The sequence below is a fragment of the Lepus europaeus genome, chromosome 11 (assembly GCF_033115175.1).
Source record: "Lepus europaeus isolate LE1 chromosome 11, mLepTim1.pri, whole genome shotgun sequence".
In the NCBI taxonomy this organism is placed as follows: domain Eukaryota; kingdom Metazoa; phylum Chordata; class Mammalia; order Lagomorpha; family Leporidae; genus Lepus; species Lepus europaeus.
The window spans coordinates 50,491,807-50,563,318 of NC_084837.1; the positions used below are offsets into that span (position 1 = coordinate 50,491,807).

The 71,512-nt window shown below is 46.1% G+C and overlaps 1 protein-coding gene and 1 pseudogene across 1 annotated transcript; both read right to left on the bottom strand.

The window, feature by feature from the left end:
- Positions 1 to 2,619: 2,619 nt before the first annotated feature.
- LOC133770479 (small ribosomal subunit protein uS19-like) lies at positions 2,620 to 5,839 on the bottom strand (annotated as a pseudogene).
- Positions 5,840 to 9,357: 3,518 nt separating this feature from the next.
- LOC133769441 (dehydrogenase/reductase SDR family member 2, mitochondrial-like) lies at positions 9,358 to 16,879 on the bottom strand. The gene is made up of 7 exons (XM_062204639.1): positions 16,740 to 16,879; positions 15,868 to 16,045; positions 15,056 to 15,157; positions 13,906 to 13,976; positions 10,527 to 10,578; positions 10,049 to 10,205; positions 9,358 to 9,500 (listed from the first exon to the last, which is right to left on the bottom strand). Exons 1-7 carry the CDS (start codon positions 16,877 to 16,879, stop codon positions 9,358 to 9,360), a joined length of 843 nt encoding a protein of 280 aa, XP_062060623.1.
- Between the last annotated feature and the right edge of the window lie 54,633 nt (positions 16,880 to 71,512).

The following is a 71,512-nucleotide window of genomic DNA, read 5'->3' on the forward strand; positions in this document are numbered from 1 at the left end:
AAACCACACCACAGTTGAAAAAAACTGAGATGTAACACAAAGAAAAACACACAAAACGTAAATCTACCACTTAATGACTTATAATGATCACCTAGGTTACTCCACTCAAGTTTAAGAAATGATTACTGACAGTAACCTCAAAGTCTCTGCATGTTGCATCTCAATCATAATGCCTTTCTACTACCATTCCAGTAACCATCTTCCCATGCATCCATAAATGCTATACTTTAGTCTGTTTTTTAAACTTTATATAAAAAGAACTGTACACTACGCATTCTTTTATGCCTGGTTAATTTCAACATGATTTATGACATTCATCCACATTGTTGTGTATAATAGCAGCTTATTATTTTCATTTCACTCCATTTTCTGTGGTAGGTTAAAGAAATGTCTACAATCCTTTATTCCTCCCTATAGCCAAGCCTTTTGCAATGTGACCTTAAGGCTCCTCCCATCAAGAGATGGCATCACTTCCCTTGAATCTGGGCTGATGTTGTGACTTGTTCAGGTGAAATTTACCACATACCCACCTGAGTTTAGGGCTCCAGAGGTATTTGTGCTTCTGCTCTGTACCTTGGGACTCCTGGCTCTGCCACGTGAACAAGTCTGCACCAGATGGCTGGACAATGAAATACGTGGACCAGAGCTGAGTTAGCCTGGTTGTCTGAGCTGCAGCCTCAGAGATGTGAGTCTAGCTAAGATTAGCAAAGCTGACTCACATCTGGTCACAGGTGAGTGAGGCAGCTCAACTGAAACCAGAACAATCTACCTGCAGAGGTCATCCATGGAATGGTAAACTAAACACAAAGGTTGTTCTTTTAAGCCATTGAGTTTTGGGGTGACTTATTATGTACAATAACAAGTTCATATTTCATTACATATCTATACCACAATTTATCCATTCTATTTTTGATAGAACTTCATATTGTGTTTAATTTTTGGTTTCTATGAATTTTGCTGCTACAGAACATTCTTATCAAGCCTTATAGCGTGCATGAACAAACTCAAATATGCAAAAATAATTTGCAGTATTATATATTAGTGACACAATGATGGAAAACAATTAAAAAGAAAGATGCCATTAACAATGTCATAAAAATATCAAATAGAGGTCAAGCACTGCGGTGTAGCGAGTGAGGCCACTGCCTGCGGTGCCAGCATCCCATATGGGTGCCAGTCCCCGGCTGCTCTACTTCCCATCCAGCTATCTGCTATGGCCTGGGAAAGCAATGGAGGGTCCTTGGGACCCTGCCCCACGTGGGAGACCCGGAAGCTCCAGGCTCCTGGCTTGGGATCAGCTCAGCTCCAGCCATTGTGGCCACTTGGGGGAATAAACTAAATAAATAAATCTTTTTAAAAAATAGGGCCAGGCATTTAATCTAGTGGTTAAGATGTTTGTAGCCTATATCCCAGTACCTGAATTCAGATACCTAGCTCTGGCTTCTAATTCCAGCTTCCTGCCAATGCAAACCCTAGAGGAGATAGCTTAAATTACTGGGTTCCTGCCATGCATGAGGGAGTCAGGGATTGAGTCCCTGGCACCCAGCTTTGGCTCCCTAACTGTTGTGGTCATCTGGGAAGTGAACCATCAAATGGGAACTCCCTCTCTGTCTCTTTTCTTCTGTTTCTCTCTCAAATAAATAAATAGATTTTAAAAATAAATAAGAATAAAGAAAGCAAAACAGGTGCAAGTCCTTTTTGCAGATGTCTTTAAAATTACTAAGAGACATTAAAGAAAGACTCACCAAATGAAGAAAGATGTGTCCATGGTTGGTTGGCTCAATATCATATAAATTCCCAAACTCATCTATACATCCGTTAAAGTTCCAATAAGTTTGTTGAATTGTTTCTAATGAGAAGTCTTTTGTAAGCTTCTGCATATATTTCTTTTAGCACTGACTTTAGGATTTCCTTTTTGTTTTTTTGTTTACAGAAGTTTGAATGTCTCTGCATGTCTGTGTGTTTTATCCATAGTTATTATGTTTTATCCATATTTATTCTGCTTAAAGTTCCTTAAGATTCTTGTACTGCGGGTTTGATATCTTTATTCATTTTGAAAAATAATTGGCCATTATTACTTCAAATATTGCTTCTGCTCTGTTTCCTCACTCTTCTCATTCTTGGATCACAATTACGCATATGTAAGACTGATTATTTTGCCTCACTACTACTGGATTCCTTGTTTTTATTTTTTAATTTTTCTTCTTTTTTTGTGTTTCAGTTTGGACGATTTCTATTTATCTTCCAGTTGACTGATTCTTTTACTAGCAATTTGAGTTCATTGATGACATTATTGAAACAGAATGAATGGATTCTTCATCCTTGATGCCATGTTTTTATTTCTAACATTTCTATTGGGCTCTTTCCTGTAGTTTCCAAGTCTTTGCTGAAATCCCCTAAGTGTTCATTTATGCTAGCCACCTTTTCCAGTAAGTATTTTAAATATCAACCATGGTCATTTTTAAGCTTTCATCTGTTAACTCCAACATATAGGTCATCTCTGAGTCTGGTTCTGTTGATTGCTTTATCTCCATGCAATAATTTTTTAACTTACACTTGTGCAACTCATTTTTATTTTTATTTTTCCACACTGGAAAGGCGCGCCTTCACCGCTGAGGGCTACCTGAGGAGAACGAAGCAGAAGGCGTGGGTGGCCCCGATGCTCGGCCGGCCGTGCTTCACAGGCCGGCAAGTGATCATCCCTGGCTTGATTTCCACCTGCTGAAGGTCTGTCGTTGTACACGCCCACCACGCTGCCCACCAGCAAGGGCAGGAGGATCATGTCCCGCAGGCCCGAAGTCATCGCTTCCGGCTTCTCCACGGCGGCGCCTCGTCTTGGCGTTGCGCAGGCGCATCAGGAGCGAGGGCTGCCTCCGCCGATGCCGGGCGCTGTGGAGCTGCGTCAGCCGCTCCTGGGACATGTCCAGCCGCTGGTCGAGGTCCACGCCACGGTAGGTGAACCTGTGGAAGGTCCGCTTCTTCTTCTACTCCAGTTCCGCCTTGTCAGCTTCTGTAAAGTTTTTTTTTTTTTTTTTTTAAAGATTTATTTATTTATTTGAAAGAGTTAGAGAGACAAAGGAAGAGACAGATGGTCTTCCCTCCACTGGTTCTCTCCCCAAATGGCCACAACAGCCAGGGCTGGGCCAGACTGAAGCCAGGAGCCAGGAGCTCCCTCTGGGTCTCCCACATAGGTGTATGGGCCCAAACTTCTGGGCCATCTTCTGTCTTCCCAGGCATATTAGCAGGGAGCTGGATTGGAAGTGGAGAGCAGCCTGGACCCCAGCCAGTGCCCGTATGGGATCCGGTGTCTTAAGTGGCGGTTTTACCTCCTGTGCCACAACGCCACCCTGAAACTCATACTTTCTGATTCAATGGTGAACATAAACGTAGAACAATGGCCACTGAGGTCAATGGCATTTATGTTTGGATACGGGCATGCTTCTTTTTGTTAGATAGTGAGAGGAGTTGAGTCCGTCTAGTCAGAAGTTGAGTTGGGCTTGGGTTTTACAGCTGCTGTCTTGTCTTTCTGTGTATCACAAAGTCAAACCTTTAGTATTGTCCTACTGCTGGCTTCTACTTAAGGTCAGGGCTGGGACCAGAGGCTTTTTCTCAACTTCAGTGCATCCCTTTCAGCATTAGCTCTCTCAGTGTGCTCATGCAAAGAGCTTTTTCTTTCAGGATCTTTCCCCTTTGCTAGAATCAGCCCGCTGCAGTTTGCTATTTTGTGCTAGGCTCCTGAAGGGGGCAGGGGCCCTTCCGTGTTGTCCTGGACTAGCTGCAGTCTTGGGCAGGCCCCGTGTGCCTGGGCCTTGCGGATGGGGCTTTGTCAGCACTGCCGCCCTTCTTCCCTGTGGCAACCACACTCAGGCTTAGCTCTGAGATGGGTTTTGGGCAGGAGTTTCCCACTCCTCTGCCAGTGATAGCAGACTTTTTTTCCTTCTGCTTCACAGAGAAGAGTAGTTTTGAAGAGAGGGGAGGGTTTGGGACCTTTCGTCGCAGGGCTGTTTCCTGCCTGCCTGAGCCATAAGAGAGTCACTATAGTTTTCTGCTCTGCTCCCATTCTTTCTTAGGAGCACTCAGTGTAGGTGCATGGGAAAGAAACCCTTGTGCCTGAGGCCGTTACTATAACTGACTATTCAAGTTTACAGAACTAGAGTCTGCTCCAAGTTAATTCTCCTGCTCTTTGTCGTAGTGTAGCCTAAGACAGATTGTCACAGAGATCACAGTGGGGTACCATATTGATGACATCATGCTGTTTGAATCTAGTGGGTCAGAAAGTATTAAATGTGTTGCATGAATGCCAGCGTGTGAACAGTAAACTCTACTAAAAATAAGAGGGCCACCACTTTAGGGAAGTGTTTAGGTATCCAGTGGCCCAAGGCATACTGATAGCCCTTCTAAGGGAAAGATAAATCATTGCACCTTCACTTCCTACCACTAAGAGGATGGCAAAGCACTTAGTAGGGGCTCTTTGGAGCTTAGATCCAGTGTACAGCTCTGTTACACACTAGGGGAGCCTTGGTGAGAAGGAGCCTACTTCAGCTGATTGCTGTTGCTACAATAAAATACCCGAGCCTGGGTACTTCAGAAAGCAGAGAGATTTATTTTGTCTCCTGATGTGGAGGCTGTGAAGTCCAAGGTCATCGTGCCACCAAAAGCCTCTAGCTGCTTGAACTCAACGGTGAAAAGCCAGAAATTCAGATGGGCAAATGTGGAGGAGGCAAATCATGAGGCACAGCCTCGCTGGATAATGACCCCCTCACCCAGGAGGAAGCCCATACAAAGGCATCAATCCCTCTTGTTGACCTACCCACTGCCGAAAGGTCCACCCCCCACACTCCCACAATGACAATCAAATTTCAACATGGATTTCAGAGGGGACAAATCATATCCAGACTACAGCAGAGCCCTCATGAATTGGTGGCTCCAACAATACCCAGCTTGTGATAGTGGACCTGGTCACATAGTCCCTTCGTGACCCATTGTCTTGAGTTTAGTTCCTCACCATACTGATTTAGCTATTGGTACTACTGAGTAACTACTTTTTGGGTAGTAGAGACTGTGTGAGTCCTCAAAATGATAGCCATCAGGCAGTAGCAAGTTGACTACATTGAAAATCTCCCACTCTACGAATGTAGCAATTCACTGGGATCATTATCTATTTTGGGTAGGGGTTTGACTTTCTGGCCTACTGTGCTTGGCCAACAGCACCATTCAAGAAGGCCTGCGATACTGTTGTGGGATCCAAATAACATTTTTCATTTTTCTTGAATTAAGCCTTGCATTTTACACTGGATGAGAATGAGCAAAGCACTCAATCATGAGCTCCACTGGTCTTATCGTTAAGTCTCACACCGAGATGGTCCTGACCTGATAGACTACTGGAATGATGGATCAACTTAGAGACAGCACCCTGCATGTTGGTGTGCTGTCCTTCAAGATACACAGTATGCTTTGAACCATAGGCTGCTGTTGTAGCCTTGATAAGGAGAGTACACAGCGCCGGGACCAAGGGATGAAACTTGAGTGGTCTTTCTCACCACTGCTGCCAGCAGCTGACTTAGGGAATCTTTAATTCCCATTCTCACATCTTTGCTAGAATTGATTCTTGGGCCAATTGGGTGTTTCTGTTGAGGATACTACAGGGTTTCCACTAAAGCTACATCACTTTTCCCACTCTGCCACTCCTGCTTCCTGGGATTACATATCATATACACTATCTGTACCCTGGTCTTTATCTCAGGTCTGCTTTCAAGGGAACTAGACTAACCCAGACAGTACCAGGCAAGGCCTTAGCAAACACAGCTTTAGGATCACATTGTAGAATACTGGATGACATCAAGACCCCTAGTGATGGTGGTAAGTAAGGTGGTGAGAAGTGGGTTCCCCAAACTTGATTTTTTTTTTTTTTGACAGGCAGAGTGGACAGTGAGAGAGAGACAGAGAGAAAAGTCTTCCTTTGCCGTTGGTTCACCCTCCAATGGCCACCGCGGCCGGCGCGCTGCGGCCGGCGCACTGTGCTGATCCAAAGGCAGGAGCCAGGTGCTTCTCCTGATCTCCCATGGGGTGCAGGGCCCAAGCACTTGGGCCATCCTCCACTGCACTCCCAGGCCATAGCAGAGAGCTGGCCTGGAAGAGGAGCAACCGGGACAGAATCCGGTGCCCCGACTGGGACTAGAACCCGGTGTGCCGGCACTGCAAGGTGGAGGATTAGCCTGTTGAGCCGCGGCGCCGGCCAAACTTGTCTTAAGATCAAAATGTGAAAATGATTTACTAAGATGTTATCCCATGGACAAAAAGCTAAGGGAGATAAGAGAGTGGGGCCAGGAGAGGCTGGTGTTGTACAGCAGGTTTAGCAGCTGTGTGAAGCATTGGTATCCCATATCAGAGCACTAGCTAGAGTCCTGGTGGCTCTGCTTCTGATCCAGCTCCCTGCTAACCACATGGGAAGGCAGCCAAAGATGGCCCAAGTACTTGGACCTCTTCTACCCATATGGGAAACCCAGGTGGAGTTCCTAGATCCTGGTTTTGGCCTGGCCCAGGCTGACTGTCTTGGCCTTTTGGGGAGTGAACCAGCAGAAGGAAAAATCTCTTTTTCTCTACCACCCTCCCTGCCTTTCTCTAACTCTACCTTTCAAATAAGTAAAAAAAAAAAAAATCTTAAAAAAGAAAGTGGGGCCAGGAGACTAAGGAGGCCAAGCAAGAGAATCATATCAAGCAGGATATGTGAGGAGTGGGGATAGCATGATTATGATGCCTGCCAGTTGGGGAATCAAGACCCTGTCTCTTCTTCCTCCTCCTCCTCAGGATGCAAGATTTTTTTTTTTTTTTTTTTGTATATTTTTCTTGGAGCTAGCCCTGTAGTGCAACTTACTGCAACTGGGTCCAAGGATACCTCTTTGCGGGCAGCCAAAAGAGTCTGAGACCCATGAATCTTCTCCCTCTTCTGCCTGTGATTTCAGCCTACACTAAGCGAGGCTTGCCAGGGCTGCTTGAGTGCTCTTCAGAACAGCTGGAGATTTATATAGCCCCAGAAACAGTCTCAGCCTATAAATAGCGTGTGAACTAGGAGCTCAGAAAAAATGTGGACTGAATGAAGATTTTGCTAATGCTCATATGTTTCCAGCTGTAGTGGAATCAATATATGCTTGATGGGAAGGGTGATGCTGATAAATGTTACTCGTCTGAGGATCAAAGGTGCTTAGAGAAGGAACTGGGCATGTTTAGCAGGGAAGCGAGCAGACCAAAGTGGGATGGGTGTGGATAACAGAGCTGTGCTACCATTTCAAGGGCTGTCATGGGAAAGAGAGAATTAGCATTAGCCATGCTCCTGGGCAGCTGCGAGACCATTGGGAAAGAGCTACAGGGAGCCATTTCACAACTCTGTTTAAAAAATAATTTCAAGTATCCAGAGCTATCCATAGATGAAACATACTGGCAGAAGAAACAATGAGTTCCCAACACTAGAGTTATTCTGATAGAGAATGGAAGAGCCCCTTTGCAGGGGTATTGTGGAAAGAATTCCAACATCAAGTGGGAATTAAAATGTGAAGTTTCTTATGTTTGACAAATAAAAGTCAACTTCACAAAAACCAAGAAAACTTTCAAGGGTTGGGGCTAGGGGAAAAGCTAGATGATTAAGTGCTTTGGGATGAGAGCAGACTGATTACTGCTTCCAAGTCAAGTCATATTAGAAGAATGTAAACCCTTATATTTCTTTTTTAAAAAATATTTATTTTATTTGAAAGGTGGAGTTATAGAGATACAGAGAGGGAGAGGGAGAGGGAGAGAGAGAGAGATTCCATCCCTTCCCAAATGGCCACAACAGCTGGGGCTGGTCCAGGCTGAAGCCAGGAGCCAGGAGTGAGGAGCTTCATCCTGGTCTCCCACACGGGGGCAGAAGCCCAAGTACTTGAGTCATCTTCTGCTTTCTCAGGTGCATTACAGGGAGCTGGATGGGAAGTGGAGCAGCTGGGGCTCGAACCAGTGCCCATATGCAATGCTGGCATTGCAGGCAGCAGCTTATGCTTCAATGCTGGCCCCAAACTCAAATTTCTAACTAGTCTTATTTATGATATTCTGTTTTGCTGAAAACAGATAGTTTGTGCTTTAGTTGAGTTTAAGAGCAATGACAATTCACTTAATGAGTCTTCTGGGAACAAACTGATCTTAGCATCAAACTGGTTAAAGTAGAAAGGAAAATATTTACAACACTGAGATATTCCCTTTAAAGCTTAACAGCACACAACATCAGTGTATAAACACCCTTATATGCATGTGCCGTTGTGCAGACCAGAGTTGTGTCTAGCTGCTTTCCATGTCTCTGAGCACAAATGAAGATCGGCTGAGATTTAGAAAATGTGAGATGTCAGAAAAGATATATGAGTACTACTGTAGTCTGTGAGGTCTCACATTGGCATCAGTGTAGAAAGTCAAGAGCGAGCTCTGAGCTGGCTTGCAATCTTTAAATATAGGATTCCAAAGGCACTCGGGTCCCCTTCAGACACAGTTTCCATGATCTTCCTTCTCTGTTGTGTGAACAGTCAGAGTTCCAATTCTGCTTCTTAAACTTTAAATGATTTATCTTTATTTTATTTGAAAGAGAAAAAGAGGGAGAGAGGGAGGAAGGGAGGGAGGGAAAGAGAGAGAGAAGAATCTCCCATCCACTTGTTCACTCCCCAAATACCCACAACAGCCAAAAGCCAGGAGCTAGGAACTCAGCTTGGGTCCCCCACATGGGTAGCAGGGACCCAAGTACTTGAGCTGTTATCTGCTGCCTCTCAGGATGAACATTAGCAGGAAACTGGATGGGAAGTGATAGAACAGGGACTCAAACCAGGCATTCTGATATGGAATGTGGACGTACCAATGGGCTACTTAACTGCTGGGCCAAATGCCTGCACCTGAGCTTCAGTTCTTGCTCATGGAATAGCTTTGTGTCCTCAGAACACTTAACTTAAATTGTTCTAAGTCTTGACTTCCTCATCTGCAGAATTAGAGATTAAAACATCAGGCTTTTGGAGGTGTTTAGGAGACAGTCCACATGAAAGCATTTAGTAGCTTGCTCTTAAAACCGTTTGCCTTCCCTTCCTTCCCAGTCTCCACTGGCCTAATCTCAGCTTCTTCCTTTTCCCTAGACTCCCAGCACACATGTTGTTGCCTGGCAAAGCTGACAGTGTTTTGGCTGGTGTTAATCACAGTTTCAGACCACAAACCCTTTTTCTGATGTCCTTTATTTCTGGCCGTGCAGATTTGGAACCCAAGTGGGAATTTGCGGCATAGGCTCATCCTTAACAAAGGCGTGCAGCACAGTGGGTCCTCCAGGGAGAAGAGACCCCAGCTCGGAGCCTACGCTCCTCAGAGGTGGGGGGAAAAACCGGCCACCACGATGTTCTCGCCGGAGATATAGCTGGCGTCGGGAGAGCACAGGAAGGACACGAGCCCTGCGCAGTCCTCAGGCTGCCCCTCTCTGCAGGGAAAGACCAGGTGGGGTTGAGACCCCTGACACCTTTCTCATGAGCCCTGGGCTCCCCTGGGACACTGTGGAGTCAAGCCAAGGGCTTCCAGTGGAGGTGGATCCCTGCAGGGGTCAGCTCAGGCCTGTGCAGGTCATCAGATCCCCAAATGGGGATGGGCAGTGGCCTTCAGGGGGATGCTGTGTGGTGAAGGCTCTGAGGCTGGGGGAACCCAGATCCACAGGGCACACTGTCCCATCACAACCTACCTGTATACTCCATGCATCGTCATCAAGTATTCCGCAAAGACTGGGTACTTACTGAGCTAAAGGAAAGGTCGAAAGGTTAGTGCTGCTCTCACAAATGAGCTCGCATGGGGGCTGCCTCATGCAGGCCTGTGTCTTTGTGGAGGGGCTGCTGAAGGCACTCCAGGCTGGCCCTTGACAGGGCACTGATTCTGATTCTGCGGCTAATCCCAAAGGCTGTGGACCATGACAACATGGCCAGTTATCACAGGACCCAGGCTGAGAGCCCAGGGCGCCAGGACATGGCCTGCAAGGAGAAAGCACGCTGGTGCTCAGTGGGGTGGGAACACGAGCTGCCTGTGGTCCTTACCTCTTGACTGAAGGGTGTCTTGATGATTCCCGGTACTAGGCAGTTCACCCGGATGTTTTTTGGTGCTAACTCCACAGCCAGGGTTTTGGTGAGGCCCAGCAAGGCTGTTTTACTGACATTGTAGGCCCCCAGCCTCTGTGGACAGAAAGAGAAAGAGATAAATAGATACAATTGAGAACAAGGGAGAGTTAATTGGATTTCCGTGTTCTACCCATGGAATCCATGCCAGAATACATCTCTGGAGGCCGTGCTCAATAAAGGTGGCCAAAGGCTCCCAGAAAATGCATTCATGTAAAATGCAAGATCTGTGACACAATGATCACTTCACTTCTGCACATTGAGTAGTACTGAGGGAGCAATTATCAAGCCTTGTATATTTCCACGAATCCACCCAGTTTTCTCAGTGAAATGGGAAAGGACTTCCTCTTACCACCGTGGAGCGACAGCCAGACTTACAGCAAATGAGATGTAGGCAGAAATTGAGGAAACCAGGACCACGGAGCCTTGCCTGGGAAGATAAACATGGGGCGGTGTGTGAGCTGTGGACAGTGTACGTGTGGCTGAGAATGGAGGCTGCTGGACGAGGGCAGAGGAGGTGTGCATGAGAGAGCAATGCACAGCCTAGAGGAGGTGCTTATCTCCAGTTGCTTTTACGTCTTTGGTTTTGTTTCCCAAATTATGTTGCCGAAGAAGCCATCTGTGTTTGGATTTTTTGGTAGGAAAAATTTGAGTATAGCTTACAGTTATTTAGTGGTTATAGAACTGGTCAGGTTTTCTGTCTCTTGGGTCAGTTTTGGTAAGGTATATAATTTTTAGAAATTTGTCCATTTCATTAAAGTTTCAGTTTTCGGTTCAGCATAGGCTATTTCTTTGGCGTCATTATTCTCTTAGTGCCTTTTTTATTGCCTTCAGGATCTCTAGTGATACCTTTTGTTTTCATTGCTGATACTGGTTGTTTGTGCCTTCACTCTTAAAAATTTTTTTATTATTATTTTTTGAGATAACATTTTTAGTTTACATTGTAATTGAAGATTTACTGGTGCCACTAAATAGAGTTCAACAAGTAAAATGTGAAAAAGACCGTGGTCCAGTGTGTGCCTCACTCTATTCTTGACCGGGCCCACCAAAATTTTGTCCAGAGCATTTGTTCTTTTGGAAATGTATATAATTTTTGTTTTCTTGATTCCTCCATTGTGTTGTGTTTCTTTTTTCCATCAGTTCCTGCTCTGAATGAGTTCCTTTCTTCTATTTTCTGTGCATTTGTTTTCTTCTTGCACATCTAGCTAGTTTTGGGTTTATGTGACCTAGACAATACAACACTCCAGTAAGCACTACTGTTTCTAAGCTGAAAAGGTACACTTTTACTTCACGTCTATAAGCAAGAATTTAAATCAAGTCCTTTAAATGCAGCCATTGAGCTGAGCACATTTTGTAGTGTGTGCTTCAAACTTCTGGATTTGGAATCTTTCCTAGAACCATGAATTTCCTAAAACAAGTCCTTCCTAGAACTATAAATTCAGTCACTAGAGATGGAAAACTTGTTAGAACATGTCACTGTTGTCTAATAAGATTTAAAATTTTTAATTGGTTAAAAATTCTAGTTTGACAATCTTTATAGTTTAACTGCAATTATTGATATGCTAGGATAAATATGTCCAATTTTATGCTTTATAAATTTCATCAGTTCTTTGTTTTTGTTTCCTGCCCTGTCTTAATTTCCTTTGGACCATTTTTTTTTTTCCTGTTGTCATTTCTACTTCTGCCTTTATTAGTTTGAAGATACACTGTGGTGCTACTTAGAGAGTAAAACAGGCCTGTATGGCTTATTAAAGTTTAAAATTATTGTACTTATCCTCTTTCAAACACAAGATAATATTACAACACCTTAAATCCACTTCTATCTTCTTGAATAGAATTTACTGCATATTTTTATGTTTTAACTTCATAAGATATCACAACTGCTGTTTATAATCAGTAGTTAAATTTGCTCACAGGTTAGTGATAGTCCGTGTTTTTCACTCTGCCTTTTACCTTAGGTTTTCCTCATTGGATTGCTTTTTCCTTCTGCCTGAAGTACACCCTTTAGAGTTTCCTTTAGTGAAAGCCTTCTGGTAACAAACTCTATTTTTGTTTTTCTGAAAATGTCATAACTTCGTCTTAATTTTCGAAAGACATATGTGGTAGCTATAGCTGCTGGTAGGTTGATGGGTATTTTCTTTCAGCATATGCGAAGCTCCATTTAATTGGGTCTTGAAAGATCACTTCAGCAATTAGATAAGAACAACTGGAAACCATTTAAGTGGAGCTTCCTTTATGAACTCCCACCTTGTTCACAAGGTAGGAGAAAGCGATCTTTTACTTGCTCAGATCCTGTAACGAGTATCCTGTTAGTAATAATAATATTATCAATATGAAAACCCAGGTAATTACTATTAAATTATATTTTTATTACTTTTATGATACTCCATACTCTTCATAGTACTTATATTCAAACGTTTAGTATTTACTATAGTAAATGTACATATATAGATGCTGTCTCCACTGTGTGCACCTTGCTTAGTAACTGACATTTTGTCATGCCAATTAATGTTTACAAAGTTCTGCTGACTATATAATATTCCTGCTCACAAGGTAAGGACACGAAGGCCCAGAGAGTACAACTGCTGAGAATGTGTAGCTAGCAGCAGAGCAGGGATGGAGAGGCGGATCTTTCTGCTACCAAAGTCCAGGCTGTCCTCATTACACTAGTAGTTTATAGTCAGTTTTGTGAAGCCAGATTCTGCAGAGGTAGGTAGGACCAAAAAACAGGAGTAAAGGCAGGGAAAAAACAGTTGGGGAGCAGATTTCATGCTGGGCAACTCTGCTTTTTCCTGTTTGCTCTTCTGGGCTCTTGTGAAGGGTATTCTTGATTGAAAAGGAAAACTCATTGCTGCTGTGAAAAGCCCATCGTGTTGGGTTGAACCACACTCCCTACCACTATTTGGCCATTTTATGATCTCCAAAAGTTGAACTTTTGAAAACATGGTTCAATCCAATACCACAGTACTCCTGTGTTAGGCCTGGGAGGAGCCCTGGGAGGAGCCTTAGTGGTCATCAGAAGTCAGAAGCAGCCAGCTCCGTGGCTCACTAGGCTAATCCTCCGCCTGTGGTGCTGGCACCCCGGGTTCTAGTCCTGGTTGGGGTGCCGGTTCTGTCCTGGTTGCTCCTCTTCCAGGCCAGCTCTCTGCTGTGGCCCAGGAAGGCAGTGGAGGATGGCCCAAGTGCTTGGGCCCTGCACCCGCATGGGAGACCAAGAGGAAGCACCTGGCTCCTGGCTTTGGGCTGGAGCAGCACCGGCTGTAGCAGCCATTTGGGGGGTGAACCAACGGTAGGAAAACCTTTCTCTCTGTCTCTCTCTCACTGTCTAACTCTGCCTGTCAGAAAAAAAAAAAAAAAGTCAGAAGCATTAACAGTCACCCAGGCCCAGGAAACTGCCCAGCCCACACTGGAGGCTCAGGCTGGGCTGACACAGCTCAGCAGCTGCTGCCGGATGCCAAGATAAGAGGAAGCAGTCCAGGTGGACGTGCGTCTTAAGCCACGTCTGCAAAGCACTTTTCCAGAGTTTGAGAAGACCTCCCCTGGCATTTTAAGGAGGGAATATGGGTGCTGCTGGTGGCGATAACTGGGTGCTCTGACCTTCAGAGGAAGCATAGTGAGGCAGGGAGAGGCCTGAGGGCTGGGGTGTGTCCAGGGAGGGCTATTTCGGAACAAGAATGCATCTGGTCTCACTCTACTAGCTCCGTGCTCCCGGTTGGATGCCGGGAAAACCCCCTCCCAGTCTGCTCCCCATCCTCACCCCCTTTTCTCCATGTGGGGCAGCAGCTGGCTCAGCAGCAGGGCTGGGGCCTTCACGTTGATGTTCAGGATCTGAAAGCAAAGCAAATGAGGGGTGGGACAAGGGAGACAGAGTCAGCCCCGCCTCCTTAAGGTAGCAGGAGGGCCGCTGTGTAGGAAGGTGGGCGTGATGGCCTCTGACAAGGGGAGTGGGCAAGTGCTGGCTTTCCTGGAGTGCCTGGATGTGGTGAGTGGTTTCCTGAAAATGCAGGGGCAAAGGGATCAGGCTGAGGACTCTGCAGGCAGGAGCCCCAGGGTCTGCAGCTCGTCTCCCCGAGTCTCCAAGGGCACTGGGCTGAGGACAGGGTCCTTCTGGGGCCTCGCAGGCCTTGGCTAGCTGGGTCCAGTGAAAGTCATTACTGTGAGTTGAGTTGCCTAGGACAACATAGATAGACACAACATAGACAGACATACAGACACACTAGGAACGTGCAGCATGAAAGTGAAGGTGGAGATTGAGGTGATGCTTGTACAAGTCCAAGAACTCCGAGTATGGCCAGCAACCCCCCAGGAGTGGGGTGAGGCACAGAGCAGGTTCTCTCCCTTGGCTCTCAGAAGGAGCCAGCACTGTGCGCACCTTTCAGACTTCCGGTCTCTAGAAGTGCTGGACAGTACATTTCTGTTGCGCAGGCCACTCACTTATGGTGCTATGTTATGGACACAAATACAGAGGATTTCAGGGTTACAACCTGCCGGTGTCAGGGATGAAGCTTCCCCAGGCAAGGAGGGGAGTCTTTCCCTTCTCTGGCCCACGTTCTGGTGACTGTTTGGTCTTTTGTCAGGTGCCCCTGGCAGACTGGGAGCTCCTGAACAGTGGGACCAGAACTGCAACTCAGCCGTCCTCCCCCCCCACGACACAGATGGGGAAACTGAGGCTAAGGGAGTGCAGTCACTGGCCTCGTTCTGTGCCAATGGGGAAACTGAGGCTAAGGGAGTGCAGGCACTGGCCTCATTCTTTGCCAGTGGGTCTGTGACAGAGGGTGGAATGTGGGCGCTGGGGACCAGCTCAGGACGTGTGAGCTGAGGTGGAGAGAGGGTTCCTGAGCGATGAGGGTTACCCAGAGGTGAGGACGAGGTCTGACCTGCCCCTCGCCTACTGCCCCAGACCTCACCTTGTCCCAGACCTGCTCACTGCTCCCCAAGGTGCTTCCCACCAAGGGATTGACCCCTGCTGTGCACACCAGGAAGTCCACACCCCCACAGTGTTCCAGGGCCTGTGGGTGAGAAGGGGACATGGGGACCAGGGTCAGGGAGTGAAGGGCGGACTGCGCTCAGTGGGAGGCGAGTCCTGGGTGATGTCCCTGGGGCTGTGCCCCGGGGCAATTCCAGAGCCTCGGCAGGGAGCAACCCCAGTGGGGATGGGGACCCATCTCCCCCATGAGACTCCACACATCTCTGTCCAGCAGGCCTGTGAAGCTGTTTAGGTGGGGGGTAGACACTCATCTCTTCTCTCTTGGGGCCAGGAACTGAAATTCCACCACAGGAACCCTTCCCTGTCCTCCTACTCCCAGACACTCTTGGCTACCAGTCTCCCTGAACCATCTCACGAAATTTCATTGTCCCCTCTCCATTGTGTTGAAGGCTCTTGCTCTGATGATGAAGCCAGGACTCCCTTCTCTGCTGCGGCTCCGTCCACCTCAGATCCCATGTCGCGGGTCTTCCAGGAGGGTGGCTGGTGCTCCAGGTGTAGCTCTTGGTTGCAGACTCCTCCCTGCCCACCAACACACTCCCCACCCCAGAGTCTCCCGAATCCTGAGCCCCACGCCTGTCCTTCTCCCTCCCTTTCTCTGTTCGGGTCTGTTCAGGGGAGACTGTGGGCCTGCTGAGTTGGCTTGAGTCATGTGATGCCTTTAGCCCTTTCCCCAGCGTGCTTCATAGCGGGAGGATCTTTGCATCCTAGGTTACCTCCTGCTTTGCCCCTCACCGTGGCCACTAGCCGTTCCCGGTCCTCGGCCTTCCCCACGTGGCACATGGTGCCCGTCACACTCAGCCCCTCGCCCTGCAGCGCAGCCACCGCCCGGTCCACGTTCTGCTGCTTCCGGCTGCTGATGACCACGTGGGCCCCATCCTGGGCCAGACGCCGGGCGATGGCCAAGCCGATCCTATGGGCAGAGAAGTACAGGATGCGACCATTCTGCCTTGGGCTGAGCCCTTTCCTTCTCACGGTGTTTCTCACCCTGAGGCTGCAAATGAATTCTCTCCACCAACCCAGGGCAGCTAACCTGAAGCCCTACTGTGGATGATCAGAGGGCCAGGAGAAGCAGAGAGTAAATGCATCAAACAGGAGTGTGCTCTTCCTGTGTGCCCTGCCACATCGTCCTGGCCTCGCCCCCTTGGGACTACTCCCACTTCAGTGCAGTCTCAGTCCCCCAAGGCTTTGATTTGCTCTGCAGATGCAACTGGAGAGCTCCTTGCCTCCAGCCTGAGGAATAGCTGAGGCTCAGGTGTGCAGCCTGCAAGTGTGGGCCGTTAACCCGGGTAGGGCAGCTCTGGATCAGTGGCGGAAGGGAGCAGGGGATGAATTTCCTGTGTTCCCCTGCCGGGTACAGCTCAGATGTGCTTCCTGTTTCTTGGGGCACCTGTGGAACCCATCAGCCACTGACCTGTGTGTGCGCCGACTTGGTCACACACACTGTGCTGGCTGCCTCTCCTTTCCTAAGCTTCCTCTCCTGAGGGTCACATTCCCTAAAACTGCTCTCACGTAGGAGGTAAGCTTTGCTTTGTGGAGATGAGGCTAAGACAGTATCAGCAAAATGCAGACGCCCCAGTTCCGGAATTCCCAAGGGTTGCTCTCACCCATTTGTGGAGCCTGTGATCACAGCGACTTTGCCGGCAAATTTGACGCCAGTGCTGGTCCCACTGCTGGTGCTTCTCGTGGAGAGCAGAGCCACAGGGGGCAGAAGGCCCCTCCAGCCCTGGGTCAGGGGCCTGAACATAGGGCTTCCGTTGGGTCTTCCTCCTGGTGGACTTGGTCCAGGGAGGCTAGAGCTCTCGGAAGGCACTCAGAGTTCCAGCACGCAGTTCCTGTAAGTAGGCTGTAGTGCCCCTTTTTGAGCTGCAGTGGGCTGGTCTGAGACTCCCTCCCTGAAGCTCAGCCTAGAGCCTTCTTCTCTGGCTGTCATGAACACAGATATCCTCTATGGAATCTCTTCTTTAAACTCACTGCAGTGGTTTTGTTATCTGAAATCAAACCCCAATGTATACACATATGAACAAATATTTAGTCATTGAGATATCCCGCCCTGGGATAATGAACACCTGCTTTATGGGTTTGATGTGAAAGGACCAAGTAAATGATGATGCGAAAGGACTTTGTAAACTGCAAAGTGCCTAAAATACAAGTCATTCTAAGATGAGTTTTATGTTTTATCCCCGTGGGTCTCTGACCTCACTGCAGATACACCTTGCTCCTTGCTTGCTACGTTCTATTCTGGCTGCTTTCCATCCCTGAGCCCCTTCTAGACTTTACCTTCATTTTCATTGCATGAGAGGAGTCCTTTCTGATCCCCAAAGTTCATTTATTGCCACCACCCTGTGACCCAGTGGCCTCTATGCTACTGCTTTGCTGACTTCTATGTCCTTAGCCCTAAGTGTCCTACGGTGTTCACAGCTTCTAGCTGGGTGCTCAGCACCTAGCTCAGTAGGTGTTGTGGAATGAATGGCTCAGTGAAGGAATGACGATTTGGCTGCAGGGAGATAATGGTTTCTTAGGAGTTGCGTTGGACTCATGGGTCCAATTCCTTACACAGTGTGTCAGACCTTCCCCCCAAGCTGTCAGTTGTGTTAATTCAGCTCTGGTCTCAAAGCATGCGTTGTGGAGTATCCATTCCTGACTTGTAAGTGCCCAGGCTTTGGGTAGCATGGGCTCTGTGTACATTGTAAACTTGTGCTTTCCTGATATTTGGAATAGTGACCCCGTACTCAAATCTCCATAGATTTATAGATATGAACTTATCCTATTTACATAAAACCAATTGCCGTATTCAAACACTTCAACTGTAATAAATCGTAGGCAAATATCAAGGCAGGTAAATATTTGTGAAATAAATTTTAAATAAAAATTCATAATATTTTCTTCTAAGAAATTCATTCCCCATAATTCCTAATAATTAAGGTTCCTTATCTCCATTGTAACCAAAGATATAAAGTAGGAATATGGGGTTTCCTTCTTCTACTTGTGCTTTCTCAGTGAAGGCTATTCTTGGGATAAGCAAAAGCTAAGCATTTCTTTCCTCCTCCCCCCATCTGTCTTACTCCAATCGGATCTTTATTTTGGAAGAAGATATAAAACCTAGGATTGCATTTGCTTATTCATTCACTCAGTGCACATTTATTGAGCACTTACTATGGTGCTCAGAATACATAGATGACTATATTATAAATTTGATACTCAAGGGATTCACAATTTGAGCTGGTCTTCAGAAAAATAAGTTATTGTAATATATTCAGGCAGGAATAAAATATTATCAACACCATTTTATGGGAACACAGGGGAGGCAAAGGCACTAAGCCTAACTTTGGGGTAGAGATGATTACATATAATATCCTGGGGAAGATGGAACCTAAGTTGACTCTGAAAAAGGGGCTTCTAATATTGTGGGGCTTTTTTTAGAGCATCCTTTCAAAAATAGGTTGCATGATTATTGTAGTCATTTTTATAATATTTTGAAAAATTTATAACAAAGTTTAGGGAGAAGTTGCAGAAAATTTTGAAATGGACCTGACTTTGGAATGGACTGGGTGTCTTCAGCAGAAAAATGGGCTTCATCAAACCGATTCTTCTGGTGACCTGGTTCTGCGGTCTCTGCACTTTTCATTGTCTTTGAGCCATTTTGCTCTGTGAGTTTTAGATAACTAGTAGCAGTGCAAATGGAACCCGCATGATGGAATATTACTGACTTTAAAAGATGAGGGAGAGAGAGACCAGAAGGAACACACACACACACACACACCATTTCTCCTACTATGTGATGCTCCGTGCTATCTCAGGACTCTGGCAGGCAGAAGGCCGTCGGCAGATGTGGGCCCTCGAACACCCAGACTGTGAGCAAAATCAATCTGCTTTCTTTATAAAGTCACCCAGCCTCAGGTATTTCATTACCACAATGAAAAATGGATGAATACACTGTAGATGCAAATAAATTTTATTTAGAGGGGCATTCAATTGATTTCCTGTCTCCACTGTGGGCGAAATCAGTTTTTTTTTTCTTCTATTAAGACAGTTTATTTTCATCTTCCCTATGGTCCATGTATGTGTGGCTTTCTGAATTCACCTTTGAATCAATTGTAGTATCTCAGTAGTGCTCCTCACTAATTAATGAGTTAGTCAAATTTTTTGGCACTTGTTCACTTTATGTCTGTATGAGAATCATGGTTTTATCTTTTAAAAGTTACCCTTCCAGCAAAGAAAGCAAAGTTGAATTTCACTGGGTTAGCTGCAGTTACTACTGTTATTTTCTTTACCATCTTCTTCGTCACCTTTCCATACATTCATTCTCACATAATGTCCATGTTTTCAACTTTGCATAGACGGCATGACAGTACACATGCTTTATTGCCTTAATTTCCTACTTAAAGCATGAGTGGAGTAAGGGATTTGGGAATTGGGGAGGACATTTCAAACAAGAAAGGTAGCCTAAGTGGAGGACAAAACAAAGGAGCACAGAGTGAGAACATGATAGAGAGTTTGGTGTCCCTGGAATATCAAGTAGCAGGTAACGAGGGGCTGGTGATGAGACTGCATAATTAATCAAGGGCCAGATAAGGGTGCTTACTGTGCACTAACACCAGGAGCTTTGGCTTATCTGGAGGGCAAATGGGAGTCATTGAAATTTAATAAGAAAAGTGAAGAGGCCATATAAGGATATTGTCAGATGTTTGCCTTTTAGAGACAGTTCTGGTGAGTATGTGTGTGCACGCATGTGTGCACAGGCACACTGCTGATCTGCCAGCTAAGAGATCGTAGCAAGAAGAGATACATCATGCTAATACGAGAAGTTACTAATAGGGGAAGTTGGGTGTGGGATGTATGGGAACCCTGGACTACTTCACAGTTTTCGTTTTGCAAATTTACAACTAGTCTAAAATAAAAAAAATTTTTTTTTAAAGATTTATTTATTCACTTGAGAGGAGAGTTACAGACATTGAGAGGGAGAGACAGAGAGAGAGAGACAGAGGTCTTCTTCCATCCACTGATTCACTCCCCAAATGGCCACAATGGCCAGAGCTGGGCAGATCTAAAAGCCAGGTGCCAGGAGCTTCCTTTGGGTCACCCACATGGGTGCAGGGGCTCAAGCATTTGGGCCATCTTCTACTGCTTTCCCAGGCCATCAGTAGGGAGCTGGATCAGAAGTGGAATAACAGAGACTCAAACTGTTGCCCATATGGGATGCTGGCACCACTGGTGCATGCTTAACCTCCTATGCCAGAGTGCTGGCTCCCTGAAATAAAAAAAAATGAGAAAAGAAGAGATGCTAAGGCCCTATATCAATCACTCTCAGGAAATATTTCAATGGGGTGAATGAAGGAGTCTGATGAAGGAGCACTTATAGAGGCAAGGTGTAGGAAAACCACAAGGGAGAGAGTAGTACCCAGGAGAGGTAAGGAGAGGAGGTGGGTTAGCCTGGAGAGGGAGATGGGACTGTGACCTAGGTCAGGCGACATGGTGAGCCAGAGACATTACTGCAGGAGTAAGTACCATGACCGCATCCCCTCCCGTGCCCTGACCTGCTCTTGGTCTCTCCATGAGCAGACCTTTGGGAGTCAGATGTAATCTCTGCAGCTCAGCATCCCAAAACAAGGATCAGAGTGGAGAAGCGTAGTGTCTGGCTCTGGGGGCAAGTGGGAGGTGTCCAGCCAGGGTCTGAACTAGGCAGACGTAGTTTAGAGGCAGATAAGGAGTTAGATTTGGGAAATACTTCCTAATATTAGATGAAATGATCAGGTCTTGGTGAGAGATTGGTCACCCTGGGAGCAGAAGGAGCTGGAAATGATGCTCCATTTCCTTACTTGAACACCTAAATACTTGGAATGTGAACTTCATTTTGGCCCATGATATCAATGGTAGAAAGTGAATTAATGGGGCATGATGAACTTGAAGAGGTGAGAGCTCTGGGTGCCCTGCGAAATCACACATGCCTCGCGGGGTGGGAATTAAGCCCAACAGAGATCCTGGAACCTGTCACAAGAGTGGCTTTTGGGACTCCAGTGTCTGAAAAGGAAGACCACAGGTGGAAGTTGAAGATCTGAAAGTTTATTTTTTTTTATTTTAAAGCTTTATTGAAGTGTATTTTACATATCATAAAATATAAGTGCACCATTTAGTAGCGATTAGTAAGTTTATCAAGTGGCACAGCCATCACATGAGGTTAGTCTTAGAACATTTTCATTGCTCCTACAAGAACCCTCCTGCCCTTTATAGTTAATCCTCATTCCTGCCCCTGCCCCAGGCCAGGTAAGCTTGTTCTATTTTGTGTCTTTATAAATTTCATAACTTAGCCTTTTATGAGATTTTTATTTGAATGAGGAGGTTGATTCTGTAAAACTACGTACTGCTTCATACCTCCTGGACCGTCTTTGCCTGTGTACTGTTCTATAGAATTCTCTTGCCCATGGGATGGGATGTCTGTCTCAGGCGCATGAGGTTTTTAGAAGAATAGGTGTGCCGGTGCCACGACTCAATAGGCTAATCCTCTGCCTGCGGCGCCCGCACCCCGGGTTCTAGTCCCAGTCGGGGTGCCGGATTCTGTCCCAGTTGCCCCTCTTCCAGGCCAGCTCTCTGCTGTGGCCCGGGAGTGCAGTGGAGGATGGCCCAGGACCTTGGGCCCTGCACCCCATGGGAGACCAGGATAAGCACCTGGCTCCTGGCTTCGGATCAGTGCAGTGCGCTGGCTGCAGCGGCCATTGTGGGGGTGAACCAATGACAAAGGAAGACCTTTCTTTCTGTCTCTCTCTCACTGTCCACTCTGCCTGTAAAAAAAAAAAAAAAAAAAAAAAAAAAAAAGAACCTTATTCCTTTTCTTGTATTTTCTCTATTAACATATGAATCTGCTATCTAGTTAGTTTTCCAAACAGAAGCCTCAGTCAACCAAGATCCTTCTTCTTACTTCTTCCACATCCAGTTGTCACTGTGTTCTTCCAGTATCATGGTTACTGTATTTTAGTTGATCTCTCCCCCTTACACTATTGCTGTTTTGTTGAGGTCCTGCCTTAGTGTAACTGTTTCTTCTTTTTCACTCTTACTGTCAAAGCAAGCAGTAGTGATCTTTCCAAGGTGAAAATTTGGTCAAAACCATCCCATTTGTAACATTCAACAATGGTCTTCCATTGGATTTTATGATAAAGCATAAATTCCTTGACTCCTCACATTAGCATTCTGATTTGTCCCTTGTTATTTTGGTGCAGAAAAATTTTGAAACCCATATTTGTAGGCCTCTTCTTTAAGAAAATGGTTAACAATAATTGTACCTATGAGCTACAGTGTGATATTTAGTACATGTGCAAAATGTGTGCTGATCAAAACAGGGTTATTGGGCCTGCGCTGTGGCGCAGTGGGTTAACACCCTGGCCTGAAGCACCAGCATCCCATATGGGCACTGGTTCGAGTTCCGGCTGCTCCTCTTCCAATCCAGCTCTCTACTATGGCCTGGGAAAGCAGTAGAAGATGGCCCAAGTCCTTGGGCCCCTGCACCCACGTGGGAGACCTGGAAGAAGCTCCTGGCTCCTGGCTTTGGATCGATGCGGCTCTGGCTGTTGCAACCAATTGGGGAGTGAAGCAGCGGATGAAAGACTCTCTCTCTGCCTCTCCTCTCTCTGTGTAACTCTGACTTTCAAGTAAATAAATAAATCTTTTTTTTAAAAAAAACAGGGTTATTGGCGTTTTCCCTTCTTTGTGATTAGAGGCTTGGAGCTTCTCTCTTCTATTCATTCATACACTACCTACCAGGTTATTGTGTACTATAGTCTCCCCTTTATGCTGCGTAATACTAGGAGCTTATTCTTTGAATCTTAACTATGATTTGGTACCTGTTTAATCCAAATCCTTTCTATCCCTTTCATCCCTCCAAGCAACACCAAAGATTACATTGATTTAATCAGTACACATCACATGTATGTGTTCAAATGTCACACTGTACCCCAGGGGACTGGATCAGAAGTGGAGCAGCCAGGACTTGAACCAGTGCCCACATGAGATGCTGGCGTCACACACAGCAGCTTTGCCTGCTTATGCCACAGCACGGGCCAATGGTTCTTTCTTTCTTTCTTTTTTTTTTTTTTTTTAAGGGAAAGCTTATTGATGGGGGAAATCTGACAGGCAGGAGGGAAGGGGCAAAGAAGAGAGAGGGGGGTTGAGAGAGATCAGAAGAGAGAGAGAGAGAACGTGTGTGAATCAGGTCCTGTTGTACCTTTGGCGGGGGCAGGGAAGTAGGAGCTGCGAATCCTGTTAGGGTAGGGGTGGAGCTGACGCTTGTGGTTGGGCCATTTGGCTTAGGACCAAAGCTTACCGTGCAAGGCGGTGATGGATGCCAGAGCCTAAGATGGCACCCGGGGCATAGATGGCACCACGGATTAGATGGCACCATTTTACTAACATTCCCCCCTTTTGTTTTTTATAAAGCAAGTGTTATATGGGATTACATCAGCCCCAAAAGTCCACGAGGGTGGAGGGACGATGATCTGTCTTTAGAGCTACTTCCTGCTGACATGGAGGTGCTCTCTGCTGGCATGGGGCGATGTCTCCAGCCACATTCTTCTGGGTGGGGAGCCGAGTATATCCCTGTAGTAGCATTTGGTTGACTGGCTGGTTGGTGAAAGCTTTGGTTCATTCCATTATCACCTCCTGTAAACACTTAAACAGACAAGATAGTATAGAAGTAGAGAAGAGAAAATAGCTTACTGGAGCTGGCTATAAAATTGACAGTCACCAACTAGACAAAACTATCAAAAGGAGATGCTGCAGGTTTTAAACAGATTTTTAAGATGATTTCAAAAATATTTACTAACATAGATTTGTTGCAAAAACCTCATTGCTTTGGCAGAGGATAAGATTCTAGTTCTATGTCAAAGAAGAATAGATGAGGAGCTGGCGCTATTGCATAGTGGGTTAAAGCCCCAGCCTGTAGTGCCGGCATCCCATATGGGCGCCAGTTCAAGCCCCAGCTGCTCCACTTCTCATCCAGCTCTCTGCTAAGGCCTGGGAAAGCAGTGAAGGATGGCCCAAGTGCTTGGGCCCTTGCACCTGCATGGGAGACCTGGAAGAAGCTCCTGGCTCCTGGCTTCGGATCGGCACAGCTCTAGCCATTGCAGTCCAGCAAGAGTTGTTGCACTAAAATAAAAGAAGCTCCTAGCTTACGAAATTATGAAGGTTTTAAGGGCTCTGTCCAAGGACTAGAAAAAAATAGAAATTTATTTTTCTAATCATATGAGAATATCACAAGCTTTACTTTTGCTCTTATGCTTCTGAACACATATAATCAGCCAGGAACTCATAGGTATTTCCTTGATATAGTTACATGCTTTATACTATTGTGCAATTTGGTTTTATATGTTAATTTGTCTCTGAGATCTTTCTGGATCAGCACATGGTCTGTTAACCTCATTGAGTAGCAGTTCTGCGCTCCTGACTGAAGGAGCTCAGGAGAATGTGGAGAGGCTGACAGCTGCATCTCAGCCCCTCCGGAAACCTCGTACCCACGTGGGATTCAGTGCTCAGGTTGTGTAAAACAGTATTGTAGTGGAGCCACCCACTGAGTGGTCAGTAACTCCTTGTTCTTCAGGGTCCTCCAGGATTGGAGAGTGGGGAGACAGGAGGACACAGAAACCCAGGACACACAGACACTGTTAGGAAAAGAGGCGCAGATTGGAGCCTTCTCACATGGAGCACCAAAATGTTAGGAATGTATATTTTTTTTATTCTTTCTTTATTTTTTATTTTTGACAGGCAGAGTGGACAGTGAGAGAGAGAGAGACAGAGAGAAAGGTCTTCCTTTTGCCGTTGGTTCACCCTCCAGTGGCTGCCGCGGTAGGCGCACTGCGGCCAGCGCACCACACTGATCCGATGGCAGGAGCCAGGTGCTTATCCTGGTCTCCCATGGGGTGCAGGGCCCAAGCACTTGGGCCATCCTCCACTGCACTCCCTGGCCACAGCAGAGAGCTGGCCTGGAAGAGGGGCAACCGGGACAGAATCCGTGCCCCGACCGGGACTAGAACCCGGTGTGCCGGCGCTGCAAGGCAGAGGATTAGCCTAGTGAGCCGCGGCGCCGGCCTCAAAATGTTAGGAAAAGAGGCGCAGAGTAGAGAGGAGGCAGCGTATGGATTTATAGCCAGGCCGAATTTATTCAGAGAAAATAAATCCGTAGAGGTGGGTGACCAACTGCCTGCACGTACACAATTGAGCACATGGCAGAAGGCCCCGACCCCCAGGGCCCGGGCCTTTTTAAGGAGGGTTAGGGCTGGGGTGGGGGAAGGGAGTAGGAGGGGGAGGGGAATTCCAGGAACTGGGCAAGGCCTTGGGAACCTGTAAAAGAATGCAAGATGGGGTATGAAGGCAATAGGGTGTGAGATCCAATTGAGTTCAAGGGCAAGGAATACATTCCAAAGTTTCTCTCTTCTGGGCAAAGAGGGAGAATGGCTGAGCCTTATGTCCTTGTTCCATCAGACACAGTGGCAGCATTTTCGTTTTTCTACCTTGAAGGAATGCTTTGCTATAGTTTTCAGGTGTCATAAACATGATTGTATCTAAAGCTATGGCTCATTGAGATGGCAGTAAGTTATGGGTGTAATAACCCAGTATTAATTGGCGGTGTTCTTTTGAACAGAGAATGATATTTTCCTGTGGATCTGTTTACTGTGGCTGATTTATTCATGTATTTGTGTGTGTGTGTGTGTGTATGTGTACGTGGTTTCCACTTCCCACAAAAGAGATCCCCTCTACTGCAAGTCAGTAGCACAGGTGTGGAGACTTCAGTGTTTCCTTTTAAAACAATTCTTAATTTCAAAAAAAATGTTACCCAAATAAGCCTAAAGTTTTATCATATATTCATGCAAAAAGAAATGCTAATGAATATGCTATGCGGTATATGATATATGCATGAGTAGTTATTTCTTCTTAAAGCTCACAAGATTGTTTTAGCTAATCTATCTTGAATAGAATCAGGTAGCTAAAGATTGGGTAACCTTTCTCGAAATTAATCTTTCTTTCCTACTCATAAATTTTAAAAACTCTTAAGGCAGGCACAATATATTTCCCTTAAATAACTGGCTTAAGCCAAAAAGGGATGAATTTTTGAAAGGTCAGCTTGGTAGATTTATTTAAATAAGGGTTATAAATTTATTTTAATTAATGTTATTTGCTGTATAAAAAATTTTGACAGTATTGAATAATAAAGCAATTACTTACAAGCCAAAGCAATATGAACAAAAATACAATGTAACACACTAATTTATTAAGACCTTAAAAAATTTCTCACTGAGTAGTGTGATCAGGATTGTCAAAAGACAAAATTACAACAGTTTAGCTTCACGACCTTAATTGGCTTTATTTGCATTTCTAGAATCTGGCAACACCTTATTCCACAAAATAAAGAATATGCATTTCCATGAGTGGAGCAGACTAGGTTGGTTTTAAAGTCAGAGAAGGTCATTAGAAGGCAGAAACAGAGAACAAAATACAGATTTGTTGTTTCAAAGCTACTTTCCTTGTTAGGTGGGGACAGGGAGATTGAACAAGACAAAGAGGCTCAAAGCAGAGGGCACTTCATTATCATCCCCTGAAACTGACCTCTTTGGGAATTTTTCTATTGCCTCTCTCTGATTTCTCAGAAGGTCAAATAGCCACTTGGAGTTTCAGTTTGGTGATGTGGAACTTTCAGTGTGAGGGTCTCCCTTTTGATTCCTAGCTAAGCCTTTTGGGGTCCAGTGCAGGAGCTTAGTCCGGCAAAGGAGCTCTTGTATTGTTTATCTAACAGGCTCAAATAAAGGCCTGGCAGTTGTACGTTTATTGTGTGCATGTGTTAGTTGCTTAAACTCTTTTATAAGTCTGTACATGCATACAGAGTGTTAGCTGGAGGCTAAAAGTGAGGAATGAAATCCATATCTTTCATCTAAAACCTGTGCTTGCTTTTTACTACACAGTATGGAATTCTGGGTCAAACTTTTGGCAACCACAAGTGAACTTCATTTTTACCTGAAAAGAGATAGCATCTGTACCTGTTTTTGATGGCTTTTATTTTTTAAAAAATTTATTACTTTATTTGAAAGGCAAAGTTATGAAGAGAGAGAGAGAGATCTTTCATCCTGTGGCCTACTCACCAAATGGCTGCAATGGCCTGGGGGCCAGGAGCCAGGAGCTTCCTCCTGGTCTCCCAAGAGGGCCACAGAAGCCCTAGGACTTGGACAATCTTCTGTTGTTTCTCCCAGGCCACTACAAGAAGCTGGAATTCAGCGCTGACCCCTCTTGATGGTTTTTCAACAGGAGAAAGCTTGCTCACACATGAAGTTGCAAATTGGAAGCGAGCATTTAGCCTAGCAGTTTAAGAGGCTTGCATTTCACATCAGAGTGTCAGTTCAGGTTCAGTTCCTGGCCCGGGCTCTTACCTCCAGCTTCCTGACCGTGTAGACCCTGAAAGGCAGTGGTGATGGCTCAGGTAACTGGGTTCTTCTCACACACATGGGAGACCTGGATTGTGCTGCCAGTTCCTGGCTCCAACCATGGCCCAGCCATTCCTGTGGGCAGGCTTCTGGGATGTGAACCAGTGGATTGGAACGCTTTGCTCCCCCCACCTCTCAAATAAAAATAAGTCATAATAACTGAAAAAGAAGTCAAAAGCTTGGGCAGAATGTGCATTGTTCCCCTGTGAGTGGCGGGGTGCTCTCCCACAGAAATGCAGAACTTCCCTAGGGCAGATGAGTGACCCTCACCTGATTTACTCCAGTTCACAAAGTTCTTCCTCCTCTCTCATAGTCAAGTGCTCGAGGCGAGGTGTGCGGAATATTCAGGTTCAAAGATGGGATTCTTCTCTCAGCCACATGCTTGTGTAACAAGGAAGGAAAACATTGTGAAAATTTGTTCTTCCATCTTCCTGGTGTTTTTCAGTAAGACTTGAGACTTGCAGCATAGTAAAGAATTTAACTCATCCAGAAAGAGGTCTGGCCTTTGTCCTGAGCTTCTGGAGATGGTCTCTAAACTCCCAGAATGTTCTGCTTGACAGGAGTGGCTTTGTTTTGGGCCAGCCAGATAAGAACATTGTCATTTATGTTTATGCTTGGGGGTTTGAGCCACCACACAATGGGACTTAGGGTGAAGGTCTCGACCTCCTGAGGAGCCAGAAATTGGATAAATCTCGTGGGCATTCATCCAGGTCTACATGATGGGGTTCCAATAAAGGTCCCAGACACCAAGGATTGGGTGGGCTGCTCAGGTTGGCAACGCCCTGTGTGTACTGCTCTCCTGACTACATGGGGAAAAGACGATGAGAAACTACACGTGCGTGCTTTGCCTGGACTCGGCCCTTCATTTCTCTTCTCGTTTTTTTTTTTTTTTTTTTTTTTTTTTTGACAGGCAGAGTGGACAGTGAGAGAGAGAAAGGTCTTCCTTTTCCGTTGGTTCACCGTCCAATGGCCACTACGGCCAGTGCGCTGCGGCCAGCGCACCACACTGATCCGAAGGCAGGAGCCAGGTGCTTCTCCTGGTCTCCCATGGGTTGCAGGGCCCAAGCACTTGGGCCATCCTCCACTGCACTCCTGGGCCATGGCAGAGAGCTGGCCTGGAAGAGGGGCAACCGGGACAGGATCGGTGTCCAGACCGGGACTAGAACCCGGTGTGCCGGCGCCGCAAGGCGGAGGATTAGCCTGTTGAGCCACGGTGCTGGCCCTCGGTTGTTTTTAAAGTGTGTCCTTTGCCTATGATAAGCTGCAACTGTGAATGTAATAGTTTTCCATGAGTTCTAATAAGCAATTGAAATTGAGAGTGGCTTTGGGCATCTCCCAATTTGTAAATGGTGTCATAAGTGACGGGGTGTCTTGAGACCCATTCCCTAGTGTCATAGTTTATGACATTGGGCGACTTTTGCAGTTGGCATCTGGTGTAGGATTCACTAGATCAAGCTAACTCACTGAAACATGTTTTGGGTACAGAAAGGGTGAGAAGTCAGGGATTGGTGAGCCTTTAATTCCTGGTTACCTGTGGTATGGAACTGTGATACTAGAGGTTAAAGTTATCAGTGAAATTTAGAAACAGTATTCCAAGACATTGGCTTAGTAGACACACAAGAAAACACGAAATAATAAGAAATCAGCCAAATATATACTCCCTAGTTACCATCTTCTGTAACAGCTAAAATGAAAGTGGAAGGGGCTATTGGGCTGCATGCTGATGCTGGGCCCTGCTCAGATTTCTGCTGGTCGGAGTCACTGCAGCTGGCCCAGGGGCCACTCGAAGGGAAAAGTTACCCTGGGACAACAGACGCAGACAGCTTGTCTGTCACCTCCAGTCACTAGGAGGTCGCCCATGCTGAGGGATGATGAAACCGAGAAACTGACACCAGAGGGAACAGTGTGAAATCCTTGCCTTATTTTATAAGTCATTTTCATCTGCTTCCTCAAATGATTGTGAGAGTGGCTAACTTAAGGGCAACTTCCCTGATTTTGAATACTGCGGCACTGAAGAACATGTTTGGTTTGACACAGGACTCACACTCACTATTGAACAGTTGTAGGTAGCTATAGAGGATCCTGCCCCCCCAAGGACAGCTGCGTTAGTGTACTGGATAAAAGCTTCTGTGAAGTCTGTTTTCCTGAGAAGGGGGACTGTCATCCTCTAATAAATGCCACGTGGAAGTCCCCAGGTACAACAGCCAAATGCATTGTATGCAGCCCACGCCGAAGTGGCTGTAGGATGATCAAGGTATTTATCCACTGAATATGCCCATTAACCAGGTCATACCACTTCTAAAGGTACCCTATATAATATTACTGCTACAGACTTACAGTGGCCAAGGAAACTGTAAGATTTGGAGAGTATCATAACAGTATTTATGAAATATGTGAAATGTGTTCCCTTTATATAAATAAAAAAGTTAAAAAATTTTAAAAACCCTTTCTTTCCTCACTTTATGGTAATTCTAATGAATCCCAAATTATACAATATTAACATCCCTGTTCTTAAGAAAAAACAGTATATATGAGTATGTATATAATGCCTACATATGAAGTTAATATGGCAACATCTTAAAAAAATGTTGAATCTGGGGCCAGCGCCGTCTCACTTGCTTAATCCTCCGCCTGCAGTGCCCGCATCCCTTATGGGTGCCAGGTTCTAATCCCGGTTGCTACTCTTCCAGTCCAGCTCTCTGCTGTGGCCCAGGAGGGCAGTGGAGGATGGCCCAAGTGCTTGGGCACCTGGCTCCTGGCTTCGGATTGGTGCAGTGCCGGCCGTAGCGGCCATTTGGGGAGTGAACCAACAGAAGGAAGACCTTTCTCTCTGTCTCTCTCTCTCTTACTGTCTATAACTCTACCTGTCAAATAAATTTTAAAAAAGTTGAATCTGAAAATAAATTTAAAAATGCTTCCAAGAGCAAAGAAAAATAAATGTCGTTGGGGCAGGCGCTGTGGCGCAGTGGGTTAAAGCCCTGGCCTGAAGCACCGGCATCCCATAAGGGTGCCGGTTCTAGATCCAGCTGCTCTCTGATCCAGCTCTCTGCTATGGCCTGGGAAAGCAGTAGAAGATGGCCCAAGTGGTTGGGCCCCTGCACCCACATGGAAGACCCAGAAGAAGCGCCTGGCTCCTGGCTTTAGATCGGCTCAGCTCTTTCAAATAAATAAAATAAATCTTTAAAAAAAAGTCATACTTTTTATGCACCCTATAAATATGTATAATTATTATTAATAAAATAGTAAAAATAATGTAAAAATGAAAATAACAAAAAATTGTTACCTTAGCTTGTTTGTTTGTTTGTTTGTTTTTTGGCAGTCAGAGTTACACAGAGAGAGAAGGAGAGGCAGAAACAGAGAAGTCTTCTATCCGCTGGTTCACTCCCCACTTGGCTACAATGGCTAGAGCTGCGCCGATCTGAAGCCAGGAGCCAGGGGCTTCCTCCGGGTCTTCCCACGTGGGTGCAGGGGCCCAAGGACTTGGGCCATCTTCTACTGCTCTCCCAGGCCATAGCAGAGAGCTGGATTGGAAGTGGAGCATCTGGGACTTGAACTGGCGTCCATATGGGATGCTGGCACTACAGGCAGCAGCTTTACCTGCTATGCCACAGCACTGGTCCCTTAACTTGTTCTTATAGGCTTTACAGATCCTAAAAAAATTTGGGTGATTTAGAAAAAAAAATGGGTAAGACAAAGGGAAGCATCCAGGACATTCCTAGTAAAGTAGAAATCTTTAGATGGTCAATCACTAGTAATTGGAATGAATGAAGCACGCTGATGTGGTTGAAACAGAGATCTTGAAGTGGCATTCTTGGAAGCTGAGTGGACTGATGGGAAAATCTTCCAGCCCCCGAATACTGAAGGGCCTTAAACACCTCTTTTCTACCGATCTCACTTGAGAGGAATTAGAAACCCTGGGAGGTGCTGTTTCACGGAAGAGTGCTGGAGTGCAGTGGGGATATGGCAGAGATGTTTCAAAACATGGAGATAGTGATGACTTATAAAGCAAGGAACTAAACCCACAGCACCTGATGTTCTGGTTCTTAAGATCAACCCTGAACCAAGATGGACCTTTCTCAGTGGGCCCCTGGCTATCTCCATTTATCAAGAACATCTGAGGCATTCGCTACTGGAGAATGGCTCTCGAAGGTCCTGACTGCAGTTTGGGAAGCTGCCAGGTTACCATACTGCCAGATTGCCCTGGAGATAGAGCCTAGCTCACAATGTGCCCTTCCCCTGACCCCAGGCTCCAGTGTCACCTTGAGATGCTGGCTGCTTGGGGTCCTTGAAACAGTCCTCCTAGCAGCTCAGCTGGCCCAGTCCTATAAGCCAGACATGTGTCCAGCCCATGTGTTCACTGCCCCAGGAGGCAACTGGGCAACCTAGCCTGAGTGGTTCACCCTGCAGAGGTCCTCAGCAAACAACTGCATGACTTACCCCATCCTCTAACTGGCCAAGGCTCCCAGGAAGCTGCTTAATGGGCTAACCTCTGGTAGCCTCAAAAAATAGCCAAGGCGCCTAATCTCAGAGGCTCAGTCCACTGAAGAAAGAAACTGGACTCTGTAACTCTCATCATATACAAAAAGCAACCCAAAACGAATTAAAAATTTAAATATAAGACCCAAAACTATGAACCATTAGAAAAAAAATATAGGTGAAATGCTTAAGGACATTGGTCTGGGCAAAGATATTTGGATAGAACCAAAAGCACCGGTAACAGAAGAAAAACTGACATGGGATTACATCTAACTGAAATCTTCCATACAGCAAAGAAAACAACCAACAGAATAAAGAAGCCACCTACAGAAAGGGAAATAATATTTGCAAAGTAGTCATCTGACAAGGAATTCATTTCCATAATGTGTAAGAAACTCAACAGCAAAATTCCAAATAATCTGATTTAAAAATGGGCAAATGACCTGAATTGACATTTCTTAAAATATATGATGGACAACAAGGACATGAAAAAAATGCTCAACATCACTAATTGTCAGGGAAATGTAAATCAAAGCCACAATGAGATATCATCTTACCCTAGTTAGAATAGTTATTATAAAAAATAACAAAAAATAACAAGTGCTGGAAAGGATGTGGAGAAAGGGGGACTCTTATACACTGTTAGTGTGAAAGTAAATTAATTTCCATCATTATGGAAAACAATATGGAAGTGCCTCAAAAATATAGAAATAGAACTACCATGTGGTAGTTTGGATATATAGCAACCCCTCTACTGATTATATATCCAACAGAATTGAAATGAGAATGCCAAAAAGCCATCTGTACTCCCACATTTATTGTAGCACTATTCGCAGTAGCCAAGATATGGAATCAACCTAGGTATCCATTGACAGATGAATAGATAAAGAAAATATGGCATATATATGCAATGGAATATTAGTTAGCTTTAAAAAAGAATGAAATTCTGTCATTTACAGCAGCATGGATGGAACCGGAGGGCATTATGTCAGGCACAGAAAGACAAATACCACATGATCAAATTAACGTGGCATCTAAAGAGCTGCTCTCAACAAAGTGGAGAATCATGGCTACCTGATCTGATCATGACACTTACATACATGTGCTGAAAGGTTACACTGTATTCCAGAAATATGTATAATTATCTGTGACCATTAAAAATAAAAATGTTTTTAAAAGATTGGAAGGCAAAGATAATGAGCAACCTTAATTTGAATCACCAAGGCACCATGGTCTGCCAGATTAATCAGAAGGAGGATTGAGGGAACAGGTGTCAGCCTAAGGTTGAAGATGCCCATGTGTCACATCAGAGTGCCTGAGTTTGGTTCCCAGCTCTGGTTCCTGACTCCAGCTTCCAAACAATGAAGACCCTGGGAGGCAACAGTAATTGAGTTCCTGCTATCCATGTGGGAGAACTGGTTTGTATTTCTGGTTCCTGGCTTCAGTCCTGGCCCAGCTCCAGCCTTTATGAGCATTTGGGGAGTGAACCAGTGGATGGGAGCCATTTGTCAAATTAAAAAAAATATTTTTTTACGATGAATATTCCTTAGAGACCCACTTTGGGTTTGTACTCCAGCTGGAGAGTCGAGGCCTTATGTATATGTATGACCAAAATGGCCAGAAATGAAGAATAGACTTCTCTAGGAGTCCTGGATAAGGGATCCCACTGCATTGTGGACCCAATACCTTTAGTGAAGCCCTAATGAGAGTATGGAATAGTTAATGGGATTAAGGTGGAAGTACTTGTGTCTGCTTTATCCTGAATGCAGTGTTGGGATGAATACCATGTCTGACTGTGGAACACTTCCCCACCTAGTATTATAAAACAGGAAGCACCTAAGTCTTCCAGCCCGGATTGGGCATGTTAAATGGGAACGATTAGAGCTGCTCAAGATGACACAGACCTTTGATTTTAAACAAAATAGGGTACATAGGTGCACAGTAAGAAATGAGTGATGTGTTAGGAGCTGAAGTGCTAGTATCAATGAATTTTTTTGTGCTGTAGTGATGTATGGCTTGTACAAAAAGGAGATGGCTCATGCAGAGAAACAGTGGCGTATTGACAGCGGAGTATGAGCTTGAATAAAGTAGTGCCACCCATAGCATCAATAGTCCCTGATATATTTCAACAGGACAAAAAAATACAGCAGGCTAAGGGAGATTGGTATTCCGTGATTGATCTTGCCATTTTTTTTTTTCTGTCTAGATGTTGGAAAACAGCCAGCTGCAGTTTGCTTTCATGTGGGAAGGATTCCAATTTACATTTGCTGAATTGCTATAAGGTTATTTGAATTCACCAGCTCCTGTTATAATTTGGTTAAAAGGGGTTTTGATTGATGCAGGTTCTTTCTGTAATAGTACACTATATTGATGATATCATGATCATATCTGAAACTGAAGACCAAGTGAGAACTGGTCTAAATACAGGGGTGACACACATGACTAGCAGGGGCTGGCTGATAAATGCAGCAAGGTCCAGTGGCCTGGCCGAGTGGTGAAATTCTTCGGCATGAACTGGGCAAGAGCCACCCCTGAAATTCCACAGGGGGCTGAAAATAAACTGAGCTCATCACCTATCCTTTAACTAAACAGAGAAGCCCAGTATTTGGTTGGTCTCAGAGTTTGAAGGCTGCATATTCCACATTGGGAATATTGCTAGCTCTTATCCATAAAATTACCCAAAAGAATACCATATTTTAATATGAGCCCAAATAAAAGTAAGCTATGTGTAAATTATAAAAGTAGCTTTTTTCTTGATAATATTTTTGTCTCAATGGTCTATATATATAAATGATTTTTAGGAAAATGCTAACTGACATATAGAAAAGATACATATTTAAGGGGTACATAGTGATGTTTCAGTACAGGTATGAGGAAACTTTAATATACTCATGGAAACGGAATTAAAAGATAAGTTTATTTGGGTCCAAAAATTTTGAAATTTATACATATGAAGGGACTTCAAATAGTTCATGAAAAATGGATATTATGTAAAAACTATTCATGGATTCCAAAACTTTTTGCACCCAAGTAAACTTGTCTTTTAATTCTATTTTCCACAAACCTTTCTTTAAAATATTTATGCTGGTTCACTCCCCAAATACCTGCAATAGCCAGGGCTGGTCCAGGTCACAGCCAGGAGGCAGGAGCTTCCTCCAGGTCTTCCATGTGGCTGGCAGGGACCCAGGAACTCGGGCCATCTCTTGTTGCCTTCCCAGGCTTATTAGCAGGGAGCTGGATTGGAAATAGAGCATCTGGAACTTGAACCAGTGTGTCCATGTGGGATGCTGGCATTGCAGGTGGTGGCTTAACCAGATACACCCAATGCCAACCCTTTGTAGTACCTCATTATCATACTTCATGACAATGGTTTTGAAATTCATGCATAGTTTTTTTTTATAATATACAATTTCCATGAACTTTTTGAAGACCCATTGTATACTATATGATGTTCAAATCAGGGTAACATATCTATCTCCTGAAACACATACATGATTTTGGAAATATCTATAACACATATAGACTGGAAGTTACCGTAAAAGGCTGTGACCTCTGGAGTTTTGAACTAGAACATTCTTAGACAAAGTGGTATGATACATGCCATCTGAGGGACAACTACTAGCTTGCTATTTGTATTTATGGAGATTGCTCCTATGACTGATGGACAAAACGCTTGAAATACCCATAACATCTTGGGTGATTTTAGACACAAGTATGCTCTGTTTCTTGCCATGGGATGTCTGGTCAGCAGGAATGTCACCAGCAGAAATTAAGCCAAAGGTCTGTTCCCTCCTGGACTGTGAACCTCCGAAGCCATGATCTAAAACAACCCTCTTTCCTTTAGGCTGTCTCAGATATTTCATTTGAATAATGAGAAGCTGACTAATACGGGCGGCCCCTCACATAGCTAGAAATGTGATTACATTGCATCAGTGTGGGCAACCTTGGGGACTGTTAGCAAGTCCAAGAAGGAATGGATATCTTCTCTGGATTAGGTCTTGCAATATTCAAAATTCAAAGCACTATCTAAAAAACTGAAAGAAAGATAGTGTACCAATTTGAACTACTCAGTTACTTTTCTTTAGCCTAAAAAACATACTGTAATTCTCAGAGTAATGGTTTGGTAGAGTCTTGAATTGGGCAATTGAGCACTTGCTGTCTAAATGGGAAGAGATAAGGGATTGAGGGTATGCCTGTGCACCTTCACAGATACTGCCATGGAGTAGGGCTAGTGAGGGTTCACACAAGGTAGATTCAGCCACAGTTCTGAGGAATCTGAGAGGCGGGGGGTGGGCAGCAGGTGGCCTGATGGTAGAAGTCTTCCCAGGTGGTAGTGTGCTTATGTGCACATATGGTTCTTCCTTGCAGCACTTCAACCTCTCCCTTTCTTTACTTCAACTTTGTTTTTTTCTACCTGATCCTTTGGTCCCAAGGACCACACCCTATGACTCTAGGTGCTGAAAGCAGGGGTGATCCCTAAGCAGGAATCTCAGACCATATTTTAAACTATACTTTACACTTGTGGTTCAGAATTCCTAAGGTCATATGAGGACAAGGCTGTGCCTCACTCACTCCATTGGCAATATCGGCCTAGACAGTGAATGCAGCTTTATCACATAGTGGTCACAACAGCCCACTAGTTCTGTGCCTTCATAACCCTATCTTACATGAATGAGAATGAACTGGTGTGGAGACTTTGCTAGACCCATCTTGATGCTAACACTGTACCAGTACAGTGACTGAAACACACATCTCTTCCAAAGTGGAAAAGTTTGGGTAAAATAATACTTGCAGAGATGGAGGAAGAGCAGCTGAGGCTAAATGGATGAATAAGTTATGAAATGAGGGAAATCTGATCATACACTGGTGCCTCAAGAGAGACTGAGCATGACATGATCTTGTGTCTTAGCTCACTCCTATCAAATGCCTGAAAGCGTGAGGCCATGTGCTGCCAAGGCCACTGCTGCTTGTGAGGCCTGATAAGGTTAATGGGATGCAGACCCGGGGGGCACTGCTCTGGGAGACACTGGGTTATGTGACATGATTAGGGACTGGACCAGCTGTTACCAGCTGAATGGAACTCAGATGTGAGAGGATCTTTGGACTCTGGTGTGAAGATTATGTCCACTACCCTACTGCAAAGTGGTCTAACACTGGCATTGCTGCTGATTTTAATACTGATATTCATGGTCAGATGTATCAGGAGGTTGAGGCAAACCCTCCTCGAGACGTAATGCTGATGGGAAAATGAATTTGGCTGGCCGGCGCCGTGGCTTAACAGGCTAATCCTCCGCCTTGCAGCGCCGGCACACCGGGTTCTAGTCCCGGTTGGGGTGCCAGATTCTATCCTGGTTGCCCCTCTTCCAGGCCAGCTCTCTGCTATGGCCCGGGAAGGCAGTGGAGGATGGCCTAAGTGCTTGGGCCCTGCACCTGCAAGGCAGACCAGGAGAAGCACCTGGCTCCTGGCTTCGGATCAGCGCGATGCGCCGGCCACAGCGGCCATTGGAGGGTGAACCAACGGCAAAAAGGAAGACCTTTCTCTCTGTCTCTCTCTCTCACTGTCCACTCTGCCTGTCAAAAAAAAAAAAAATGAATTTGGCTGATAACAAGATGATTTCTATGCTAAACAGTTCTTTTTTTTAAAAGATGTATTTATTTATTTGAGAGTGAAAAAAGGAGAAACAGAAAGAGACAGGGGGAGAGAGGAAGAGAGAGATCCTGCATCCACTGGCTCATTTTCCCCAAATGGCTGCAGTGGCTGGGGCTGGGCCCTATGGACCTGGGTCATTCCCCATTGCTTTCCGAGTCTCACTAGTGCACAGCTGGATCAGAAGTGGAACAGCCAGTTCTTGAACTAGCACTCTGATATGGGAAGCCAATGTCACAAGTGGTGGCTGAACCTGCTGTACCACAATGCCAGACCCACTAAATAGTTCTACACAAGTTTTCAAAAAATTTTTGTTAATAGTAATTGTACATATTTATGGTACAATGTGACATTTGAGCATACACATGCAATGTGTACTGATCAAATCAAGAAAATCAACATTTCTGATTTTAAAAAAGATTTATTTATTTGAAAGGCAGAGTTTCAGACAGAAAGGGAGACACACACACACAGAAAAAGAGAGAGAGAGAGAGAGAGAGAGATATCTTCCTTCCACTGGTTCACTTCCCAAATGGCTGCAACGGCCAGGGCTGGGTCAGGCTGAAGGCAGGAGCCAGGAGTTTCATCTGGGTGCCCCGTGCGGGTGCAGGGCCCAAGGACTTGGGCCGTCCTCTGCTGCCTTCCCGGGGACATTAGCAGGGAGCTAGATAGGAAGTGAACCAGCTGGGAATTGAAGCAGTGCTCATTTGGGGTGCTGGTGTGGCAGTGGCAGCCCGACATGCTATGCCATGATGCCAGTATTTCCTCTTATTGATGTGACTTTAGGATTGAAGACTTAGAGCTGTTCTGTTTCTCAGAAAATATAGAACAGGTTACTGTGAACTATAGTCACCTGCAGTGTGCTGAGTGACACTTGGAGTTCACTGTGATTTGGTACCTGTTATCCAATCTCCCTCCATGTACCCCTACCACTCCCAGCCTTTAGTGATTACTATTCTGGGTTCACATGGAGTATTATTTTTTTAGCTGCTACACAAGGGAGGATAAACAGTATTCGTCTTTCTGTGGATTATTTCACTTAGCGTAATGTTCCCCAGTTCCATCCATTTTGCTGCAAATAACAGAATTTCAGTCTTTCTCGTGGCTGAATAATATTCCATTGTGAACATATACCACATTTTATTTTTTTATGATAGAGTGTTTTAAAATTTTTAAAGTTTATTAATACATTAGAGTCTCAGGGTAATAGCAATTGCATGATAATTACTACAACACAATTCTCATGTTAATGTGATATTAATACAAAGAGAATGGATTCAGTGTAGTTCATAGATAAAATTCTAAGAATATAATGATACTTTCCCTTCCCTTCCTGCCTCCCTCCCCCCTCCTCTTTCTTTTCATCCTTCTTTTATCTGCTAATGGACAAAATAGCAGATGGCTGTTGACCCATATTTGGGCGATTGTGAGCAGGGATGATAAAGCATGCATCTCTTTGGTACAGTTATTTCGTGGCTTTTGGATGTATATCTAGGCAGAGTGGATAGTGAGAGAGAGAGACAGAGAGAAAGGTCTTCCTTTTGCCGTTGGTTCACCCTCCAATGGCCGCTGCGGCTGGCGCATCTCGCTGATCCGAAGCCAGGAGCCAGGTGCTTCCTCCTGGTCTCCCATGCGGGTGCAGGGCCCAAGGACTTGGGCCATCCTCCACTGCCTTCCCGGGCCATAGCAGAGAGCTGGCCTGGAAGAGGGGCAACCGGGATAGAATCTGGCGCCCCAACCGGGACTAGAACCCGGTGTGCCGGCACCGCAAGGCGGAGGATTAGCCTGTTAAGCCACGGCGCCGGCTCTATTTCTAGTTTTTAAAGGACTCTCCATAGTGTTTTTTTAAAGTGGCTGTACTAACTAACATTCCTACTAACAGTATGCAAGAGTTCCCCTTTCTCCATATCCTTATTAAGCCAGCATGTAGGAGGCTTTGTAATTTTGTTACACACAGATTTATTACTAAGTCCAAATAGCAGCAGGTCAGTGGGAGAAAAAAGTGGTCCATCTCTCTCATGTCTCTTCTTATGGGGCATTAATCCAACTCAAGAGGGCTCTGCCCTCATGACTTAATTGTCACCCCAAAGCCCTGCCTCCAGGGATGGGAGCATCCACATAGGAATTGTGGGGGCAAAATTCATGTTGTAGTACCACCTTCTATACTTGTGCAGGGTGGCTCGGAAGGTTCCGTTCCTTTGTCACTAACCTTATCAGAGTTGTTCATATGCTTAGAATTCTCTGCCTTCTCACACTTTAGCTTCAGAAATTGCCAAGTGGAACTTGCTGATGAGATACAAATGCTGATAAATACAAAACAGAAAGGCATGATAACTCAGTGAGAGAGTTGCCAGAAATGGAACGGGTTCACAGGAGAATTCACTTCCCAGATACATAATCCAAGTTTTAGAGAACATTTATAAAAGCAGAGGTCTTGGGGTCGCCTGTGGGTGTGAGTGTTTGCTCCTGATTTTCTGTTGTTTTCTATTACTCCTGGCGAGCTTCTTCCCGGCTGAAAGGGAAAGTTGGGGTGGGAAGTGCAGAGGGAGGGGCCACCAGCATCTCTACTTCCTCCCTCTGTGTAATGCAGAGCTCACCCATGGTCAAGGTCTCCCCTGTCTCCATTGAAAAGTTGAGAAGGACTCAGCCAAGTGACTGTTGTCCCACATCTCTCTGGCCAGGGAGTGCAGTGGAGGATGGCCCAAGTACTCAGGCCCTGCACCCCATGGGAGACCAGGAGAAGCACCTGGCTCCTGCCATCGGATCAGCGCTGTGTGCTGGCCGCAGCGCGCCAGCCGCGGCGGCCATTGGAGGGTGAACCAATGGCAAAGGAAGACCTTTCTCTCTGTTTCTCTCACTGTCCACTCTGCCTGTCAAAAAACTTTCTTGTTTTTTAAAAAGCGGACTAGCTAGGCATCAAGCTGGCACTCTGTTATGGGATGTTGACATCCCAAGTGGCAGTTTAGCCTGCTGTGTTAGGAAGAGTCACAGATTGGTGCTGCCTCATATGGGGCACCAAAAATGTTAGGAAAAGAGTTGCAGAATAGAGAGGAAGCAGTGTACGAATTTACAGCCAGTCCAAATTTATTCAGAGAAAATAAATTTGCAGAGGTGGGTGACCAAATTCATGCACATTGATGGAAGATGGGGCAGAGGGCCCTGACCCCCAGGGGCCGGGCCTTTTTATAGTTTAGGAGGGCTGGGGGTGGGGCTGGAGGTGGGGGCAGCATGCAGAGGTGAATTCCTGGAACTGGGCAGGACCTTGGGGACCTGGAAAAGAATGCAGGGTTGGGTATGAAGGCAATAGGGCGTGAGACCCAATTGAGATTCAAGGGCAAGGAATACATTCCAGTGTTTATGGATCTTTTGGGCAGTGAGCAAGAATGGCTGAGACTTATGTCTTTGTTCCATCAATCGTGACTCTGAGTATAGATAAGGAGATGGGCACTGTTTTCTTTCTGGCTACTTCCTGCTGATACTGGGCATAGACATGGAGCCAAGACTTGAGTGGGGGGCGGGGGAGGGGGTGTCTGTACTCGAGATCAGATTGATTGAAGAAGAGCAGTCTTGTGTTGCTCCTGAGAGATGGCTTGAGATACAGCAGTTATTCCTGCAAGAACCTTTGGAATAACTTAATTATACATGGCAGAAATAGGAGCACTATGATTATGAGGACAAAAGGAAATACTAGAAACATTGCCCACGGTGTAAACAATGGCCAAAATGAGGTAGAGTTACCTTGTAAATACATCTCATTAGCGCATCAACCTGAGATGGGGGTAGACTTGTATGAGGAAGATGTTACTAGTTTTAATGAAGTAAAGTGTACCCAAGGAGGGTGCCCCTTGAGTTCGGCAGTGGTGAGGGTAGTCAATATCACCTGGTAGGGCCCACTGCACTTTGGCTTTAGAGCAGCCTCATCTTGTTTTAGATAAACCCAGTCACCAGGTTGAAAGGTAGGAATATAGTTGAGAGGCAGGCAGAGTGCAGTTTGGGTAGGTATGTGTCTGCACACATCCATAAGTGAGAGCGCATTTTAGTAAGAAGATGGAAAGCGAGAGGAATAGCTTCAGAGTTCTGTAGGGGAGGGAAGTTAAGTGAAAGAGGCCTTCCAAAGAGAATTTCAGACGGGCTAAGCATTAAGGGCTTCTGGGGAAGAGATCTGATTCTTAACAGAGCAAAAGGAAGGAGTTTTACCCAGTCTAAGTGGACCTGGGCGGAGAGTTTAGTTAGAACCTGTCTAAAAATTCCATTCATCCGTTCTACTTTTCCTGAAGAAGGGGCACGATAGGGAATGTGAAAATGCCGTGAGATATGAAGAGAGGCAGATACTAGTTGCGTAATTTGAGAGGTAAACTCTGGTCCATTGTCTGACTGAATGGAAGCAGGTAATCCAAATCTTGGGATAATATCATTGAATAATATAGTGGATATTGTGGAAGCTCTTTTGTTAGTAGTGGGGAGAACTTCCACCCACCCCGAGAAGGTGTCCACCATCACCAGAAGGTAATGTGTTCGCCTAACTGGTGGCATATGGGTGAAGTCAATCGCCAGTCCTCTCCCAGGAGAGATCCACAGGCCTGGTGAGTGGGAAATGGGGGTGGCCTGATTAGAGTAGAGTTGGGGTTAGCAATTTGGCAGGTGCTTATAGTATTGAAATTTGGACCCCTAAAATTATATTGAAATGTGGCTCCTTAAAGTTCCCCAGAAGCGCCATCTGGGGTGCCACATATGCTACTGGAATTTGGGGTGCTATACGATATCACCGTATGCTGATTAATAAATCCCAAATATTGAGAGAGCAGCAAGATGGTGGAATAGGAACGGAGCACACGATTAGTCTGGGTTAATAGAAGTGGAGATACTGCATGGTCAAGGAAGAGTAGGGGAAGAAACAGCAGAGGAAACTCTTCCGGAACTAGTGATTCACAGTGGACTTACGTGGAGAGCGTGGGAGCCCAAGTTCGGGACACCAGCAGCAGACTCAACACACCAGCGCTGGAACGCGAGGTGAGCAGAACCTCAATAGCCCGAGACACCAGCGGGCAAGCGGAAAGAGGAGGCTAGAGGGAACGAGGCTTGAAACTCCGTGGGGAAAAGTTCACCAGGCTAACTAGAAGAGAGAGAGGAAAAAAAAAAAAGTGACTGATACGGACACGAGTTTCTCTCTCTCCGCTCACCTCTCAAAGGCTAGCAACACAAAGAGCAGGCGCCATTTTGGAGATACGTCATAAGCAGGTCGACCTCAGGTCTGCACCGGCCCTGAGCTTAGCAGAAAAACCTGACTCTGGGGGGAGGGGTGAAATAACAGGAGATTAGGATCTAACTTGGCAACCCAGTGGGAGACTGCAGGAGAATTGGAGCCCACACTGAGGGCAGCAGAGATTCCCTGTGTGGTCCTTGGGAAAGAGCTTCCGATCTCTGGCTCCTGTGGGTATATCATTTGCCTGCTAACTACCTCCAATTACGTTCAGCTGTGCGGAATTACTTCCCTTTTGAATCAAAGAAAGAGAGATTTACCACGCCTAACCTGGGAGTGTCATCTTTGACACACCCTCAACCCTGAGGAACCAAACACAGCTCTCAGTCCACACTCATCTCAAGCTTCTAAGGCTCCACCGAAAGCAGACAGTCCACTTAATATAGAGCCATAGTGTAACAAGAAAAAACACCACAGTGAAGAAACCAAATATCTCCAACATGCCAAACAACAAACGCAAAAACCAAGGTAACAAGAACAAGGAAGACACTATGACGCCCCCAAATGAAAAAGACACCCCAATTCAAGATTATGAAAATGATGAGATAGAAGAAATGCAAGAAGCAGATCTCAAAAAATTGATAAGAACATTAAGAAGTTCTCAAAAACAAATTCTTGAACTACAGAAATCCTTAATGGACAAGATAGAAAATCTCTCTCGTGAAAATGAAATATTAAGGAGGAATCAAAATGAAATGAAACAACTAGTGGAACAAGAAACAGTGATAGTGACGAGAAATCATAATGAAATGAAGAATTCAATAGATCAAATGACAAACACATTAGAGAGCCTTAAAAACAGAATGGGCGAAGCAGAAGAGAGAATATCGGACTTAGAAGACAGAGAACAGGAAAGGAAACAGGCAAACCAAAGAAAAGAAGAAGAAATTAGAAATCTAAAAAATATTGTCGGGAATCTACAGGATACTATTAAAAAACCCAACATTCGAGTTCTAGGAGTTCCTGAAGGCATGGAGAGGGAGAAAGGATTAGAAGGCATTTTCAGTGAGATACTAGCAGAAAATTTCCCAGGTTTGGAGAAGGACAGAGGCATCTTAGTACAGGAAGCTTATAGAACCCCTAATAAACATGACCAAAAGAGATCCTCACCACGACATGTTGTAATCAAACTCACCACAGTGAAACATAAAGAAAAGATCCTAAAATGTGCAAGAGAGAAACGTCAGATTACTCTTAGAGGATCTCCAATTAGACTCACAGCAGACTTCTCATCAGAAACCCTACAAGCTAGAAGGGAATGGCGAGACATAGCCCAGGTACTAAGAGAGAAAAACTGCCAGCCCAGAATATTATATCCTGCAAAGCTCTCATTTGTGAGTGAAGGTGAAATTAAGACTTTTCATAGCAAACAGAAACTGAAAGAATTTGTTGCCACTCATCCTGCCCTGCAAAAGATGCTTAAAGATGTGTTACACACAGAAACACAGAAACATGGTCACCAATATGAAAGAAAGTAAAGGAAGGAAACCTCACAGCAAAAGATCACAGGAAGCTCAATTTCTCTTTGACATAGAATTAAACTCTGATGCTCTGTTAAAGGAATGTGTTACAGTAATCTATGATGTTCTCTTGATGTCTGTTAAATTCTAATTGTTCAAAAACAGCTGAATTTTTATTAAGAGCTATGGGTTATATAAATATGTGCTTATTTTCAAAGATTTGAATAATCACCTTGTAACAAGATCAAATTTGGTCTATATTATGTCATGATTTTAAGGAATCTTATTTCAACCAGATATTTTGGATTTTGAGCCTTCTTGGCATTCTTGACAGGCATTCAAAAAATCAAAGTTTCAAACAATCTGGTCTCTAAAATTTCCAGTAAATCCTGGACTTTGGTTTTTCCAGTTCGGGCCCAACTGAAAAAATCGAAGGACCTATGTCTCTCATCTTATAGAGACACCGACTAATCAGTCTATTTGGATTATATTAGAAGTACTGTCAAGATGTGACGTGGTACCAAGTTTTAAGTTTCTATAATGGAAAATGCTATTAATACAAATGTTTGAGAATTAAAAAGTCTAATGATCTTGTGTTACTAGACATGATAGTTATCTTAATGAGAAAGCCCCAGAGGCCTAAAGGGTTAAATAATTGTAAAATCCTACAGGTGCTTTCAAAAATACTGTGAAGTAAACAAGTGCCTCTTGTTGGCTGATGAGTTTATAATTTTAAACATGGCGACAAAGTCTTTTGTCATCCACAGTTATATATGATTTGCTGCTCATAAAACTAAAGCGTTGTTGGTTCTGTGTTTAGCTGTCCTCCTATAGGTTCCTATGGACTTTTTCCAGCCACTTCTACTGTATTCAGTACTTTGGGATGGCTCTGTAAACAGATGAAGCCAATAATGTATTAACAGTACCAACTGAAAGTATGGTTAACTGAGGTTACTAAAAACAAAAAGCAATTCAAATCAATTGGCAATCTACAAAAAGAGTTAAAGATTTTAAAAGCTATTATTAAAAATGCTATATTGGTCTACTATGCTATGTTATATGTGTGTACATATTGTATGTCCACATGGGGAAATTTTATTAAGAGTTTTATTTTAAATGGCTTATAGATAAGATTGTCCATAAATTTAAGCTGCTAAAATCAATCAAAGATACATTTTAATTTGTGTGACCTGAATCTGTGTATCATATGTTTTAAACTTGTTGGTAGAAAGAAACTAAAAACATTTTATATGGTTGTGCTTAAGTTTACTGGTTAAACAAACTACACCATGTTAGATATGTAAGAGGTGTTTTCAAATACATGATTCTTAAAATTTTTAGAAGGCATTGGACCTTCTGGTAAATGTTTTCTTAAGTTGTTATCTAATGGTTGAAACTGTTTGCTAAGTATTCATGTGATATTGCTATTGTCAGCAAGCGATCTAGGACTTGCTCCCTCATTTCTCTATTCTAAGCCCAACTTGTTCTTTCATTTCTCTATTCTCTTCAAGGTAGGAAACTAATTCTATTATGAAGGAATCTGTAGGACGCACAATTTAATCTTTAGACCTTATAAAAGAGATGGCTAACATTTTTCTGCAATAGCATAGCCAAAATAAGAACTTAAATAATAATCTCATAGCTAGATTCACTTCGCCATCAGGAAAGTATACAGTAAGTAGAAAAAACCTCCCTTTCAGACCAAAGAGAAAGAAAGTTTTTAAGCGAGAATATAATTTTCCTCATGGGCATTGTCTACCTTAGAAAAACTACTACAGAACATGCCTGTGAATATAGACTTGTAGTTCAGGCCACCGAAGATTAGAGATGGGACTTGAGCACTCCCTTGACTTGCATCCTCTGGTCTGCTTTAACACAAACCAGGAGGAAAAGAAAGCTCGGCATCAGAAGCAATGGGTGGCAGGCCTATTAATGGCTGATCTGTACAGTGATCTGCCCTCAAGGAGACCCAACAGGCCAGTCCACTGCAGTGGCTTTCAAAATGGTAAGTCTGGGCTTCAGCAGAAGTCAGCTTGTGAAGAGCCCTGGTAGCTCTGCCAGCCGAGTTGGATCACTGGAAATGGACCTGCCCTGGAGTCAAAGCATGCCCAGGTCAGAGCCACAGATCTTATTGGCTCTAAGCTGAAAAGCCCTTCACTCAGCCCAACTTCCAAAGTGACCACTGCAGCTGAGGGTGTGGTCAAGTAGGGTCAGCAACATTGCAGGCAGAACTGTAAATTTCTTGTTAGAGATGCCCCCTGCCTTTACCTGGCCAGCTCTCCTCCCAGGCCAGCCAAGTAATGAAAGTCAACAGAGTGCCTTCCCCTAGGAGGTTCACACCTCCCTTAGGATATACCCCATGTGAAGACATAGGTAGGTCTGGGCCTCTTAACTTGCAAGGCCTAAAGCCCACCAGATTATTATCAAGCCCCTTCTATCAGGTTCTATTTGCCTCTCAATCAGAAAACTTAATTGTAGCTTAGACAGCACCTTTCTTAGCTCCTCTAATAATGACTCTGTCCTTTGTTCTAGACCCTGTCTAACGTACTTGGGCCTCATTCCTGTGTAATCATAACCTCTACTCTACCACCAATGGCTCTACTCCCAACCTGTGTGTACTGATGGTCCTCTTCCCCACTTAATGCTGTATAATTGTTCAAACCTGGTTAATGCCACTCTTAGGATCATTGGTTACTATCCTCACTCTGTCTTGTATGACCTTGTCTAAATATGATCAGAGTCGGCAAACTTGGAAGGCTTCCATAGCCTTGGCAACTCATGACGACAGCCTAGGGTGGTTACTGGCACCATAAACTAGAGTGTCAATTTGTTGGGTCAACAACAGGAGCCACTGTGCACTTGCTCCTCATGTGGGATCTCTGTCCTTAATGTGCTGTACATTGTGATTTGATGCTATAACTAGTACTCAAACAGTATGTTTCACTTTGTGTTTCTATGTGGGTGCAAACTGTTGAAGTATTTATACTAAATTGATCTTCTGTATATAAAGAGAATTGAAAATGAATCTTGATGCAAATGGAAGGGGAGAGGGAGCGGGAGAGGGGAGGGTTGCGGGTGGGAGGGAAGTTATGGGAGGGGGAAGCCATTGTAATCCATAAGCTGTACCCTGGAAATTTATATTCATTAAATAAAAGTTAAAAAAAAAAGAAAAAAATCCCTCATGAGCATAGGTGCAAGCATATTTAACTAAATGATGATATATAGTGCATCATGATCAAGTAGAGTGATTCCCAGGAATACCTGATTTGTTTAACATTAAAAATCTAGCAATGATGTTTGCCATGTAAAAAACTCATGGGAAAGAACTCCATGACCTACTTTGACATTTCAGTAAAAGTACTTGAACAAAAGTCAACATAAATTTATGATAAAAATACTTAAACTAAGAATACAAGAGAATTTCATTAAGAGGAGAAAGAGTTTTTTTTTTTTTTTTTTAAATCAGTGTCTTCAAGAATCCTGATCTGTTTGTCGAGGGACAGTTTACCATTGTTATTTTTTACTGTGTATATCTTTTTAGTTTTGTTTTGTTGGTTTTTTTCTCTGTTTTCTTTCTTTCTCTCTCATTTCTCTATTTCACACTATATGCTCAACTCTCTATGTAACACAGTTAATTATATGTATTTTAAGGCAATTGGGAAAAGATCCCAGTTAAAAATAAGAGGGGGAATAAGAGATGGAGAAGGTAGTCTAAAACTGTAAAACAGTATAGTTCTGCATACAGGCATATAGACTTACCTCTAAGGGTACAACCTAAGAACTAGCCATGGGGCTCCAAACCCATAAGAATCGGTGGTATAAACGCCATCTTCACTGTTAAAACGCTCATATTAAATGTTAAAGGTGACAGATAGATCGGTCTAAGTTTAAAAGGGACGGTAGAAATAACGTCAAGTACCCTGTAAAAATAATAGAATTAAAAAGGAAGGAAGGACCAGCATGGGAAGCAGTCCACACAGCAGACTCCTAGAATGACTTTCGCAGTAAATAAGGCTTCCTGGTTGGGCTGAAAGGCCTGCAAGAGCATTTCAGGCATGGAAAGACAAGACTCTGTGTCAAGGAAATATCCTACACAGAGGATATCTGTGAGACCTCAGAGGAAAGAAAGGGTCTTCAAAGAAGGAGACACTCTTCTCTGAAGGGAGAAGAGAACATCCACTTTGCTTACGGCTGTGTCCAAATTCCAGTGGAGTCTATGGTCACAAAAGGCTTCCATAGCCTTGGCAGCCCATAACAAGAACCTCAGATGATCACTGATGTCATAAAAAAAAAGAGTGTTAATTGTCAAAAGAGCAACAGTAGTCACTGTGCACTTGCTCCCCAGGTAAGACCTCTGTCCCTATTGAATTGTAATATGAGAATCGACTGCAAATTCTCTCCCCAAACTGTACTCTATATGTTGGGTGTGGGCATGGGGGCAAATTGTCGAAGTCTATGATTAGCACAGAGTTGGTCCTCTGTATATAAAATCATACTAAAAATGAACCATAATGAAGAAGGAGATGGGAGAGGGAATGGGAGGTGGGATGGGAGCTGGGGGGAGTATGGGTAAAAGAACCACTATATTCCTAAAGTTGTATCTATGTAAAAAATGCATTCATTAAATAAAAATTTAAAAGAACAAAAAAAAATCCCAAATATTAATAAGCCCAAGAGGGTGCTTGCCTAATATTTAGAGAAGAATTCTAAATACCGGCATAAATAAACAAGGCAGCATGGTACATTTTAATCTTTTATTTAGTGAGAAAGATGCATAGGAGAGTGAGAGCTTTACCTAAGAGAGAGAGGGGGTAAATCTGGGTTCATACCGAGCACCAGGAACAGGCCATGTGGAGGAGCATCTAGGCCAGGAAGCCTAGGGCAGGTGGCCCGAAGGCCACGCGCCCTGGAGGTGCAGGGCTGCAGCCAGCCCCCTCTAGCAGACACACTGTGTCCTCAGCTTTTAACCCACTACCAAAGGGGAGTGGTTTTAACCTGATTGGCCGATGGGCACTCAGGTGTGGCCAGGTAGGGGCATGAGGTCACACAGGGGCGTGGCGAAGGCGTGGTCTTCCAGCTCACAAACCTAATCGATTTTAACCTGTATGCCTGCCTACTTCACTACATGTCTGAGATAGGTTAGGCAGAGTTTCTCTTATGGCGGGAATTAGGTGTATGTGTGATCTCAGGAAGTGAAGAAGAGAATTTGAGTTTGAGTGATAGAGAGAATGGAGGTTTTATAGAAAGGTAGCTTAGAGAGAAGAAGGGAGTATTGGTTTTTCATCTAGAAACCACCATGAGTCCTTTCTAAAAGCCGCTTGTTGTTGGAACAGAGAGATTTCTAGGTCTGAATACACAGGAGCAAAGTTAAGGAGAGAAGATGGGATGGGATCCTTGCCCCACGGGAGCCACTGCTTTAGCTGTCAGATCAGCCTTGTTGTTAGCTTCAGGTAGGTGTTGTTTACCTTTCTGGTGGCCTTTGCAGTGAATAATAGCAGCTTTTGTTGGCAGCTGGGCAGCATCAAGAAGAGCTTTAATCAGCTTACTGTTTATTATAGGGGTCCCTCGGGCTGTCAGAAAGCCCCTTTCGTGCCATATTGGGGCATTGGAGTGGCTGATATTATAGGCATATTGGGAATCTGTATATATTGACTGTCTTTCCTTTGGCTAAGGTGAAGGCTCGAATCAAGGCTAATAATTCGGCCTGTTGGGAGGTAGCGCCTGAGGTAGGGGCTGAGCCTCTATGTCGCTCTGCGGGGAAGAGGAGGTGGTGTCATCACGATGCCCCTCAACTACTGTGTACCCAGCAGGAGAAGGGGAAGTTTCAGAAGCACGGCCATCAGGGAACCAATCCGGGGCTCTGGGAACAGGAGTGTCTGTGAGGTGGTGAAAGGGGCGCAGAATAGAGAGGAGGCAGTGTACGAATTTACAGCCAGACCGAGTTTATTTAGAGAAAATAAATTTGCAGAGGTAGTTGACCAACTACTGGCATGCACATTGATGGAACACGGGGCAGAGGGCCCTGACCCCCAGGGGCCGGGCCTTTTTATAGTTTAGGAGGGCTGGGGGTGGGGCTGGAGGTGGGGGCAGCATGCAGAGGGGAATTCCTGGAACTGGGCAGGACCTTGGGGACCTGGAAAAGAATGCAGGGTTGGGTAAGAAGGCAATAGGGTGAGACCCAATTGAGATTCAAGGGCAAGGAATACATTCCAGTGTTTATGGATCTTTTGGGCAGTGAGCAAGAATGGCAAGGATGGCTGAGGCTCATGTCTTTGTTCCATCATTCAGGATCTGAAAGCAAAGCAAATGAGGGGTGGGACAAGGGAGACAGAGTCAGCCCCGCCTCCTCAAGGTAGCAGGAGGGCCGCTGTGTAGGAAGGTGGGCGTGATGGCCTCTGACAAGGGGGAGTGGGCAAGTGCTGGCTTTCCTGGCGTGCATGGACGTGGTGAGTGGCATCCTGAAAATGCAGGGGCAAAGGGATCAGGCTGAGGACTCTGCAGGCAGGAGCCCAGGGTCTGCAGCTCGTCTCCGCGAGTCTCCAAGGGCACCACTGCCTTCGGAAGCAGAGAAGGCCCAAGTAGATGAGTCTGAGGAAGGCTGGATTTCAGGGTTACAACCTGCCGGTGTCAGGGATGAAGCGTCCCCGGGGCAAGGAGGGGAGTCTTTCCCTTCTCTGGCCCACTTTCTTGGTGACTGTTTGGTCTTTTGTCAGGTGTCCCTGGCAGACTGGGAGCTCCTGAACAGTGGAACCAGAACAGCAACTCAGCCGTCCCCCCCCTCCCACCACATCACAGATGGGGAAACTGAGGCTAAGGGAGTGCAGGCACTGGCCTCATTCTTTGCTAGTGGGTCTGTGACAGAGGGTGGAATGTGGGCGCTGGGGACCAGCTCAGGACGTGTGAGCTGAGGTGGAGAGAGGGTTCCTGAGCGGTGAGGGTTACCCAGAGGTGAGGACGAGGTCTGACCCGCCCCTCGCCCACTGCCCCAGACCTCACCTTGTCCCAGACCTGCTCACTGCTCCCCAAGGTGCTTCCCACCAAGGGATTGACCCCTGCTGTGCACACCAGGAAGTCCACACCCCCACAGTGTTCCAGGGCCTGTGGGTGAGAAGGGGACATGGGGACCAGGGTCAGGGAGTGAAGGGCGGACTGCGCTCAGTGGGAGGCGAGTCCTGGGTGATGTCCCTGGGGCTGTGCCCGGGGCAATTCCAGAGCCTCGGCAGGGAGCAACCCCAGTGGGGATGGGGACCCATCTCCCCCATGAGACTCAAAACATTTCTCTCCACCAACGTCTGTGGATCTGTTCAGGTAGATCATGGGCCTCTGGAATGATGGGTGCTGTGCTCATCACTGGGCTGAATCCCTGTGCTGATGCACTTGGTCAGAATATGCTTTTTTTTTTTTTTTTTGACAGGCAGAGTGGACAGTGAGAGAGAGAGACAGAGAAAGGTCTTGCTTTACCGTTGGTTCACCCTCCAATGGCCGCTGCGGCCGGCGAGCTGCGGCCCATGTACTGCGCTGATCTGGAGCCAGGTGCTTCTCCTAGTCTCCCATGGGGTGCAGGGCCCAAGCACTTGGGCCATCCTCCACTGCCCTCCCGGGCCACAGCAGAGAGCTGGCCTGGAAGAGGGGCAACTGGGACAGAATCCAGCGCTCTGACTGGGACTAGAACCGGGTGTGCTGGCGCCGCAGGCGGAGGATTAGCCTATTGAGCCGCGGCACCGTCCAGGATATGCTTTTAAAATAACCAGACTTCCTCTTTCCAACCCTTCTCGCCATGGCCACCAGCCACTCCCATTCCTTGGTCTTCCTGCCATGTGACACACAGTACTGATCATACTCAGCCTGTCCCCCTGCAGCCTGGACACAGCCCAGTTCACTGTCAGTTGCTTCTAGCTGCTGGCCACGACATGAGGCCTGTCTTGGGACACATGCTGGTAGGTGACAAAGCCAGTTCTACAGGCAGAGGTGGATAGGATGTGGCCATTCAGCTCTGGGTTGAACGCATCCCTTTAGGCAGTTTTCCTATCTTTGAGGCCCAAGCCCAGAGCAGCTAAGTGCGCTCTTCGCCCATGGATAGTCAGAGGTCAAAGAGTAATGGGGTGAATTAGGGCATGTGGTGAATAGCTCCACTGGCAGTGGTCACCTGTGAATGTCCAGTGAAGGGTACTCACCTGCTCATGGAGCCCATAGTCAAGTCACAGTGACCTCATGATCAGTGGCCCCTTGCTGTTGACTCCACTGCTGGTGCACTTTGAGAAGATTGAAACCACAAGGGGCAATAGACCCCTGCATGCTTGGGCCACCATCTTAAACCTGCTGGCCCCTGTCTTCTAGGTGAGCCTGGCCTAGGAGGTCTCTGAGGGCGATCATGACAGATCCAATCAGTAGCTCCCCACTGTCTCCTGTGATGAGGCCTCTCTGCTGGCTGAGTTGCACCTGCCTATGTTCCCTCACTTGGGCTCCTGTTGGAATCCTGCACCTTGACCTTCATGACTCTGCCTGACCCCCAGAACCTAGAGCACTGTTGGCATGCAGCAATGTTTTATAAGTAGCTCAAGATTATTTTATTCCTTACGATGCCTATATCCACAGCCATTAAGGCACCAGTTGGGATACCTGTGTCCCATATTGGAGTGCTTGGTTTGAGTCTGGGTTCTTTTTCCAATCTATCCTCTTGCTGATGTGCACCCCGGGAGGCAGCCAGTGATGGCTCAAGTAGTACCACCCATGTGGGAGACCCAGGTTGAGTTCCTGGCTCCTAGCTTCAGCCTGGCCCAGCCCCAGCTACTGTGGGCCTTTGGGGAGTGAACCTGCAGGTTCACTCTCTCTCTCTGCCTTCCAAAAAAAGGGAAAATAAATATATCTATAAAATGCCTAGAGCATACTTTTGTACTTTTAAAAACAGGCCTTGAAGCATTCTCTGTCTCATAATCTGCAAACTGTTTAATCAGTGAAGACCTGAAGAGTGAGGCAGGCAGAAGTGCGGACAGGCTGCAGCTGTGCTGGTCTGTGTCTGCAGGCAAGCGTGGCTGCGTGGCTGCGTGGCTGCTCGTCGTGCACAGCAATGCCTGCACCTCACCGCCTTCCACGTTTGTCCTGTGTTTTCCTGGCTGCAGGTGCATCCTCTGTAGATCCAGGCTACAAGGCTGGAGCAACTCCTGGGGCTGGGTCGTGACAGGGGAACCAACGCACCACGCTGTGCCAGGTAAGGTTCCAGACTTTGGAGATGCCATAGTGAATAAGGGATACCTGGGCCCCGCCCTCGAGGAGCTCACCTCGGGAGCAAGCAGTGGACAAAGAATTACGTGTGGGCAGTCGAGCTAAGTGCTGGGAAGAAAAGTAAGCGAGGTTCAGGTGGATGGTTTTATATTTATTTATTTGTTTTTGTTTATTTAAAAAGCAGAGTGACATACTCACAGAGAAACAGAGAGAGAGAAAAAAACGTCCATCTATTGGTGGTTCACCTCCTACACAGCTGTAGCAGCCAGGTCTGGGCAGGCTGAAGCTAGGAGCCAGGCACTGTATCCCGGTCTCCCCATGGGTGGCAGGGGCCCAGGCACTTGGGCCATCTTCTGCCGCCTTTCCAGGCACATTAGCAGGGAGCTGGACCGGAAGAAGCAGGGTAACCAGGGCTTGAACCAGCACTCTGATATGAGATGCTGACGTCATCCCAAAGACGTGCTTAATCCACTGTGCCACGGTGCAGTTTTATCTACTTTTCAATGTGAAGTCCTGAGGCATTAAGTACATCATTCATGTTGTGTGGTCGTCACCACCATCCATCCCCAGAACTTTTTCAACTCCTCCAGCTGAAACTCTAAACACTAACGCCCCATTTCCCTCTACCTGTATGTCTTTTTATTTATTAAAAAAAAATCAGGTGTAAAGTGTCAGAACCTTGTCCTACTATAAAGGATTTGTAACAGTTTAAGTAGAAATAAGCTTCCCATTACAGACTCAATGAGAAGCAAGGGTGCTCAGTCATCCTTTAGAAACACCAGATGTTGGGACACCCAGTCCCACCTCCCCCTCCCCTCCTCACTCATATCCACTCTCAGGTGTTCTCCACCCACTCCCAGAAGGGTTTGCCGTTAAAAGGTGAAGCCAAGTGGAGGAGAAGTTAAAGTTGCTGCCATAGAGACGTCTCTGCTGTTCCCTTGCCTGCCTGTCTTCCGTGAAGGCAGCCTGATGTGGTGGAAAGAAAAATAAAGTGAGTCAAGAGGTTTGATTCATTCACTTGTCCCCACTGCTAATGAGGTATCTCCTTTTGGCCAAATTGCCTACTTTTCAGGGGGTGTGGTTTCCTAAATTATTAAGCAAAGAGTAGGGCAGAATGTCTGATGAGTTCTTTTTTTTTTTTTTTTCTTTTGTAAGATTTATTTGAAAGGCAGAGAGAGAGAGGAAAGGAGAGAAAGAGAGTGTGTGTCTTCCATCTGCTGGTTGACTCCCCATATGGCTGCAACAGCTGGGTCTGGGCCAGGCTGAAGCCAGGAGCTTCATCTAGGTCTCCTATGTGTGTGCAGGGACCCAAAGACTTGGGCCATCTTTCATTGCTTTCCCAGCTGCATTAGCAGGGAGCTAGATTGGAAGCGGAGCAGCTGGGACTCAAACTGGTGCCCATATGGGATGTCGGCACTGCAGATGGAGGCTTAACCCACTGGGCTACAGCACCGACTCCCTGATGCGTTTTAAAACTTGATGGCCTGCTCTTTCTTTCTACTGTGGGTGAGCCTCTTTCCTTTCCATCTTAGCAGCTCTTCCTTTTCCTCTGGTTTTTCCCCTTTCCCCACCAACCATGCTGACCTTGAAATATTTAAAATACACCTTTCACCTTGCATGAAACACATTGAACATTTCTTCTTGGTTCTTTTTGAGGTTAAACACCTGTATATAATTTTTTTAGCTCATAGGGTAGAAACATGAAGAAAGACATTTTAAAATGCCAAGAATTTCTGTTTTGTTCAAGGTAAAGGATAGAATTCATATTTGGGGAGTAGAGGTCTTGCTTTTTAATATTACGAGAATATTTCCATGGGTTTTTTGTTTCTGCAAAGCTATGTGAAAACACTCTTCTGGAGGGGCTTTGTTCAACACGGCTAAGAACCAGATTGCGATGCAGGTAATACAACCAGATTGCCATCTCTGTAAATTAGTATGTGTAGTGGAAAGCTAGCTTTAAATTTATTTTTCAGGGAAGGTATTTGGCCTAGTGGTTAAGACACCACCTGGCTTAGATACTTGGCTCCGGCTCCTGACTCTAGCTTCCTTCCAGTGTAGACCTGAGAGGCAGCAGGTGATGGCTCAGGTAGTCAGATTTCTTTCCCCCAGGTGGGAGACATGCACTGAGATCTGGCTGTGGTTGTTATGGGTCTTTGGGCAGTGAGTGAGTGCATGGGAGCTCTTTCTTGCTTGCTCTCTCTGCCTCTCAAATACATAAATAAAATTTGGAAAGAATATAGATTTTCCTCTTCTTCTGGGCTCAGAAGAGTGGGGGCCTGAGGCCCATTCTGGGATCTCTGCAACTTTGGTATAGGTAGAGGCAAAAGAGAGGGCTGGCCAATAGTGATCTCTTTGGGTTGTCCCAACTTAAGGGGGTCTTGGGGCAGAGGCAATTGGCAATGGGTTATACAGATTCTTGTCAATAAGGCCTTGCTAATTTTATGAAATATTATACTGAGGAATGAATATAAGTGTAACTGTCTAAACTTGGGGGCCGGCGCTGTGGTGCAGTGGGTTAACACCCTGGCCTGAAGCATTGGCATCCCATATGGGCACCGGTTTGAGACCTGGCTGCTCCTCTTCTGATCTGGCTCTCTGCTTTGGCCTAGGAAAGTAGTAGAAGATGGCCCAAGTCCTTGGGCCCTGCACCCATGTGGGAGACCTGGAAGAAGCTCCTGGCTCCTGGCTTTGGATCAGCACGGCTCCAGCCATTACGGCCAATTGGGGAGTGAACCATCAGATGAAAGACCTCTCTTTCTCTTTCTCTCTCTGACTCCTCTCTGTGTAACTCTGACTTTCGAATAAATAAGTAAATCTTTTTAATTTTTTTTTTTTTATTTTTGACAGGCAGAGTGGACAGTAGAGGGAGACAGAGAGAAAGGTCTTCCTTTTTGCCGTTGGTTCACCCTCCAATGGCTGCCGCGGTAGGCGCGCTGCGGCCTGCGCACCGTGCTGATCCAAAGGCAGGAGCCAGGTGCTTCTCCCGGTCTCCCATGGGGTGCAGGGCCCAAGCACTTGGGCCATCCTCCACTGCACTCCCGGGCCACAGCAGAGAGCTGGCCTGGAAGAGGGGCAACCGGGACAGGACCGGTGCCCTGACCGGGACTAGAACCCGGTGTGCCGGCGCCGCAAGGCGGAGGATTAGCCTAGTGAGCCGCGGCGCCGGCCTAATAAGTAAATCTTAAAAAAAAAAAAAAAAAAAAAAAAAAAAAACTGTCTAAACTTGGAAGAAAGTGGTTTGAGGGGAGAACGTATCTGGAGAAGCTGGTGATGAGATGACAAGACTCACCTGTGGCAGAGAACCAGCAGTCCAGACTCAGCAAGTGGAATGAGGGACAATCTGGATGGGTTTGTGAAACCTTCACACATCTCTTGGGGTACCTGGGAAAGGAAACTTGGTACAAGGTGGGTCCTCCTGTTAATAAACAAGAAATAAAACATGAGCACTGGTAGCTAGGGGAGTTAGGAATATCTGCTAGGATTACAAAATAGTTCCTTGATTACCCAATAGAGGCTGGACACCAGCAGATTGTAGATCCACAGAGCCAGCAGGAGAAGTAGCCTTGGGTTGGAATACAGTAGGCATCAATCAATGTAATTGATGAGAGGAGAACTGGGAAGGGTTTCCTCATTGCTGTGATGAGTGCAGTAAGGAAAAGACAATGGATTCAGAAAACAACGCAGTAAGCTCCCTCCTGGTTCTGTTACCAGCCAATTATAACTTTGGTCATATTCTGTGAACCCCTGCCCATCAGTTTCTTCATCTATAAGATGAAGTGAAGGGTGATGAGTCGTGTCACATCTCAAGTGCTGATGCTGCTATTAAGTGGGAAAGATAACAAGGCAGCCCTTGTTTCTTGGATGGGGCAGGCATGGTAGACAGGGAGTGAGGAATATTGGTGCAGGTATTTCAAACTTACAGAGCTCAGGTAATATAAAGGAATGCAATGGGATTCCTGTGGATTTCTATGATCTCTGACATTGACAACTAATTTGTGTTTTAAAACGACACTTTTGGGTCTTCAGAACCCATCTGATCAAGGTACTACCAGGTTGTGGGAGGATCTGTGTGTGAATGAAAGGTGGGGGTGGGGGGAAGGTGCTGGTTTCTCTACGAGAGTGCCTTCAAGGAGGACGTAGAGACTTAGTGCTACAGGAAATAGTAGTCTCTGGTCTGTCCCAGCTTGGAAAGACGTAGAGGATATTTCCATTGTTCAGTCTCGTGCCCAAAAGGGTATGAATGTTTGTCTTTTGCTGCAAGGATTTTAGAGTTGATGATATGAATCACGGTCTTAACATCTTCTTTCAAATATTTAGGTTTATATTCGGTAACTTTGCCAGATGTCCTAGAGCAGTCTCGGGGCAAGACCTTGGGGTCTTGGTGGGTAAAGAGGCAGTACCCAGTGCACTCGGTCAACACTTCTCATCAGAACACTCGTGGTTCTTCATTTTCTTTTCCTTGGCAGGCCAGACATGAGAGTGGGGCACATGCTCACACACAGACTCGTTGTTCATAGCACACCCTGCTGAGGACTGTAACACCCACATCTAATCTCTTCGTAGCCATTCCAAGGCCTGTGTCCCAAAACATCTAGAAACAGAAAGCTATGTATACAAGGATGCAGGCAGAAGCTGAGAGAAACGGAATCAAATCTTAACTGCTCTTTTCCTCCTTGGGCCTCCACAACCCATTACCTGCACTCATTCTGGGCTGCTTTTTTTTTTTTTTTATTTGACAGTAGAGTTATAGACAGTGAGAGAGAGAGAGACAGAGAAAGGTCTTCCTTCCGTTGGTTCACTCCCCAAATGGCCGCTACGGCCGGAGCTACACCGATCCGAAGCCAGGAGCCAGGTGCTTCTTCCTGGTCTCCCACGCGGGTGCAGGCGCCCAAGCACTTGGGCCATCCTCTGCTGCCTTCCCGGGCCACAGCAGAGAGCTGGACTGGAAGTGGAGCAACCGGGACTAGAACCGGGCAACCGTATGGGATGCTGGCGCCACAGGCGGAGGATTAACCAAGTGAGCCACGGCACCGGCCCCCTGGGCTGCTTTTGAGATTGGTCAGTTAGTGTTTGTGACTGACAAGAGCTCTGGCTGTGCACGCAAAGTAGTGGGGTAAATGGCTTGGGGACTGGGTGGCATCTTTGATCAAAGTGGAAAAAATGCCTCTCCTCTGGGTGGACAGCTGAGATCTGTGCTTGAGCTGGATTCTGGGCTCCCTCTCTGTTCTTTGGGCTCCTTCTCCATTTTCTAGCCATCCCTGATGACTGCTTAGACTCTTGATCTTAACCACTCCTGTTTGCACTAAGTAATCTCCCCTTAGGGGAACCTATAAGCCACAACTAGCCCCAATCCTGATCTCCACACACACACTACACGAAGATCCACTCTGTTTCCATAGATCCTGCAAACTTCATCACCATTACAATTAATAATGTGGATGTTAAGACCCACACAAGGCCATCAGCACCTGCAAACCCATGGGATTGCCATCACATCTCTCTCCCAATCGCTTGAAAACGTAGTTTATATGAATGTGGTCCATATAATAAAAAGAAGAAAATTTGAGCTTTTCTCCTTCCTGTCTAGTTTATATGAATGTGGTCCATATAATAAAAATAAGAAAATTTGAGCTTTTCTCCTTCCTGTCTCTTCTCACTACCATTGATCCTCATGACCATCCATCATTCTTACCTTTGCATAGCCAATGAGGCCCCCATTCTCAGCTAGGAAGATGTTGTACCTTTGGCCCACGGGAAAGGCACATGGAGAAGAAAAGCAGGCATGTGGTAGCAGTGAGCCACTTGTCTTCCTATCTATTGCCTTTCCATCCTCCCCTCACCCTCACACCTGCATTTCCTATTCCCTCTGCCCCTTTGCCTGTCAAATACTAAGCAGGCAGAAGTTGCCTTCTTGGAGTAGAGGGCATCGTAGCTGTGTGCGTGAGTGACAGTGTTGACTGAGTTTGAGTTCCCACGGGGTCTTGGGCTCCCCTATTGCAGGATTCCACTTGTTCACCTGCCAACCTTTTGAAGGGACTCCCCCTGTGCTGGCAGAGACCTCCAGGTTTCAGGTATCTCTCCCATGCCCAAATAAATGGTCCAGGCTTCTGGGTGAAAACGCTGCCCCTTGTGAATTCTCCCTTCGAAATCTTAAGCTCCAACTTCAGGACAAAACTCACTAATTCATGAGGACGGGACCTGAGGCTTGAGTAGGTTCAGCAGAGTGGAGGGAACCATGGGAGTAGGGGCAGGTGCTCCCGCCCTTTCTGTCTTTTACAAGGGAATGAAGTACTGCAAAGGGAGAAGCTGTGAACACCTGGGATCCAGCCTTTCCCTGGGGCTGGGATTCCACAGGTATCTCACTCATATGATGATAGCCAGTCAGAAGTGTTCCTTCAGGTCAGCAGGTCCAGATCCTTGCTCTCATCTTATTTGTGAGTGGTCTGACCGCTGGAATATGCCTGAGGCTTAGGAACTCGCTAAAGTGGATTTGTGGCAGCTCCTTCTATTCCCATAAATTTACCCACTGAAGGGTTGATGGTATCATGCCAACCAGTCAGAGCCTTTTTATCCACAGGAGAATAACCTGACTGAACATAATTCTTATCATAAATTGCTTGGGAGAAATGGATTTAATAAATGGAAGTGGATTATTTTAGGAGACACTTTGCTCAAATTGTTAGCCAATTTGTCACTATTTCAACTAAGGTCTTCCAAGGCGAAATATTTGCATTGTCTTTCTCTTTGAAGCTTGCTTGAGAATCTTTGGCATTTTTTTCACTATTAACCATGTCTTTCAACAAAATCTCGTAACTATAATTTTTAAAGTTTGTAAAAATTTGGATTGCACTCAAATTTGTCACTTCTTGGTGATATGTAGAATGGTTTCTTAATCCCCATAACAAGGGGCTTTGGTTTATCCTGTATTACACATTTTTCTACAAGATTGTTAATACTTTTCATTTGTCTCACTTTCATATGTTAAAGAAATTAATCCTTTTATCATGTGTGGCAAAAATTCATTTTCAATTTGTTTTGTCATTTACCAATCACAAGTTTAAACTTTTTCATAATATAATTGATCAACCTTTTCTGGCTTGGAAGATTAGACTCAATCTTTTTTTTTTTTTTTTTTTTAAGATTTATTTTGGGGCCGGAGCTGTGTTGTAATGGATAAAGCCTCCACCTTCAGTGCCGGCATTCCATATGGGTGCCAGTTCAAGTCCTGGCTGCTCTGCTTCCATTCTAGCTCTCTGCTATGGCCTGGGAAAGCAGTAGAAGATGGCCCAAGCCCTTGGGCTCCTGTACCCATATGGGAAGACTCAGAGTAAGCTCCTGGCTTCCGAGTTCAGATCCGGCCAGTTCTAGCCGTTGCAGCCGTCTGGGGCGTGAACAAGTGGATGGAAGACCTCTCTCTGCCTGTCCTTCTCTGTGTAACTCTGCATTTCAAATCTTTTTTTAAAATAGATTTATTTTATTTACCTGAAAGGCAGAGCTACAGAGAGGCAGAGGCAGAGTGGGAGAGGTGTCTTCCATCTGCTGGTTCACTCCCCAGATGGCTGCAACAGTGGGAGCTGCGCTGATATGAAGTGAGGAGCCAGGAGCTTCCCCTGTACCCCCAACATAGGTGCAGGGGCCCAAGGACTTGGGCCATCCTCTACTGCTCTCCCAAGCCATAGCAGAGAACTGGATCGGAAGTGGAGCAGCCGAGACTCAAACCAGTGCCCATATGGGATGCTGACACCACAGAGGGTGGCCCTAGACTCAATCTTGAGATGTTGATTACAATGTGTAATGTGTGAAGGAGAACAGGGAAGTTGATGTAGTTGCTCAATGATTGAAGGAAGAATAATAAATAAGGGGATTATTTGATCATATGCATATTCTGTCATTTCTGTCACTTATCTTTCATCTGCCTATCCATCATCTAACCATCAATCTCTCTATTATAGTGCTAATAGAATGTGCCTTGCAGATCTTCAGTTATAGGGAGCATAATCAACCAAGGGCTCCAGCTGCCACATCTTGAAACACATCTAGGCATTTACTAGGAGCCCATGTCCCTCTCTTCTAGCTAATTCCAGTCAGGGATTGAACACACCAATGAATTATTGAAGGCAAGCTTGTTCCTGGGAGATGTGGGACTCCTCTTACAGTAGTCTTTGATTGGAAGATTCCCAATAGTCTTGATGAACTTGTTCTACTGTCTACAATACTTTCACCCGACTTTGCTTCTTTCATTTTTTTTATTTCAATTTCGTCATTTAATTTAATATTATTTTAAAGGCAGGGAGACAGAGCTCCTACCCACTAGTTCACTCAGCAAATACCTGGCAACAGCTGTGATGAGCCTGGGCCAGGCCAAAGCCAGGAGCCAAGTGTCCCATGTTTATGGCAGGGAACCAAGAACTTGAGCCATTTCCTGCTGCCTCCCAGGGTATTGGGATAGTGGAATATAGAGTGGAGCCAGGACTTGACCCCAGACACTCCAGTATGGGGTGCAGGTGTCCCAAGTGGCGTTTTAACTTCCTACTCCATCCTTTTTTCTACTTTTTTACTTGGAGTTAGACCCACATGGCAGTCTGAGGCTCTCCCAGTATCTTCTAGCTCCCTCCCTCTTTTCTGACTTTCAAATAAATCTAAAAAAAAAAAAAAAATTTGAGAGGCAGAGTTACAGACAGAAGGTGAGACAGAGAAAGCGGTCTTCCATCCACTGGTTCACTCCCCAGATGGCCACAATGGCTGGAGCTGGGTTGATCCAAAGCTGGGAGCCAGGAACTTCTTTCAGGTCTCCTACATGGGTACAGGGGCCCAACTACTTGGGCCATCTTCTGCTTTCCCAGGCCATACAGAGAGCTGGATCAGAAGAGGAGCAGCCAGGGCATGAAGCGGCACCCAAATGGGATGCTGGCGCTGCAGGCGGAGGCTTAACTTACTACACCATGGTGCCAGCCCTGGGAATTATCTTGAGAAGTACCTGCCTCGAGTGAGGTCTCTCCAGCTCTCTAAGAAGCAGGTCCCTGGGAACAAGGGAGAGGGAACCTCTTTTGTCAACACAAGGGTGCATAGGAGTCCATGTTCTCAGTATTACCCAGCTCATCCACTGAAATGTTCCGTCCCAGTTCCGCGGCTTCTCCTTTTCTGTTAGGGCCCTGCCTCTCGGTGAGACACCTTCTGAAGCCATGCATCCAGTCTTCATTGTAATCCTGGGGCTGATTTTCAGCATATCCTGCCCTCTGGATGAAGGAAATGTCTCTTGAGAAATCAGCAGTTTACAAATGGATTAAGAAAGGGCAAGGTGATGTTGAACATGAAACCTGGCCGGCGCCGCGGCTCACTAGGCTACTCCTCCGCCTTGTGGCGCCGGCACACCACGTTCTAGTCCTGGTCGGGGCACCGATCCTGTCCCGGTTGCCCTTCTTCCAGGCCAGCTCTCTGCTGTGGCCAGGGAGTGCAGTGGAGGATGGCCCAAGTGCTTGGGCCCTGCACCCCATGGGAGACCAGGAGAAGCACCTGGCTCCTGCCATTGGAACAGCGCGGTGCGCCAGCCGCAGCGCACCTACCGCGGTGGCCATTGGAGGGTGAACCAACGGCAAAAGGAAGACCTTTCTCTCTGTCTCTCTCTCACTGTCCACTCTGCCTGTCAAAAAAAAAAAAAAAAAAAAGAACATGAAACCTGTACACCACAGTGTAGAGGGTTTCTGGATTTCACAGTGGCTTGCGTTGATATTTGGCAGCCTGGATTTGCCATTTTCTTTATTCAGCGTTTCTAAAGCAGTTAACAAAAGCCAGCAGTCTCTCAATCCTTATAATGCAGTTGCCTCCATGTAGTCTTTTTTTTTTTTCCAAAGATTGATTTTATTTATTTGAGAGGCAGACTTTTAGACAGTGAGAGGGAGAGACAAAGAGAATGGTCCTCCATCCTCAGGTTCACTCCCAAATGGCTGCAATGTCCAGAGGTGGGTTGATGCGAAGCCAGGATCCTCCTCCTGGCCCCCTACACGGGTGTAGGAGCCCAAGCGCCGGGGCCATCTTCCTCTGCCTTCCCAGGCCATAGCAGGGAGCCACATCCGAAGAGGAGCAGCCGGGACCAGAACCGGTGCCCATATGGGATGCTGGCACCACAGGCGGAAGATTAACCTACACCACAGCACCACTCCCCCCCCCCCCCCCCCCGCCTCCCCATGTAGGCTTATTAACTACCTACTTCTTAAGGCAGCGTTTCACCTTTATCCTGCATCTGGTTTCCATTGTAGCAAGCTTGTGATGATGTTGCATACCAGTGGTTATGATCCCTGAACCCTGCACTTGCTGTCAGCAAAGGAGTCCTCGTTTCCATTTGAGGAGTGAGTCAGTTCCAGGACACTAATCTGAGCGTCTGCTTCCTACCATTTCTGTTACCACGTCTCCAGCCTCTCTCCCCAACTCCCTCCAAAGCAACACAGAGCTTGCATACAGGCAGTTTCTTTGGGGATGATCTCATGAACAGGAGAGTGAAAGTGGAGAAAGTGACACCCAGAAGAGAAAGCCTATGCAAGTGTGTATTGTCAGAGACTGGATCTTGAGCCCATAGGGATCCTTGGAGAAGCCATGTAGTATGTGCCTTGGACTCTCTGCCCACAGGTTGGGAGGGGTGTCTTAGTCTATTTTGTGTTGCTGTAACAATCTGCTAGGGGCTGGGTACTTTAAGGAGGTTTATTTGGCTTGTGATGCTTATGCCTGCAGGGTCTAAACATCTTGATGCTGGCAAGAGCCCTTGCCTCCGACCCTGACCAGGCCATGTCACACAGCATGGGGGAGAAGCAGAAAGAGGACTGGCTGTATGCACAAAGGATGTGGGTGTAAGCAAGGAAGCACGAGAGAGTGGTAGAGAAAGCTAACCTTGGTTTAGAACAACCCCTCTTCACAAACTAATCCAGTTACCAAGACCTGACCCACTGCAGAGAGAGGAGAGAGAGAGGTGAATTGTTCACGAGGCCAGTTCCCCCGTATCCCACTCACTTTCTCCTGGGCCCCACCTCTTCAAGGTCCCACCACCTGAACCCCACTCACACTGTGAACCAGGCTTCCAGCACAAGAAACCTGGAGAGACAAACCATGCTCCAGCCGTAGCAAGGGGAGCATTTGCACAACCAGCTCCCATTCCTCGCTGGCCAACGGTTGTACCAGGCTTACTAACGGCTTTTTTTCTTTTTAACTCTTTTCATTTTACTAGAAAAGGGTAGGGAAAGAGAGAGATCTTCTGTCTGCTGGTTTACTTTGCAAATATAACAGTCAGGGGTAGCTAGGCCAAAGCTGGGAACCTGGAACTCAATCCAGGTCTCCCATGTGTGTGGCAGAGACCTGAGAATGCCAGTCAGGATCTGCTGCCTCCCAGATGCAAATCAGCAGGAAGCAGAGTGGCTGGAACCTGAACCAGGCACTCTGGTACCGGATGCGGGCTTTTCAAGCAGGAAATGAACGGCTGTCCCTCGTGCCCGTCCCCTAGGAACTTCCTTGCGGCTTCACGTTGCCCAAGTGTGACTGTGTCCCAGGCCATAGCATTAGAGACATGCTGGGGAGAGGGAAGAGAGACGTGGTGCAGCTGAAGGAAGGCCGTGTTGGTTCCATCCGCCTGAAGCTTATTGCTATAGCAACGGACAGAGTTGGGGGGTGGGGGTTGAGACCACGAGAGGCAGGCAGTGCCTAGTTCACTGGCTTTTGGGATTATTTGCTTTATGGCTTTTTTTGTTTTTAGCACTAAGAAACACCCAAATGAGTGTTATTTTGAAAATATCTAAATGTATCAAAAAATAATCGATTCTCATTAAATAAAAGTTTAATAAAAAAAAAAGAAAAAAAGGAAAAAAATGATTAATTTTCTATGTAGTTTCCAATTTAAAACCAAGTTTTTTTTTTCCATTTTCAAAAAAAAAATAATAATCGATTCTTTAATGTTTTCCTTTTGTCCCTTAAAACTGGGTTTTAAATACTTGAGAAATACCCACCCAGGATGTAAGACATAAGAACTAGTGGCAGGCCGGTGCCGTGGCTTAACAGGCTAATCCTCCTCTGCCTTGCGGCGCTGGCACATCGGGTTCTAGTCCCGGTTGGGGCGCCGGATTCTATCCCGGTTGCCCCTCTTCCAGGCTCTCTGCTATGGCCCGGGAAGGCAGTGGAGGATGGCCCAAGTCCTTGGGCCTTGCACCCTCGTGGGAGACCAGGAGAAGCACCTGGCTCCTGGCTTCGGATCAGTGAGATGCGCCAGCCGCAGCGGCCATTGGAGGGTGAACCAACGGCAAAAAGGAAGACCTTTCTCTCTCTCTCTCTCTCTCACTGTCCACTCTGCCTGTCAAAAAAAAAAAAAAAGAACTAGTGGCAGAGACTCTACGGGCATCCCGGCTGCAACACCAGAAAGAGCAGGAGCTTTCCTTTAGGTTACTTTCAGCTTAAAAATAACCTGAGGAGGCAAAATATGACCACAGGAGCCCCTGAAGAGCAGCCTGGCTGTAAGATCCGCAGAGGGCCTGGCTTCCCCGGCACCTGGTAGCAAACCCAGGAGGTACAAAGAGCTCCCGCCCCAGGGGTGAGCCTGGATCAGTGAGACAGCAACTGGGAAGGAGCTGAGCGATAAAGCCCTGGTCCTTTCTGTCCGAGACTGACAGCCAGAGGCATAGGCTTTCTGTTCTTCCAGGTGTCACCCACGACTCGGCAGCTGGCAGCGTGTCCTGTGAGGCTGCGGACAGCTCGGAAACACACCACTGTGCGTTTGCTTGCTGGCCTCGCCTGACTCTTCACCCTTGGTGCTTCACTTTTCTGCTCCCTTGTCCCTCAGTGAAGCACTCACCTCTGAGCTTTGATGGGGCTCTGACTTCCAAGGAACCCACCAGCCCACGGGCTGCAGCTGCTCAGATCGGGAGTGGATTCCCGGCCTCATGACACTGCAGCGGCAGCCTCCAGGTCTGACCTGTTCAGCGAGGCTGAGTGTGTGTTAGACTCCCAGAAGAGGCAGTGGCACCAGACAGTTCTCCTGTACGAAGGCCAGACTCACGTCGAGAGTCAGGCCAGGCTTTGTGTATCCAAGCCTCGGGCTTTGCCTTCCTCTGATGGAGCAACATCTGTCTTGATTACGTTCAGGGGAGAAAATCGATGTCAGCACCCCAGAAGCAGCTTACTCTTTTTGTTTTTTAAAATTTATTTATTTATTTGAAAAGCAGAGTTACACACACACACACACACAGAAATCTTCCATCCACTGGTTCACTCCCCAGATGGCAGCATTACAAATGCTCCACAATGGCCAGAGCAGGACCGATCCCAGGCTGGGAGCCAGGAGCTTCTTGTGGGTCTCCCAGGTGGGTGCAGGGGCCCAAACATTTGGGCCGTTCTCCACTGCTTTCCCAGGCCATAGCAGAGAACTGGATAGGAAGTGGAGCAGCTGGGACTTGAACGGGCACCTAGGTAGGCTGCTGGCACTGCAGGCAGCAGCTTAACCTAGCACGCCATAGTGCCAGCCCTCAGAAGTAGCCTTCTAAGCAGATTAAGCCAGACTGTCTCCAATGTGGTGATGGTGGAGAAGGAAGCACAACCAGGCTGGTATGTACAGCTGAAGGGTGCACAGCTGGGAGCGGAAGAAGCCATTCACTTCCTTCTCCTCCAGGACTTCCTGCTGTTAGAGTTGACACAGTGCTTCCATGTCACTTGGGTTCTTCTCTGCCTCACGGCACTTTGCTGGTGGACAAGGGTTAGTCAATAGGTAAACGGGGATGTGACAGCACAAAGGGGAGCTTTGAGGACATGGGACCAAGACCCCAGGCATAACTGATCTTTTCTTGCATTTGGCTCAGCCTGGACTTTGACTGGCTTCTCCTCTGATCTGATTTGGAAGTAGCCCTAGGTATAAGGGAACAGTTCCAGCCTTTCTCATTAGTTCAATTCAACAAATATTTATCAAGTGACTGTTCTGGAAGGACTCAGTGCCCTGGTCACTGGACAGTGCCCTGGCTGCACGGAACTTTTACACGCAGGTAGACGAGTGAACAGGTGCAGTTGGTGTGGCAGGGGAAAAGAGGGGAGTGGGCAGGGAGACACATCGTAGGGGTGCCTCCTGGGGAGATGGTTGTAGCAGCAGTGCCCTCAGGGTGTGAAGCACCTGGAGGAACAACAGTGAGTCTGAAGAGCTAGAGAACCAGCAGGGTGCTGTGCTGTTTATTCTCACAGAAATGACTACACAGACTTCCAGCTCCAGGGCCCTCTAGGCTACCTTTCCCTGGTTCTCCTGCAACCAACTTAAGCTCATCTTGTCTAACCTCCAGTCTCTAAATCTTTCCGTCCTGTCACTGTTGCACCACCATCTCCCCAAGGTGCCAAATTGGGACCTCGCTACTGTGTGTGCTTATGTATTAGAAGATGTTGTGTCTCTTTTTTGTTATTGTTTTTGCAAAATGTTGAGGGTGTCCTGTGGAGCCCTAGATGTAGGTGATAGACCTCTGATGTCACCAAAAACAGATGACTGTGGAGTTGTGTGTCAGTCATCAGGGAGGCTTTGGGCCGTGCACAGGGCTGCCCTGAAGTGGACTTGGACATGGGAGAGAGGAAGCTGCTACCCCCTTCTTGACTTGGGCCTCTTGAGCCTGAGCTTTGAAGAGTCTGGTTATGCTTGAGGGCACTGCAGGCTGAAGGGAAAAGACAGCCGATTCCACATGGGAATTACGTGTGTGTTAGATTCATATTTGAGACTCCTAGGCAGCTTGACATTTGAGAAGGGAATAGCAGCTGGCTGAATTATTGAGCCATGACATCTATCTGGACTTAATTTGCCCTCAGGATTCTGCTAATAGCATCCATGGGATTCTTTACTAACACACAAGGAGTCACAGGGCTGGGATGGTATCCTGTGTGCCTTCTACACTTGGTGTATCGGGTCTAATTTGCTTGTGCAGATTGTCCTTGTCAACGAGGTGGCGTCCCTGCCCCTTCCACACCTCTGCCTGGCAGGGAAGTCTGGACCTTCATTTCCTAGTGTCACTTTCCTGTGTGGCTCTGTATGGCCAATTAAAGGCACTCTGAGGCCATTTGGAAGACAGAGAAGAAGTCAGCCTCCCGGCTGGCGTTGTGCACAGATGCAGGGACGACAGGCAGCAGACAGCTTGCCTCAGCCTCTGGGCAGCCTCCTGAGAATCACCTGCCTTGGTATTGCAGGCAGCGGGGACGACTGCCAGCAGCTTTCCTGGAATCCAGCTCTTCGTAATTTCATGACGGTAGCAGCAGTTTCCATATTGCTTGCTCAACCATTCCAGCAAATATAAGCTTATGATTCTGTGTTAAAACCCTTTCTCCTTGGAGCAGAGAAGTGCTTCTCTTTTCCTGGGAGAACCCTAGCTGCTATGACACTGCTGCAGCCTCCCTGCTCCCCTTCTGGGGTGATGGTCATGGCAGTGGTTAGTTTAGCCATTGGGGGTGAGCAATCCTGCAGGTTTATTATATAGAGGGCCAGGCAGCTTCTGGATAATTTCTCCAGCTCTGTGACCAGAGACTCTTGCTTTACAATAGCAGTCACCCCGGTGAGAGGATGAAGGGGTTAGATTTTGTTTCCTCTCCTGTCGTGGCCTTCTGTTTGCTGCAGTTCAGCAGGTGTGAGGCATTTCACTTAACACGAGCTCGTTGGCTAATGCGTGCTCTGACTGTAGTCTAAGATTTCTGTAGACAGCGATCAGATGTCTACTCTCCGTCTCTGGGCCATGTGGGGACTGCCTCCTCATACAAACAGATGAGAGTGTATGTGCCACATAAGAAGCTCTGGTCCATTATCATGCACCCACTTTTCCTTTGTTTTTTAGCACAGCAGCGAGCTGAGTAGCCCTGAGGCAAGTTGGCTGTCACAGCCAAAGGAAAGAAAGGATGATGTGGGATGTGGGATGTGGATTTCCCCGTGCACACCAGCCTTGTTGTACAGTGAGGGCCATTGTACAGACACTGCTGGTGCTCCACCCATTTCCCCTTAGCACACAAAAATAGCAGCTTAAGGCAAGCAGATGACCATGTCCAAGAGATCTGGCTACTAAAGAACACTCAGCTTGGGAGAAAAGGTGGACAGAAATGCCAGGAGTGTCCTCAACCAATGATGAGCAGGAGAGTGTAGATGACATACCCCTAGGTTGGCCGGCACTGTGGCTCAATAGGCTAATCCTCCGCCTGTGGTGCCAGCACACTGGGTTCTAGTCCTGGTCGGGGCGCCGGATTCTGTCCTGGTTGCTCCTCTTCCAGTCCAGCTCTCTGCTGTGGCCCAGGAGTGCAGTGGAGGATGGCCCAAGTGCTTGGGCCCTGCACCTGCATGGGAGACCGGGAGAGGCACCTGGCTGCTGGCGTCGGATCAGTGTGGTGCGCTGGCCACAGCAGCCATTGGGGGGTGAACCAACAGAAAAAGGAAGACCTTTCTCTGTCTCTCTCTCTCTGTGTCCATTCTGCCTGTCAAAAAAAAAAAAAAAAAAAAAAAAAAAAGAAAAATACTCTTAGGTGGGAAATGATTTGATGGCTCCACAAAACACTAAGCGTAGAATTATCATACGATATAGCAGTTCCACTTCTGGTTATGTACTCAAAAGAGCTGAAAAGAGAATCTCAAAGATTATTTATTTTTAAACATTTATTTATTTATTTGAGAGGCAGAGTTACAGAGAGAAAGAGACAGAGAGGTCTTCCATCTGCTGGTTCACTCCCCAGATGGCCACAAAGGCTGGAGCTGGGCTGATCTGAAGCCAAAAGCTTCTTCTGGGCCTCTCATGTGGGTGCAGGGGCCCAACCACTTGGGCCATCCTTCACTGCCTTCCCAGACCGTTAGCAGGGAGCTGGATCAAAAGTGAAGCAGCTGAACTGGTGCCCTTATGGGATGCTGGCACCACAGGCAGAAGCTTAACCTGCTATGCCACAGTACTGGCCCCTCAAAGAGATATTTATAAAAACATGATTTTAGCAGCATAACTCACAGTAGCTAAAACATGGCTGCAAGCCAAGTGTCCATCAATGGATGAATGGATAAGCAAAATGTGGTATATACATATGATGGATATTATTCTGCCTTTGAAAGGAAGGAAATCCTGTATGCCACGATATGCACACAGCTTAAGGACAATGTGCTAAGCGAAATAAGCCAGTCACAAAATGACAAATGCTGCACATCTCCATTTATATCAGGCTTGGTTATCTTTGGAGACATCTGAGGTGGGTCATCTCTGGTATATTCCATGAGAACTTCTCTGGGCTAACTGAACCTCCGTAGTCAAATACACAGGATACTCAATAAAATATGAATATCAAAAGAATGAAACTACTTCACTCCATTTCTTAAAAAAGACATGTATCAAGGGCATGAGGAGACAAGCCAGAGGCTGGGAGAAAATATTAGTAATACAGATATTTTATAAAGGATTTATATCTAAAATATACCAAAAAACCTCTTAAGACTAAAAAATAATTAAAAAGTGAGCTGAACAATTTAATGGACACTTTGCCAGGAAAAATGCTCTACATGACTTGTCATCAGGGAAGTGCAAATTAAAACAACGATCAGATACTGTTACATGCCTGTGAGAATGACCAAAATCCACAACACTGACCACATCAAGTGCTGGCAAGACTGTGGTGCAACAGGAACTCTTGTTCCCTGCTGGCGAGAATGCAAAATGCGCAGCTACGATGGAAGACAGTTTTGGCAATTTCTTAGAAATCTAAGCACAAGCATAATTCTGTTATCCAGCAATAATGACTCCTGGTGATTGTCCAAAGGATTTGAAAACTTAGTCCACTAAATGACTTAAACATAGATATTGATTTCTAAGTTTTGTCAGTTATAAACAACTGACATGCCCTTCAGTGGATG

Coding starts and splice junctions, on each gene's coding strand:
- LOC133769441 (XM_062204639.1), bottom strand. CDS start 16,879: ATGTTCAGGCCCCTGACCCAGGGCTGGAGGGGCCTTCTGCCCCCTGTG. Junction 16,046..16,739: donor ATCACAGGCTCCACAAATGG/GTGAGAGCAACC, acceptor CTCTGCCCATAG/GATCGGCTTGGCCATCGCCC. Junction 10,579..13,905: donor CCCCACATGGAGAAAAGGGG/GTGAGGATGGGG, acceptor TTATCTTCCCAG/GCAAGGCTCCGTGGTCCTGG.